General features: G+C 46.4%; 1 protein-coding gene across 3 annotated transcripts; it reads right to left on the bottom strand.

Moving 5' to 3' along the window:
- Nucleotides 1-21,927: 21,927 nt before the first annotated feature.
- IL1R2 (interleukin 1 receptor type 2) lies at nt 21,928-52,307 on the bottom strand. Of its 3 annotated transcripts, XM_037806902.1 has the most exons (9): nt 52,204-52,307; nt 37,107-37,234; nt 36,200-36,464; nt 32,283-32,463; nt 29,862-30,036; nt 27,848-27,910; nt 25,956-26,091; nt 24,342-24,484; nt 21,936-23,154 (listed from the first exon to the last, which is right to left on the bottom strand). In XM_037806902.1, the coding sequence occupies exons 1-9, from the start codon at nt 52,215-52,217 to the stop codon at nt 23,006-23,008; spliced, it is 1,254 nt and encodes a 417-aa protein (XP_037662830.1). In that variant the 5' UTR covers nt 52,218-52,307; the 3' UTR covers nt 21,936-23,005. The 3 variants fall into 3 exon arrangements, with proteins under 3 accessions (XP_037662831.1, XP_037662832.1, XP_037662830.1); XM_037806903.1 differs by lacking the exon at nt 27,848-27,910 and having other exon boundaries at nt 21,928-23,154; XM_037806904.1 differs by lacking the exon at nt 37,107-37,234 and having other exon boundaries at nt 21,932-23,154; nt 52,204-52,258.
- Between the last annotated feature and the right edge of the window lie 13,155 nt (nt 52,308-65,462).

Below are 65,462 nucleotides of genomic sequence, written 5' to 3'. Positions count from 1 at the left end.
AATCCTTTTCTAGACGGCATCTCCTGGGTTCTGAGCCTACTTCAGACGTGCCCCAGGCCTACCCTGATGCCTTGAAAACACAGCCAGTCAAAGATCAGGCAGTTAGTAAGTCTCAACAGGAAACTGGGAGACCAGAACCAACTTTCAAGATAAAGTAATAATTCTAAATGATCTAAAATGTGAGAGGGAAACCTCTAACTTGGCTGGTGACTCTCAAGTCTTTCAGATAATAAACTGATAACCTGATAAACTTCAAGATCTCGTGAAGCGATGAGTAAGTAGTAGGCAGAGAACCACAGACTTACTTCTATGTGAATTTTCCTTACAATGATTTCCAAACAAGTCACCTATAGTATTTTTGTACGATGAGGACCTCCAAACTATCCATTAGAGCTCTGAAAAGAAACCCGGGAGTCACTGGGGACATTGCCAGGCAACACTTCCCCACTGTCCCACCCAAGTCAAAAGGCCAGCAAAGCCGGCTACTGTCAAAAAAAAACAGCGTCATCCTGTGTTTACACAAAGCTAAGACTCAGCCAACATTTCAAAAATTCCATGGACTTCTTGTTACCACACCTAAGAAAAGGCTCAAGGGAGTTCTCAGAAGCACAGAATGATATATCGTGGAAATGTGTGCAAGGTGTGGTGAATAAACACCGAAGCAGAAGACACAGGCCTGGGGTCAAAATCCCAGCAAAGCCGCCGGCCGTGGGGTGAGCTGGGCAACTCCTTTCGTCCTTGCCCCCATCCAGGGCATAGGTTCGATTAGGTTGCCCACAGTGTAACATGAGAACCTCCTTCCCAGAACAGTTGAAGAACCCATGAATGCATCCCCCACCTCCAGACAGCCAGCATGCGGTGGAGCCCACCAAACAGAACCACGGACGGTCAGATCAAGACACAGAAGAACCAAGGGCCAGCCGTGGAAAGAGGCAGGCAGCCTGGCCAGAGGCCGCTACCCACAGAGGGCCTGAGGGTTTTCCCTAACCCTGACACCAAACAACCCCAGAGGCGAGAGCACAAGGGAGAAGGGGGAGAGGGTGTGCACCAACAAACCATCAATGCACCCAAGCACACACACACCCAGTCACAATGGCAGGTAAAAAGGAAGACAAGATTGTGAGATTAAAATTATTAAATGAACCGGACTAAGTTTTTTTTTTTTTTTTTTTTTTTAGGAGCAAGTCTTAACACTCAAAACTAGACTGTTAATAATGGCCAAAAGTTACTGAAAAGTTATGGAAATAGAAGAGTTGTTAAGGGAAATTACCACCCAGTGGGTAAGGGGGCCTAGAAACGACGCAGTTGGCCGTGGTGATTGAAAAAATAAAATTGTGTCATGCCTTTGCTCCAAAGAGTGGAGACTCCTCACCAAATGAGTTACACAATTAGTAAAAGAAAATGTCTTTTTTTTTTCCCCAACTGTAAATACATGACTGCCTGAGGGGATAAGTTGAGGTCACAGGGAACTGTACTGGGGGCACCCACAAGGCAAGGAGGCTGGAGAGCTGAGCCGAACTGCCCATCATCCTCAGCCTTCTGGCACTGGACACCAGTGCTCCCTGCTGGAAACCCTCCTCTGGCCCCGGAGAGGAACTCTGAGAACCAGACCCCTTGCCCTCCAAACGTCCATCTGGGTCTCCTCCAACGGTCCCCTCACCTTTAGCTGTGGGCTTTCCCCCTACAGGTTTTGTCCTACTTCTGCTTTCCTTTCTTTCAGAGAACACATCCATAATCATTTGCTTCACTTACCAGTCCACGTGGAAACTTCTTCACAATATGTAGTTTATACTTCTTGTATGTTTATGTTCACAGATTCAAGTCGCAAGACTAGCATCCACACCTTAAAATCCAGCACTGCAAATGGAGTGTTCTTCCACCTACTGGGGATGAGTTCTTCAGATGCTTGATTCATTCCAGACATGGTCAACCAAGAGAGAGATTTCCAAACTTCCCAATGATTACTAAGGTGTGTATATATCAGACCTTAGTCCAAACAGCTGAATTTTAACCTAGCATTTTAGCCTAAATTCAAGTTGGTATATATCCCTCCAAGAAGAGTGATACTGCAATTACCAGAGGAAGTAGAAAGTAGTAGCCTTTTCCAGCTATCTACTGCCAAGTAACAAACTACCTCCAAACTTAGAGGCTTAAAATAACGCCTATGCTATTATATCTCCCGATTTCGTAGGAATTCAGGCAGGGCTCAGCAGGGTGATTCTTATGTTCCATGTGGTTACTTGGTGGCTCTCAGCTGGCAGTGGTCTGGTTTGGAGGTTCTCTCCCACATCTAGAACCTTGGCAAGATCAGTTGAAAGTCTGAGCTCAACTGGAATTCCTACTTGGGTCTCTCCATGAGAGCCTCAGAAAAAGTGGACATTTTATGTGGCAGATCAGGACTCAAGAGCACAGGTTCCACGAGGACATGGTACAAGCTATAGGGAGTCCTATGAGCAAAGCTTGGAAGTCCCAGAAAGTCACTTCTGCCTCATTCTATTAGTCAAAGGAGTCTCTAAGGCCAGCCCAGATTTAAGGGATGGAGAACTAGGCTCCATCTCTTGATGGGAGGGATAGCAAATAATTTGCAGCCATTTTTAATCTTCTGCAGACTATTGACATCCCTTCTGCTACTCTATGCTTGGGTAAGTCCCCACAGGGCCACTTAGTTTATTCTGTGGATTATGTACTGTCCTATCTTCACTGTCACCCAATGAGGTGACAACCTTTATTTAGGTACCATAGCAGAATCAGAGATTTAGCACCACTTTTAGGGCTGGAAGAATTATGATTGTTAGGAAAGCATCCCACCAACATTTATATTAATTTCTACCTTAATTCCTTACATTTTTTGATAATTATACATTTTTACATACAGAGAAGAAGACAGTAAAGTATGGTGGTAAAAGTATGTTTTACAGTCACAACTTAACCCACGTCCAAATCTGTTATTTGCTCTCTGTGAGAATTTGGGCAAATCACTCAAATTTTTCAGTCCTCATCTTTAAAATGAATACAATACCCGTAGTAGATGTTTCAGGAGGCCCTCACTCCTGATCTGTGTCTTTTCCTTCAAACGCACAATTGTGGGAGGCCTTCTCTACTTGTCTCCGGAGGTTCTGGTAGTCAAAAGCCCCCCTGGCCACAGCAGACACCTCAATCATCACCCTAAATCTTTTCCTTAATCTCTGCTCACTCTCTTTGCTCCCTCCTTCTTGCTTCCTGGAAGCACCCCACACACAAACTGCCTGCAGCCTAGACCTGTCTCAGGTTCTGCTTTCAGGGATATCAACGCTAAGGGAAACCTCACCTTATGGGATTGTGCCAAACATAAAGTAAGTCCAGAACATGATAAATCTCTGACTACAGAGCCTGGTGACTGGTTTATCTCCATCCCTGCTCGTTTTCTGCTTGTTTGGATGTCCAGACCACTCACTATTCCCCAAACCCAACTGGCACTTTCCAGCCCCCATTTGTTGCTCAGTCTGGTTCTTCTACCCAGATGCCTGCCCCTCCTTCCACTTGACAACACCTTACCCAGCCCAAAACATCCTTCTCTGAACTCCGAGTGGGTGAAACCCTCCAGTTATACCCTCTCGTAGCCCCACATCTCCCTCCTTTACACGCTCCACAATTTTACATATTACCATTATCTGTCTTCTCTGTTCATTTTTAGCTCCCACAGGGCAGAGGACATATCTGTGTCTCTTAGCTTAGGTAGGGAAAAACTAATATTTGTTGAATGAGTGAATGAATGAAACAATTTTTTTCTTTCTTCTGTGATTCATGCAACTGTCCTTGTCCTTCCCACTTGCCTCCCACCAACCAAACCACATAACTACCCTGGATGTAATTCTCCCCCTTCTGTCTTCCCACAGTCTATTACTATAACTTGCACTTACCACTGTCTCCTCTGAGGTGCAATTTAGTTACTGTTTGTGTGCTTATTAGCAAGAGTCCCAGCATAAAGCCCAAAGTTGTGCACTCACCAGAAAGACAAGATGTCTGTCCATCCAGCCTGGGAGCTGTCTCCCTGAGCTTCCTGATACTGTTGGACTACATGGAGGAGCTGCCATCTGGCCTTCCCCTAGATCCATCTTCTGCTCCAAACCAGGGAGCACTGGCTTGTCCCTTCCCTTCTAAAGCAATGTTTCCTTCCATCTGGAAGCCAGGTCTGGGGACATTTGTTGACGGTCAGACAGGAGGGTCAAATCTGAAGTTCATCAGCCCAGCCTGCAGATTCCTTGCCAGGTTCTTGGAACAGTGGGTATAACTGGTGAAAAAAGAAAGCCTAATGAAAGGGCCAAACCACTGTGCAGTAGGAAACTGAGTGCAAAGAGCTGGGATACACAGTTGGGGCCAGACTCCCTTGGAGCCAGAGAAGCCCATGTGGTCATTTTGATCCATGAGACAATGGGGAGCTCTGCAAAGGGTTACCAGAGAAAGGTAAAGACTTGACTGAGGTTTCCCTTTCCCTTTCTTCCTGTCTTGAATGTAAATGCGATGTCCGGCACTCCAGCAGTCATCTCGTGACCATGAGGAGAGGGCCAAAAAAATGGAAGAAGCGCTGACCCAGACATTATGGAGCTGCTGACCCTTCGTGCTTCTGGCAATGTGAGAAAAATCAATACTGATTTTTGTTTACACTAATCTTGACTGGTTATTCTGTTACATGCACCCAAATATATCCTGATTGATGCAGAAATAGAGCAAAAGCAGCCTTTTAGTTACCGTTTCTGTGTCCCTGTGCTTCAGTGGCACCCTCAAGCAGGCGTGGCCTGGGGAGACATGAATCGCCTATGAAAACATTTTGCCTACTCTTGTTCCATGACCTCCCGAGAGCAAGGCTGCATCATCCACTGGTGTGTGAACTGCCACAACTGCACAAAACCCAGCATTTCACTCGTGCTACTTGTTTAATCAACATTTTTTGGAAATAATCTGCCTTTAAGCAGGAAGAAATAAAGAATCTGCTTTGGGCTATTGGAAAAAATGGTGATTTATGAGATATTGGTGTTGGTGTTGTCCATTGGCCTGGGGAGGTCAAGAAGTTCAGGAAACAACTCCCTAACACTCACCCCTACTTCCTCTCTGAGGGCACAGTTCTCAGGGGACTGTGGGCTAGAGAACAGGAAACTCAAGGCAACCCCTTCGTGAAATTTCTTTTGAAAGATTGCGATTTCAAGTGTGCTACAGGCCATTTTTATTTAAGGAGTTAAATGAAGAGGGGGGAAAATGCTAAAACCCAAAACCCTCATCAGCTCATGAGATTTCTTATCAGGATCCCTCATCTCTTGGAAGGTTTCTGAAATCAACCCAGTCTTTTGACTTTGAAGATAAGTCTCCTGAATTTCCTCAGGATAAATACTGCTGAGTAAAATTGGCTCAAAATGATATGACAAACTGAAGCATTGAAAGTGTACTCAGAACTTGACATAATATCCAAAGGATTTTATTCTAAAAAATATTTTTATTAGAGTCTGAAATAATTTAATCATCACCTTGTATTTAGTCAGAGCTCAGCAAGTACTCTGGGCCCAACAGTGATATTCTTTCAGGCTTTTAAACAGGAAACTCCAAGCCCAGAGAACAGAAAACATTTAGAACTGTGCCAGTGACTCATAAACATTTTCTTCTCACTCAAGGCGGAATGTACAAGAGACAGACAGGCAGCTCTAGATCTTAAAGAGAAGGAAGACTCTGATCTTGGGGAGTGCGAGGGACGGATTCCTGGAAAAGGACTCAGATCTTTATGTTTTGATTACAGAATGAAGCCCCTAGTTAGCCCTAGGAACATCCCACCTACAATGAAAACCAAGTAGCCAACACCGTTCATTCATTCATTCATTCATGTGCTATGTCTTTGACATTGGAGCATCTGTAGACCTCTGCTTTCCAAGCAGCATTTATAAGGGTAGATTTGTTTGAAGGTTCTGGGGGCACATATGGATAATTGAATGGGCCATCAGAGAAAAAGCCTGGGACACAGACCCTCTGGGAATAGGTGGTGAGCTTCCTGGATGGACATTGGGGTGGAAATGTGACTTCGCCATCCTTGTCTTTGTATGTCCGGAAACTAACACTGCCCTTTGCTCATTGGTTCACCAAGTATCTACTGAGTGCCTAATGTGTGCCAGACATTGTGCTGGTCACCACGGACACAGCCAACAGTGTATTAGATAGAGCCCCTACCCTCAAGGAGCTTACCAGGCATTGGAAAACACAGACAAGGCCACAGGCAACCTCAGTGTCCTTAGAGCTAGGAGGGTTAAGAATGTGACATCTGCAGCTAGATAATGAGAGTTCAAATCCTGCCTCCACTACTTACTAGCTTTGTAGCTGGGGCAAATCACCCAAGCCTTCCAACCTCAGCTCCACATATGTAAATTAGGAGTCTTATTAGTGGCTGCCTCATAGGTTTGGGGAAAATCAACAAGGTAATGTCTTAAATATTACCTTGCAAGACTCTGGAGTGTCAGATCAATGAGTGATAACGATTCTAATTTTGATGGTTGCCTGATGGTTGGAAGCAAATGAGAGAGGCATCTCTCCCAGGTTTAGGGATCAGGAGAGGTTTCCTAGGAAAGACTGAACACTAAGGAGGAGTCGGCCAATTGAATAGGATGGGAAGGGGATTTCCAGATGCAGGAAACAGCATGTGCCAAGGTCCTGCGGCCAGGGAGAATGGAGACTTGAGGGGGAAAGCAAGTGGTTCAGTGAGGCTCATCCTGAGTTGGGGGGAGGAGAAGGATTGGAGGAGATGAAGCCAGAGAGCTCAGTATCCATCCTTCATTCAATAAATGTTTGCTGAGCACCTACTACGTGCCCAGCACTCATCTGGAAGCTAGAACATCTCAGTGGGCGAAACAGATACAAACTCCTGGCCTCACAGAGGTTACATTCCAAAGGTGACAGAATGAGACAAGATACATGAGACACATAAGCAGACTGTGGAAGGCCTGTGCACCTTAATCAAGGCACTTGGACCCTGGCACGCGGCCATAGGCAACCAGCAGGAATGACAGGGGCAGGTTGAGCTTCCAAAAGAGCCCTGAGCCTCCACCTCGTGGCTGCCTCCCTCATCAGGGGCCTGTGTCCTGGCTGAGGTCCATGCAAGTGTGTTCTCTCTTCATTCCCTCCCTCCCCACTGCTTCACGCTGCCCTTATGTGGCATTTCGGAGCCGACTCACAGTTACCGGCTTGCTTTCTCGCAGCCTTTGCCCAGATCCATGACTTCTTATGACACGTCACAGGATGCTTTGGAGAGAAAAAGGCCAGTCAGACCCTACACCAACCCTCAAGCTGCCCCCAGCCTAGTAGGGGAGAAAAGAGAACATGTGATTAACCTCATAGAAAGGAGAAAGCACTAAATGCTGTAATAAAGGCCCAGATAAGGAGCATGGGAATTCAGAACTGAGAGAGATCGCTGTGATGGTTGGAAAAGGCTCTGTAGCAGACGAGCAATGGAACAGGGTGGAGTGGGGCTTGTGAAGAGGAAAACCCGTGAGCAAAGGCCGGTTGCAGGAAAGCACAGGGGTAAGTGGACGAGTTGTTCGTCTGGCTCCTTTATTTTGTTCTTTTTTCCCTTTTTTCTTTTCCAGCTTGAGGACTGCTTTGTTAAAAATTTTCATAGTGGCAACATATATACAACATGAAATTTCCCATTTTCACCACTTACGGGTGTACAATTCAGTGACATTACCCACATCCACGATGTTGTGGTAACGTCACCGCCACCATTACCAAACTTTTCCATCACCCCAAAGAGAAACTCGGCACCTATTTCTCTCCCCCTCCCCTGGTAACCTGTAACCTACTCTCCACCTGTGCGAATTTGTATATTCAAGTTACTTCACGGAAATAAAATCACACAATATCTGTTCTTTTCCTTATTTCACTTAACATGAGGTCTTCAAGGTTCATCAGTGCTACAACATGTACCCAAACTTCACTTCTGTTGATGGCTGAGTAATAGTCCATTGTGTACATGCACCACATTTTGTTTGTCCATTCCTCTGCTGATGAACGGTTGGCTGGCTTCCATGCTTTTGCCCCTTTCTTTAGTGCCTAAGCCATTCAAATCAACAAGAATCAGTTGATCACCCCCTATGTTCCAGGCTGCAAGGACCTTCTCTTTGCAGAACACCTTTGAGCAGCTGCGGAGTGTCGTGCCCTGGTGTCTTGTCCTGTGGCAGCTGACGCATTAGGCTGCACCACATGGGAAATGAGGGCTGGACCGAGGCACAGAGAAGCTCTGCTAATCCTCTCCCCACGGACTCGTCCCTCAGTGGGGTGCTGCATCTCATGGATTTTTGTTTTGTTTTGTTTGTTTTGTTTTTAGCAGACTGTTTATATTGAGGCAGGACTGTATGAAGAGGGATAGGGTCTCACTCGGCAGGTGAACTCACTGCCCTCCCCCTACGTGAGACATGACACCCAGGGGTGCAAATCCCCCTGGGCAACACAGGAAATGACTCCTGGAGATGAGCCTGGACCCAGCACTGTGGGATTGAGAGGATCTTCTTGACCAAAAGAGGGAAGAGAGATGAAACAAAATAAAGTTCCAGTGGCTAAGAGATTTCAAATGGCGTTGAGAAGTCACTCTGGAGGGTTTTCCTATGCACTATATAGCTATAACTTTTTAGTTTTGGGTGCATTGGAATGGCTAGAGGGAAATACCTGAAGCTGTCAAACTGCAACCCAGTGACCTTGAATCTTGAAGACAATTGTATAACTATGTAGCTTGCACAGTGTGACTGTGTGATTATGAAAACCTTGTGACTTGCACTCCCTCTATCCAGTATATGGACAGATGAGTGGGAAATGGAGACAAAAATTAGATGAAGAATAGGGTGGGATGGAGGGGATGGAAAGATCTAGGTGTTCTTTTTTGCTTTTATTTTTATATCGGAGAAAAAAAAGTTTCAAAAATTGATTCTGGTGATGAACACACAACTGTATGATGGTGCTGTGACTAACTGATTGTACATTGTGGATGACTGTAGGGTGTGTGAATATATCTCAATTAAACTGTATTTTAAAAAAAGTAAATGAACAATGGGGGGAGGAAGGGAGTGGGATGTTTTGGATATTCTTTGCCATTTAATTTTTATTTTTTTGTTTGGAGTAATGAAAATGTTCAAAGATTGACTGTGGTGATGAAAGCACAACTATGTGATGACACTGTGCACAACTGATTGTACACTTTGAATGATTGTATGTTATGTGAATATATGTCAATAAAATTGCATTAAAAAAAAAGAGGCATAGGGTCTGCAGAGGGAGGCAGGCCAGGGGTGACCAAGTAAAGACCTTGACACCAGACTGCTGCAGCTTGACCTTGAATTCCACAGTTGCAGGTGGACGTGGTGTCATTCCAGGCACAGCTGAAATGGAATTAGACTTTTAAACACGGGTGGGAAAACCTGTGCTGCTTTCAGGCTGCCAGGACTCTGAGTTCCCACACACCACACCGAGCCAGGAGATTGCACCCCACCAGCTACAGGCCCGAGCTGGCAGAGCCCATTACCTGCCCGGGAATCCCCTCCATTCCGGCCAAGGAGAGACCATGGAGGGATGCATCTTAAAAATTCCCAGCTGAAACTGCATCCCAGTTCCCTGGACTCTTGACGACAATTGTATAGCAATGTAGCTTACAAGGGGTGTCAGTGTGATTGTGAAAGCCTTGTGGATCACACTCCCTTTATCCAGTGCATGGAAGGATGAGAAGGAAAATGAGGACAAAAAACTAAATGAAAAATGGGGTGGGGGGTTGGGTGTTCTTCTTTACTTTTATTTTTTATTATTTTCACTTTTTCTGGTACAAGAAAAATGTTCAAAAAACATTGGGTCAATGAATGCACAACTGTTTGATGGTACTGTGATCAACCGATTGTACACTTTGGATGATTGTATGGTATGTGAATGTATCTCACTAAAGTTGAATTAAAAAAATTACTGTGTGAGTTTCAGAAGGATTCAGTTATTATTAGATGTGGTTGCAAGAATCATTCATTGAAGAGCCATAGCTGAACACTGCATGAAATTGGGACAATAGTAAAGGGAGGTAGGTAACGACGAGACACATTAAAGAGGAGCTGTCAGAGCAAGTCCAGCCTGGGCTGGATTGAGAGTATGCTGTGGGGTTATCCAATTTGAGAGAGATGGACAGAATGCTTTGGGCAGGCTCAAAACTTGCTGACTTTTGTCCCCAGATCGGACAAAAATCTAGAGCAGTCTGCCAGGAAAAGAAAACGTCTGGTTCAGAAAGCAAAGGAAAGTTGAAGGAAGGAAGTCTATCTGACACAGACAGCCCCAGCCCCACAGGCTCCAGGAAAGGTTGAGCCAGGGGTTCTCGCTCGGGCTGGTCTTTGGAATCAGCCGCAGAGCTTTCCCTTTCCAAACTCCCAAGGCCCAGGCCACTCTCCGACGTGGTCCCTGGGCTGGGCCAGGACACCAGAGTTGCTTCTGTCTCCCCAGGTGGTCGTAGGACTTGGCCGAGGTTGGAAACTTACTCAAGGCACATCCCTCCACTTCAGAAAAAAATATTTAGGAGGGGAAAAGCACTGCCTGGGGTCTTGAATATTCCTCAGGGGGGGCTGCAGGGGTGCAGAAAGCTTCGGGGTTCTGCTGAGGATGATCTTCTGGCTGAAAGTGGGGCTGGGGGGGTTACCTTCCCTAGAGGCAGGTACGAGAGTCTGGGGGAGTCTGCGACAGGAGGCCACATATGGCACCAGGGGCCAGGAGGGTGAGAGCTCAGGCACCAGAGAGGGCCGCTGTCAGCACAGCACGGGGGCTCAAGGCAAATGCTCGGTGAGCCGTTCCAAACAGCTGGGTGGGCAAGGAAGACACAAAAGAAGGGCCGGGAGACAGACAGACTGGGGAGCTACCCTGAAAAAGTATCCATTACTCAAGAACACAGCAGGGACTCAGAGGTTAGGGCAACTTCCCCCAGTCACAGCAAACACGGTGCTGTCACAAACAGGAATCATTTGCCCAGGACTTGACATCCCCAGGTCATGGGTGCCAGAAAACCCACGAGCCCAGAGGCGCTCGGACTCGAGTTGTGTCAGAATCCCCTGGAGGGCCTGCTGGACTGCGGATCCCAGGCCCACCCTGTGTTTCCAATCAGCAGATTCCAGGGGCGTCCATGCTGCTCATCCAGGGGTTCACCCTGAGAACCAGGGCCTTGGCAGGCACCGTCTCCCTTCTGCCCTCGGAGACCCCTGCACTCTGCTGCAGTCACGCTCAGCCCCGATTCCTGGGAGCCGAGAGTGACAACTGCCTGGGACACGTGCTGGGGAGGCCAGGGGAGGGCTGGTTTGTAGCGTGTGGTGCGAGTGGGGCCAGGACCCAGAGGATCTTACAGGGCACGCAGGAGAGGCCAGTGGAGGTCCACGGCCCCCGCAGGGGACAGAGGCCACCCAGGCCCCAGGGAGAAGCCCTCCGCTGGAGGGTGGGACTCAGGCTTTAATTCCAAATTTTTTGAGGTTTGGTTTTCTGATACTTTAATTGATAAGGACAATAACTCAATCTTTAAACTTTAATTTCTCCTTAGGAACTCAGAATTAGGAAAGGGTTGAGAACATTAGTTGGGCGTTAGAGAATTATTTTCCGCCTTTTGGACATTGCCAAGGCTGCACATACAAGGCTACGTCGGGGTGGGGCCCTAACCTTTTGTGCCCGTGTCTGTTTCTGTTAGCAGCACTTTGTGGGGCAGCTTTCCTGTGCTTGATAAGGGATACTTGGGGTCCTCCTTGTCAAAGATACAATAAAATCAGGGCCTTATGTATTCTGTTCAGTTATTTTACTTAGGGCATTGAATTTCCTTGCAGAACTGCTGATGAGCTCTGAAGGCTGGGCATAAATTTGGGATGGGAAATGAACTGGGTGAATTTCCAGCCTTGGGCCTACCATGGTTGCAGAGCTAACGTAGTTCACTGCGGGCCTTAGCTCTGGCTGAGCCTGCCAGCCGCTGAGTCCACACCATCCACCAGCATCTTAGGAAGAGCCCGGATGTACCAGAAAAGGGGCCTCAAAGGCTGAGCAGAGCAACTTCTGATGAAGTGGGTGCTCACTGCCATCTGTGGGCTCGGCTGGCTGGCTAGGGGGTCCCACAGGATGAGAGAAGCCAACCCGGGAAGCATGGTCAGGGAGAGGGCCTTGGCTCCCAGTCCTGAGCCTTCCTTCCCCTCCCTCGTCCCTGACTTATCTTCTGGCGAGTTTGGGGGAGACACTGGACATGTGCAGCTCGGCCCTGCTTTCCTCTTCCAGATGCCCAGGCTGCCCAAAGGAAGCACACGGGTGTCTGCTCTGTTCCCCCTTCTTGCTGTGAACTGGACAAGGCCAGACTCCACCCCATAAGGCCAGCTGGTCTCTAGCCGTGTCCAATTCTGGGATTCGGACTTGCAAAATCTATTGTTGCGGCACATCCAAGCCACGTTCTTCTGATGTAATATTTACACTAAGTGAACCGCAGTTTCCTCACCTCTGCAATGGAGGCTACAATAGTTGCCTCATAGATTTTTTGAGGATTAAATGAGGCAATGTATGTAAAATCTGGCACATCCTAGACACCGTGGCATTGGTCTACCCTTCTTCATTCTTGCTCCTTTCTCCCACTCTTTCCCTCTAAAGCCTCCTTCCATCTTCCTGAAGGTTTTTCCCCTCCAGAACTTGCAGCTGGCTGAGTACCCTCGGAGACCTTGTCACCGCAGGCCAGGCCCATTTCTGAAGAGCCAGTGGGCAGCCCCTCCAGGAATCTCTGTGCAGGAGGGTTTGCTTTGGCTTGCTCTGCCTGGAGAAGAATGAGGATGTGGCTTCTGCAGACATATCAGGGAGGAGGAAGGCAGATTTGGGGCTGCAAGCCAGGGAGGGGGGCTGCAAGCCCAGGATGGGGTGCCCCAGGGCCCGGGCAGCCCAGCTTTGCTGTCTGGCTGACCACATCAGCTGCAGAAGGGGGAGCTGCCATGGCGGCACAGGGAGGGCTCCACAGGCACGGGGCATGCAGCCCACTCCCCAGGGGATGGCGCCCACTGTGGGGTGTCACGGGCAGCAGATGCCTTCAGGTGGGGGCTACAAGAACAGGAAAACAGCAGCAGCAACACCAGGCTCGTTCATGGGCCCCAGCGGGCGACTGCCAGTATGTTATGGAGATGACCTGTGGGAGTTTGGCAGGAGTGGCAGGAGCAGGAAGCCGGAGTGAGCCCTGTGAATGGGAGTCCAGGGTGTTGAGAAAACCCAAGTCTTATGGGTTGACTTACTGTTCCCCAAAAAGGCAGGGTCAAGTCCTAACTCTCAATCCTATGGATGTGACCTTAGTTGGAAATAGGGTCTTTGGAGATATGATGAGTTAAGATGAGGCCAAACTGGATTAGGGTGGGCCGGACCCAATACAACTGGCTTCCTTCTAAGAAGGGGAGAACTGGACACAGACAGACCCAGGGGAGAAGGTCCCATGATGGTGGAGGCAGAGAATGAAGCCAGAGAATGAAGCAAAAGCCCAGAAGTTGGGTAGGGGCAAGGAAGGGCACCCCCATACAATTTCAGACTTCCAGCCTCCAAAACCATGTGAGAATACATCTCTGTTGCTTTAAGCCATCGGTTTGTGGTAGTCTGCTAAGGCAGCCCTAGGCAACCAAGACACCAAGGAACACACAATTTATCCAGCGACCAGCAGATGCTCCTTAAGGGCTGCCCATGTGGCATGGCACCATGCCAAGTGCCGGGGATGTGTCCGGGACCGAGAAGCTTCTGACCTCGAGATCTTAGAGCAGATGCAAGCCCAGCCTTTCCGAAAAGACCCTCTGTATTCCCATAAGCACATGCATACCTGAGACACTGAGTTCATGCTTTGGAACACAGAGTATTTTGTGTGCTTGTGACCGAGGTCCCCTGTCATCTCCAGTTCATTCTTGGGGAGCTGGTATTTTATTACCTAAGACATGTGGGTTTCATCTACAGGCAGTAAAGAGGAGTGAGAGGTTTCCGAACAGCACTTACCGTGCACCCCAGGTTTTATAGGGACAGGTGAAAGAATCCAACTTCAGATGGTTAAACCAAGAGAATCAGCATAAAACAGATGAGATCAGTCATCTTGAAGAAATAAGCTACCTTGTTTCATGTTTTTTGTTTAATTTGGACTCAGGTACACAGAATTAGATTACTCATAATCTTTGGCTCAAGACCCACATTCTTGATTGGTTGACGTGTGACCTTTTTAAAAATCTGTTTTACAATGAATTAAAAAATAATAATCCATCTGCCTAATATGAGATTAGAATTTTATGAAACATACATCTTCCTAACCCAACCCACACATTGCCCCTGTCATAATTGCTATTTTGAACCTTGGGATTATCATTCTCTTGTTTTCTTAAAATACAGTTTTATTTTATATATATATATATACACATATATGTATATATATATATATATATGTATATACATATATATATATAAAGGGAATATTTAGTTTTATAAATATATATATGATAAAATATATATATAAAGAGAGCATTTAGTTTTAGTTGCTTTCAACCTTATATAAAAGAACATAATGTGGGAGTTCCGGAAGATGGAGGCATGGAGAGGAGTGGAAGCTAGTTAGTTCCCCTGGAACAACTAATAAACAACCAGGAACAACTAGTAAATAATGTGGAATAACTGCGCGGGGATAAACATGACTGTCTACTCATCATACACCAACCTGAATTGGGAGGAATGCCCGAGATCACAGCATAAAATCTGTAAGTAAAAACTGTGGACCGAGCTGAGAGCCCCTCCCCCACGGCAGCCCAAAGTGCAAGGCCTCCCTATGATAGAGAGCAGCTCTCTCCAAGGAAGCAAATATAGCTCAGCTGAGCTCCAACTGGGGTTTTATTTAACAAACATGGACTGCTCAATACAAGCTATGAATCCCCAACAAGCAGACAGAGACCTTTGGTGACGACTGAACTTAGAGAGCCAGAGGACCTCTCTGGGAGGGAGAGGGAGTCCAGAGGACTGGGTGCTGTCTCTGGCCGGGTGAAACTGAGGGTCACCACAATTGGGCCCTGAAGGGGGGATTTTTGTCCCTTTTTCAGTTCAGTGGAGAAAGCCTCAGCCATTATCAGTTCCCAGCACTCTGACCCAGACAACAGTGGAGATAGCAGAGTCAGAGAGACTAACCAAATGCAAATGACCTATCCCTAGGGGGTTGTGTCTTCCCTAAGAGGAAAGAGTTGGTGCCAAGCTCTACTACCCACCTTCTATTCAGAACTAGATCCCAGAACCTGGGGGAAAACAGCCACGGGACACACCTCCTTACACCAGTCTGGAGTGACAGGCTGACAAGTGCCACCTGCTGGGCAGAAAAGTACAGTGGCTTGAGACCTCACAAGGTTTGTCAATCTTCTAAGACACACCTTCAGGGAACCCTGATACTATTGCCTCCTTTTGAGACCTGAGCCCGTTCTGGTCTGGGAAAACATGATTGGGGTAACCAAGGAAACCAGATGCCTAGACAACAGAAAACTACAACCTACACTAAGAAAAACAAAGTTATGGCCCAGTCAAAGGAACAAACTTACACTTCAACTGAGATACAGGAATTGTAACAACTAATGCTAAATCAATTCAAAAAGTTTAGGGGAGACATGGCAAAAGAGATGAAGCGTATAATGAAAATACTTGGCGAACATAAGGTAGAAATAGAAAGTTTGAAAAAACAACCAGCAGAATCTATGGAAATGAAAGGTTCAACACAAGAGATGAAAGACACAATGGAGACATACAACAGCAGATCTCAAGAGGCAGAAGAAAACTCTCAGGAACTGGAGAACAAGACATCTGAAAGCCTACACACAAAAGAACAGATAGAGAAAAGAATGGAAAAATATGAGCAACATCTCCAGGAATTGAATGACTACATGAAATGCAGGAATATGCATGTCATGGGTATCCCAGAAGAAGCAAAGAGAAAGGGGGCAGAAGCAATAATAGAGGAAATAATCAATGAAAATTTCCTATCTCTTATGAGAGACAAAACTACAGATCCAAGAAGCACAGCGTACCCCAAACAGAATAGATCTGAATAGGTCTATGCCAAGACACTTAATAATCAAATTATCAAGCATCAAAGATAAAGAGAGAATCCTGAAAGCAGCAAGAGAAAAGCGATCCATCACATACAAAGGAACCTTGATAAGACTATGTGTGGCTTTCTCAATAGAAACCATGGAGGCAAGAAGGAAGTGAGGTGATATATTTAAGGTACTGAAAGAGAAAAACCACCAACCAAGAATCCTATATCTGGCAAAATTGTCCTTCAAATATGAGGGAGAGCTTAAAATATTCTCTGACAAACGGACAATGACAGAGTTTGTGAACAAGATACCTGCTCTACAGACAGAAAGGAAAAGACAGGAATGAGAGGTTTGGAACACAATTTTGGGAGTTAGTAGCACAGCAATGTAAGTACACTGAACAAAGATGACTGTGAGTATGGTTGAAAGAGGAAGGTTAGGAGCATGTGGGACACCAGAAGGAAAGAGGATAGATAGAGACTGGGACTGTATAACTCAGGGAAACCCAGGGTGTACAACAATTGTGACAAAATGTACAAATATATTTTTACATGAGGGAGAACAAATGAATGTCAACATTGCAAGGTGTGGAAAATAGGGTGGGATTGGGGGGAAAATACAATCAATGCAAACTAAAAAAAAAAAAGAGCATCACGTGAGGTAAAATTTCTGGAATTTACTTTTTCTTACTCAAAAGCATATTGCTAAGGAGAGATCTAAGATGGTGGCATAGAGAGGAGTGGAAGCTAAGTAGTCCCCCTGGAACAACTGAAAAAAAAACCAGAAACAACTAGTATACAATCCAGAATAACTGCGGGAGGACAGACGTGAACGTCCACTCGTCATACACCAACCTGAATTGGGAGGAATGCCCAAGAACACAGCATAAAATCTGTAAGTAAAACCTGCAGATCCAAATCAGGAGACCCCTCCCCCATAGCCCGAGCTACAAAGCCTCGTGGTGCCAGAGAGAAGCTCTCTCCCAGCGAGTGAATATAGCTCAGCTGAGCTCCAACTGGGGTTTTAATTAGTGAGTGTGAACTGCTCACTACAAGGTGCGAATCCCCAACAAGTAGACAGAGGCTTTGGGTGATGACTAACCTTGGAAAGCCAGAGGTTCACCTCGGACTAGCTCTGTTCCTTTTTCAACTCAGTGGAGAAAGCCTCGGCCATTTTGAGTTCCCAGTTCTGTGATCCAGACAAGGGTGTGGCACAGGCAGAGAGAGACCATTGAAATGCTAATGATCTCCCCCTAAGGCATCCATCTTCTCTAAAGAGGAAAGGGGTGGGGCCCAGCTTTACTGCCTGTCTTTCATTCAGAACTTACACCAGTCAAGAATTATAGGCTAATCTTTGCATCAGGCAGACAGCCTCCCTGCACGGCCTGGTGGCCCGGGGCTTAGCCTTCCCTCAGCAGAGGTCCTGGAAGATCACAGCTGAGAAGGGGGGCCCACTTGGAAAACCCAGGGATGCTATGTCAATGCCAGTGGTATGTGGGTCAGTGACAGAAAATCTGGGGCAAAACTGAAATGAAGGCTTAGACTCTTGTGGTGGCCTTGAATCTCCAGGAACCTGGGGGATTTGAATATTAAAGCTGCCCTTCCTCTCTGGCCACCCATACACGCGCCCCACATTCAGGGTGGATGGCTCCAGCAACACACCCAAACTGAGTTCTCCAACTGAACCCCACAAGAATCATTTCCCCACACACCACAGAGACAGAGTTGGGGAGAACTGACTGGAGGTGTATAGGTGACTTGCAGATGCCATCTGCTGGTTAGTTACAGAAAGTGTATGCCAACAAACTGTGTTTCTGAAAAATTAGATTGGTATCTTTTTTTTTTTACAACTTGAAAGAACCCTATCAAGCAAAGCAAATGCCAAGAGGCCAAAAACAACAGAAGATCTTAATGCATATGATAAAACCAGACAATATGGAGAATCCAACTCCAAACTCCCAAATCAAAATATCGGAAGAAACACAGTACTTAGCAAAATTAATCAAAGAACTACAATTGAGGAACGAAAACATGGCAAAGGATATAAAGGACATGAAGAAGATCATGGCCCAGGATATAAGCGACATAAAGAAGACCCTAGAAGAGCATAAAGAAGACATTGCAAGAGTAAATAAAAAAATAGAAGATCTCATGGAAATAAAAGAAACTGTTGGCCAATTTAAAAAGACTCTGGATATTCACAATACAAGATTAGAGGAAGTTGAACAATGTCTCAGTGTCCTAGAAGTCCACAGAATAGAAAATGAAAGAACAAAAGAAAGAATGGAGAAAAAAACTGAAAAAATAGAAAAGGATCTCAGGGATACGATAGATAAAATGAAACGTCCAAACTTAAGACTCATTGGTGTCCCAGAAGGGGAAGAGAAGGGTAAAGTTCTAAAAAGAGTATTCAAAGAAATTGTTGGGGAAAACTTCCCCAACCTTATACACAATATAAATACACAAAGCATAAATGCCCAGACAACTCCAAATAGAATAAATCCAAATAAACCCACTCCAAGACACATTCTGATCAGACTCAAATACTGAAGAGAAGGAGCAAGTTCTGAAAGCAGCAAGAGAAAAGCAATTCACCACATACAAAGGAAACAACATAAGACTAAGTAGTGACTACTCAGCGGCCACCATGGAGGCAAGAAGGCAGTGGCATGACATATTTAAAATTCTGAGAGAAAAACTTCCAACCAAGAATACTTTATCCAGCAAAACTCTCCTTCAAATTTGAGGGAGAGCTTAAATTTTTCACAGACAAACAAATGCTGAGAGACTTTGCCAATAAAAGACCTGCCCTACTTCAGATTCTAAAGGGAGCCCTACCAACAGAGAAACAAAGAAAGGAGAAAGAGATATAGAGAATTTTAACAGACATCTATAGTACCTTACATCCCAAATCACCAGGACACTCATTTTTCTCTAGTGATCACGGATCTTTCTCCAGAAGGGACCATAAGCTGGGACATAAAACAAGCCTCAAGAAATTTAAAAAAAAAAAAAAAAATTGAATATACTCAAAGCACATTCTTCAACCACAATGGAATACAAATAGAAGTCAGTAATTTTTGAACTGTAACTCCACTATTTACTTCCTACATGATATAAATTACATGAACTCTAATGACAAATCAGTGGTTTTGAACTCAGTGTAAAATATGTAATTTTTGACAAGAACTATATAAAGGCAAGGGAATGGAGGAGTATAGGAACATAGTTTATGTGCCCTATTGAAGTGAAGGTGGTATCAAAAAAAAACAAGATTGATATGGATTTAAGAGGTTAATTTTAACCCCCACAGCAAACACAAAGAAATTATCGGAGAATATAACCATAGAGATGAAATGTAGAGTTTGGGTTAAGAGAAATGGGGGAAGGGGCAATGGGGAGTTAAGAAATGAGTATGGAGTTGCTGTTTGAGGTGAAGGGAAATTTCTAGTAATGGATGGTGGGAAAGAGCATTACAACATTCTAAATGTGATTAATCCCACTAATGGAAGGCTAGGGAGGGGGTGGAATGGGAATATTTAGGCTGTATATATGTTTCCACAATTAAAAAAAAAAAAAAAAAGTCTAAACAGATGATAATTGAATGCCAAGGATGAACTTGGATGGGATTGGAGGATAGAGGACAGGTGGCTCAAAGGGACACAGTTGAGACATAAGGTAAAGGAAATATAGAATGTAAGCTTTGTATCATTGTTGAATCTCTTGTACTTCGTAGCTGGGCTTAATAGGATTGCATAAAAGAATGTTCTTGTTCATGGGAAGTGTATACGCGAATTATAGTGTATGTTCAAGGATGTGTGCAGCTAGCTCTCGTATGTTCAGAAGACAGAGCAATAGATGATGGATGATACATAGGGAGGGAGGGAAAGAAATAGCGATGTGACAGCATGTTAAAGTTGGTGGATTGAGCTATTGGGGGAGGGGGGTCAGGGTATGATGGAATTCTTTGTATGGGGTTAGTATTGTTTTTGCAACTGTTCCTATAACTTTGAATTTATTTCAAAAGAAAAAAAGAAAAAAGAAAAAAAATTTTTAAAAAAGCATATTGCTAAAATTCATCCATATTGTTGCATGTACATGTAGCTATACAGGATTCCATTGTGCTATTACCCCACAGTTTATGTAACTGCCCTCTCGTCAAGTGGATCTTCTGATGTTTCTATATTTGTTTGTTTTGCACTCTTTATTATGGAAATTTTTAAAATTATACTAAAGCAGAAAGAATGGTTTAGGGAACCCCCAGGCACCCATCACCAACTTCAACAACTGACACTTGGCCAATCTCCTTTCATCTATACTCCCACCCAGCCCTGGACTGTTTTGAAGCAAATCCAGGTATCACACATACCACTCATTGATATTCACATATCAGTATGTCTCTTATAAAGATAACAACTGTTTTTTAAAAATGTAACATCCTCAGTATCATACTTATTCCTTAGCATTATCACAAATCCAGGGTTTGAAATTTCCTGATTGCTTCATAATTTTTGCCAACAGCATGAACCCACACTTCTGAAATTGTGGAGGTGAGGAAGTGAGTCATTCTGTTCAATCAAAGTAGAGTCTCAATAGTTGCTGGTGGCTCCCTTCTGGCTGCAGTCAGCTTCTTTTCTAGGTCGTTGCTGAAGTTGCCCAAAATCTGAGGGTGGGAAACTCCAAAGAGGCACTGGAGGAGCAGGCCTGGGGAGCAGGGGGATGAGCAGTGGGGTCAGGCCCAAGCCTGAAGATCCAGAGAGCCAGGGGCACCCAACACAGCAGTTTGCAATATCCCCACCTAACCTTCCATTGCAAACCTGTTTCTACGTCCTTGCATGGTTAAAATTCCTGGCTAATGCTTAAGGCCTCCACCCGCCCCTTCTTACTTTCTTTACCCTCCTTATGTGCTTAGAAAATAGGAGAGAGAAGGAGTGGAGATAATAGTGGAGATATTTTTTTTAAACTTGCAATGCTTGTCTTTATTTTGTTCTTTATATTTTGAAAATGGGAAATATAAGAGTCAAAAACCACCTGGAATCTCCTTGGTCTGAACTGATGGTTGACCAACTTTTTCCACCAAGGACCAGAGAGTAAATTGTTTAGCCTTCGCTGCCTCACCCCCTCAACTGTGTCTTCAAAGAACAAGGGCAGCCACGGATAATAGGGAGGGGACGTGGCATGTTTGTGTCCCAACAAACTTCATTTACAGAAACAGAGGGCAGGCTAGATTTGGCCCACAGGCTGTAGAATGCAGATCCCCAGTCTAAACAATACAAGTATTTTTACTTGTTTGATCCTCCTCTATTTTTGAGTATTAAATAACAAGCATTTTAGTGAATTACTATTATTGCCACTGATTTTCAGATGAGGAAAATGGCATAGTGTAAGATTGAAGGACCTGGCCGAGATCTCAGAGCTACCACCTGGCCTAGCCTGGACTTGAACCCTAGAAATCTGTTCTCAAAGTCCATATTCCGACTAGATGCAAACAAGTTTTAATAATGTTGTAATTAGATAAATTGTACAAAATAATTTATTTTTCCTTAGACTCGCAGATATTTGTCTCACCATCTTGATAATTATGATTTATAATTGCTGCATAATTTTTGATAATCAGGGCAATAAGTTTCACTTATCCTTGAATGTTATTGAAACTGATCACTTTTCCATATGGTCCTTTATGTGTGTTTCTTTTGCAAATTTCCTACTCGCATTCTTTGCCCTTTCATCTGTTAGGGTTTTGATGTTTTTCTTAAAACTTTGAATAACTCTGTATGATATAATTATTAATTCCTTGAACTTGTTGGTTCTTTTATTGCTAGTGAACACTTAAGGGTTCATCTTATTTTCATTTATTCTATAAATATTTATTAAATGCTCACTACATACCAGGCATGATCTGAGGAAAGTGGGGATACAGCCGTGACCAAAATAACATCTCTGCCTAAGAGATCTGCCATTTGGGTTGGGAAACTAGATGGAAAGTAAACAAGCAAATATATAACATAAAGTCTGGTGGCGACAAGTGTTATGATGTAACCTAAAGCAGGGTGAGGGGAAAGAGAGGATGCAAGGAGGTGTCAATTTAGAAGGGCCTCTGGGACAGTCACATTGAACAGAGACTTAGGTAGGTGGAGGAGAGGGCCATGCTGAATTTTCTGCAATTTGTTGTTGTTGTTGTTTTAGTTCATTAATTTATTTGAAATTTTTTTGTGTGTGCATGATATAAAAAAGTCTCTGGATTATTTTTTTCCAATTTGTATACGATCCTCTCAAAACCCTCCCTTTTGCCTTTATTTCGAGAAGCATGGTTACTAGGTGGGATCTCTTTCTCAGTCCATTAATATGTTCCACTCTAATCTAATTGCTATTTTTTGAATCATCCTTTCCAAAAAAATCACTATTTCTTGCTGATTCTTCTTTGCATTGCTAAATCATCCTTTCCAGTCTTAAAATGAAATTCTATCTTCCTGAAAGGCAAACCACGACTTAACCATCCTTGTACCTACAAGAACTCCCAGAGATCCTGGCCAAAATAGATTTTTAATACATCTTTTTGAGAGAATGAATGAATGAATCAATTTCAAAATTCGTATAGATATTTTCAACTCTCAGGAAACCCTAAGGGTGACTTACTCTTTTTTAAACAGGTCACAATTAGACGGTCGCTCACATGCACCTTTGATCCTGCAACTCAGTTTCAGAATAAAAGTATCCAAGACTTTTATTATACACTTACAATGATTAAATTATATATAAAAGTATGTAAGACTTTTATTCTGAAAAGTTGTAAAAAGTCTTTTATTACAAGCCCACTCAACACAGAGTCTTCTTGAACAACTGAAGAACAGAACTGAGTCCCTCCAAAAGGCAGAGCCATTTCCAGGAGAAAGGATATGGTTTGTACTTGAATTATTTTATTTCCTTTATCTTAGCTGGATAGGGCTAAACACTGTCACAGTCCGTCTTGAACATGATCAGACCACGGGCTTTTCTAGCTCTGTGTTTCCACCATTTGTGTATCCATATTTCCCCCACAACCAAGAAAACCAGCAACAGGGGAGCCAGTGCAATTTCACAGGAGAACGTGGAGGCTGTAGGAAAAACAGAGAAAGACAATTGGAGTTTGGTTCTTTATCCTGATAATCATGGATTGACTTTCAAAGTGTGTCCTTGACACCAGGATCAAGGATATTTGAGGACAATGGCTGTTGCATACGGGTCACTAGTCTGAATCCCAGGGATTGGATTCTGCTTTTTTATTCCATCTTCCCTTTTCAAGTCTGCACAAACACCATCTCTTTCCCAACATGCATGTCATGGAAAGTACCTAAAACCGCCTTTTGTCCTAAGCCAAAGGTTCTCCGACTTTGATACGAAAGGGAGCTTGCTAAATGGCAGCTGCTTTGGGCCCCTCCCAGGAAAGTCTGATCAAAGATCTGGATTGTGCCCACGGATCTGTGTTTTGAACTAGTGGCTCAGGTGAGTCTGATGCCGGTGGACCTCAGACTGTATTTAGAGAATGTAGCTGTGTTTGGTTGTCATCCCCTGCCCTAATCATCAGCTTCCAATTTGAAGACTGCGGCTGCCTTCCCAGCAAAACTTGGAGGTGTGGGGCAACGTGTGTTTATTTGATTGCTGCAGAACTGCCCAGAAGGCAGACGGGAGACTCCAGCTGGGAATGCTCTGGGCTTGGCAGCTGTTATCTAAGCAGGCTGTCAACAGAGACTGAGTGAACTGGTTCTCCCTTTCCGGCTCAAGGGTTAAACACTTTTGCCTAAATCAGTTTAGGCAAAAGTGGTAATGTGTTTTTCCTTCCTTGTTTTAAAATCCTTAAATGGGGGTTGGGTCGATTTACTTTATTAACTGTCGACAAATGATTTCAGCCCTAAAGCTGATCTGAGAAAGTTTCTCAATCTCAGGATGAGATTTGCTCTCCCCTCCCTCTAGAGGCCATTCGGGACAGCTGACCCTGCTGACTGAGGGCAGCGTCACAGAGAAGACAGGGTTTGCTCAAGTGCATTGCAGAACCACTTTATCCTTTTCCCAAAAATCGACTTGCTATTTAACTTTATTTGTGCATAATCTTCCAAAGTCCAGCCTCTACCCAACAACAACATAAACAGTGTTTGTTTTTCAATGAGAGGTCTGCTTTCAGTGCTCCACTAACAGGAAACGCCAGGTACTTCCTAAGTAACCATCTGAGAACTAGTAGCTTTGTGGGTCATCCACAGAACCCTCAACATGTTGTCCTCCCCGTCAGTGTCACCAAAATACCCACCTTCCTTGACTGTGGTTTGTAGCGTCTGAAAACCCAATGAGTTAACAACTTCGCATTTAAACTCCGTGTTCAAATCCTCCCTTATGACAGGATCAAAAATCAATGGCACTTCAATGTAGTTTTCATTATTTTCTGAATATTCCCTGAGGGAGAAAACATATACTTAAATGCAATATATCAAAGGCAAGCTTGTCTTTTATAACTCAGGCACCTAAACATTCTCAACTAGAGGCATCCATTGTGCTCAGATTGATTTGAAGATGGATAAGGAGGCAACTGCCACTATGTTTGTCACTTACTTGGGAGAATTTCCATGCCTGTTCCAGAAGGAGGCATATCATCAAAGAAGCTGGTCACTCCAAAGGTATACTTACTACCACGAGTTCTTAAGTAACCAGTTTGGTTTGATCATGGAAAATTCATTTTTAAAGGCTCTTCTTGATGAACAAAACCAAATAAAAACCAGTTGCAGCAACAGAAATGTCTACTTTTGGGAGACTTGGCTGTATCACCAATAAATCATTTGCATGTAAAAGAACAGGGGGTTTCCAGAACTCCAGTCCTCAATGAGCAGCTCCTCCTCTCTCTCCATACTGGAAACCCTCTCTCCAGAAGCTCAAGCTCAGAGAGGAGGGCTACACACAAGCCAGGAAAACAGATCTATTCAGAACTGCCATTCGTAAGGTGACGGGAACCTGAGGATTAGCACACTTCACTGCTAGCTATGAGTATGGGAAAAAAAAACTGTTGATGTGGATCCACATCAACAAAAATAGGACTATTTTTGTTTTATCTATGGGGTGAAAATGCACTCCTTTAAGCAAGTGGATAGTGTGAGAAAGCTGACACAGGGGCCACGGTAATTGCGGCCAAGCCTTTCACGGCAAAGACCTGCAAGCAAACGACCGTGCCAAGCACACATGCTTGTTCCACTAAATTGCATCCTAAAAGACCCTTTCTGATAGTGGCCAGCAAGCAAAAGTTCCAGTTAAGCCAAAGTATCAAAACTTCAATTTAAAAAGACTTTATAATTTAGAACATTCAATGGGCTCTTTTCCTCATACCCAAATGGTTCCCATTTACGAGATCTGATTGTTCTAGTTTCAGAGTGACGCAACATTTCCTAGAGTTGAGTGCTTACGAGAACAGACTCAGACGCCACCAGTTAGTTCCATGAGAAGCAGAGGAAATGGTTCAAAACCGTGGCTAGGTCCCAGAATCTTTTCAGGGGTTTATGAAAATATTTGAAGACTTGGGCTGCAGGGTGGAAATTTATCAACTCCGAAACAGAAAAAGAAAACTGAAAAAATCAAGCTATGAAAGTTTTTAAAAGCTACAAAATGCAATATCTGTATCAACTTGTCCCCTGTGACTCAACTCAAATAGTTATAAAGACTGACTCGCAAGATCAGTTGATAATTCTTAGCAAAACTCAATTTTTAAAATTCTAAAAATCCTAGGGTTTTGAATCACAAAATAATTCCTAATGTGGCAGGCGTATAGTATTTATAAGTTGGATACGGCATTGTCTCCAAGGGGAAAAGGGATGCCCACGGAGTCTCATAGCAGCTCTCCGGGAAGATGCTTCTGAGATGACAAAGAAGAGCCACTTACTGGCGCTGCCCCTCCGTCACCCGGCCTTCTTCGTAGGCGATCTCTATGCTGGTGTCGTTGGCCGTCCACCAGAGCAGCGTGGTTGCTTGTGTGCCACTGCCCAGAAACACCTTGCATGGGATTGTCAGCCTTGACCCTGGAACAATGAGACACAGTGCACAGACTGTCAGAAGCCTGCGTGGAAAACGAGTCACTCTTCTGCTCAAAGATCCCTCACCGGCCAGTTCTTGTCTTCAACAGAAACATGGTTTCCTTAAATAACTCCATTCACATAGAACTTCAATATTTACCAGTTACTCTCCAGTTATTTCCACTGGTCTTCCACGGCCAATGAAAACCCAGAGGAACATGAAATAAATGGCTTCCCCAAGGCCACTCAGCTCATACAGTCCTTCTGAATTCAAGGACTGCCTTCTTCTACAATTTACACCATCAAACTCCAAAATCCAAACTAACGTCTGGTTTCTGTCTCCTTGCCCACCTCTGACTTCCCATCTCCCTACCCCCAAAAGAGAGGCACTCTCCATTCCCAGAACACTCTAATTTGTTTCACCCTTTGAAAAAAGCCAGTGTCTTTCATATGACCAGTGCCCCCTGCAGTTGTGCAATGTGATGGTGCCAGACCCCCTGCTTCAACCATGGTAAGCTGTTTTTCTTTTTAAGTCATCAAAGGGGAGGTGGAAAGGAAGAGCACATCCCTCCCCATGGTTTTCTTCCTCAGAGGCAACGTGCCTCCCTAGGATCCTGGCACCACTCCCAACCAGAATGCCAGCTCTTCTCCCTCCTCCACCACTCCTTGCAACCTTAAAGACACTCCCCAGCCAAACACACCTCACTAAACGGACAGCATGTGGCCACCAGGCACTTCAGAGCATTAAAAGCAGCCCAGCAGGAATGTGGCCACACCAGGAGTCAGAGGAGCACCCAGGAGCCCAGGGGCACTGCACAGCCCCTCCTCTGGGTCTCTTGGCAGCTGTCCCTGGAGCCACGCAGCCACGGGGGGCTGAGACTTACATGCCAGGCACATTCCCAGTGCCTGCACAAAATCCACCCTTTCCTACGGCCTCCAGTTAGGAGCTGTCCCTTTAAAATTTGAAATCAAGCTCAGAGAAGTTAAGGGGAAAAAAAAAAAAAAAAAAAAAAAACCAGTGGGATCCTACAACCAGGGTTTACTAAATGAGCATAAGAACCACAAAACCATTATGCAAAATGGGAAAAATAACCCCTTCCTTACAGGATTGAGATTGGGATCGAATGAGATCACTTCGGACACATTTGGCACTCAATACACAGCTACCCCACCCCAATGACGTTCACCCCAAAAGGCTGTCAGGACAGTGTGCGGACAACCCTCCTTGCTCACAGCCAGTGTGGATGGCCCAGGAAGGCCTGCACGGCCAGCTGAAAACTGTAAAACCCCAGGGGTCATCGTCATCACCGGTCCAGCTGACCAGCCCTTTTGGCAACAAGAGACTGTCTCCGAGGGCCAGGCAGCGGCCGGCTGTGCCTCAGCGCACAGACGCAGGCTCGGGGTAAATGCTGAGCATTAACAAAGTTTTGGTAAAGTGAGTTATTTTAAATATGCCAAAGGCACTGGCTTCGGTTAATCCTTTCTTACAGGTAATGAATGTGCCCAAAATGGGCGAGTTTTCACATTTAGGTTTTTTATACATCGGGTTTTCATGCGGTACACCTGTTTAAAACAATACCATTTCTAACAACACTCAAAAAAGGGAGCTGGCCCCTCGCATTTGTTACTTCTGCCTCAGCCCTGTGCTGCTGGGCCCCCCACCCCCCTCAGCCACAGTCACAGACCAAGGGCCCCCAAGACCCCCGTGCTTTGGGACTTCAGTAGCTCTGGTGGGCTGTGGGGATTACACTGCAAGACTTACCCAGAGAAGCCAGTATGGTCTGGTGGGGAGATACAATCACTGGGATCGTCTCCTCTTCTTTCTCTGAGAAAGATGCAAGAAAGTGATGCAGTTAGGAAGCCTTATTTCGGGCTGATGTTCAAGTTCCATTGTTTAGCTAATTAACCGTTATCCCCTACGCTGTGGCCAGTCATTGTGAGGCTCCGTCTCTGCCTGGCAAAGGAAACAGCCTCTGCAAATTCAACATTTTTGGCCAGCGCCTTTCCCAGCAGAGAGATTACTGGAAGAGGTCACAAGTAAATACACATCCCGCTGACAGACATCCTTCACTCCCTGATAAACAAGTAACCGCTCCCCTCCCGGGCTTCCTGGAGGCACTCATTACAGTTACGTTCACAAGATCCACAGGCAGCTTCATCCAAGCCGAGGTGCCCTCGGATGTCTCCCCTCCCAAGTGCCTGCCTGGGGTTCTGGAGATTTCTGCAGGGGCTCAGGAACCACCAGTCTTTAAGCTACCCCACACTGGACGACAAATGCAGTCACCTAGTACTGGACACTAATGTCTTGTTAACCGATTAGAGCAACGACTTTCGGAGGCAGAGGTGGGTCCTGGAAGGGATCAGAACCCAGTTCCCCCAGGGGCAGTGACGACACTGGGCGCCTGGAGTAAGAGGGATGGCTTGGGGGTGAGTAAAAGGCTGTCCCTCCCGGCACTGGCCTCTCCATCCTCACCTCGTCTGTCAAAGACCATTTTGAAGTCCTAACATGAGTAAACATGTGGCAAGGAGACGGTGGAACTCCAGAAAGGCTACTTAGCTGTGACCTGAGCCTCCCCCTCCCGTCCCAGCTGCATGGCAGCGAGAGCAGCCGCGAGAAAGAAGCCCTGCAGGCTGGAGACTTCAGGGGCTGCCGGACGGGGCTGCCTCGGGATCACCCGGGGGGCTTGTTAAACGCCCCCGAATGTCCGACTCCGTGGCCTTGGACCGGCCCCGATTTGGAGCGCCCGAGTGCCCAGGAGCGCTGCCGGCCAGGACCGCACTTTGAGAACCGCAGGATACCGTGGAGGCGGCTGCCCCCTGGTGTTCATGTGCAGAATCGCAGGAGAGGGATCATCGCGGGCGCAATCAAGGTTGGGGAGTCTGGCTGCCATGGAGGCCGGAGCAAGGAGCAGATAGGAGTGAAACCACACACACACACACTGACACTCACACTCACAAAGGTGACCTGGGGACCTCAGCTCAGGAGAGACGTGATTTGCCTGCAGCCAACCGAATCTCTGCATTCTCTGTGAGAACAAAGTAGCCTGTTCACCTCACAGACCAATAAGTTCTCTGAAATCCCCTCAGGAGACTCCAACTGCACTAGTTGTTCAGTCTATCAAGTAAAGAAAAGCACACACTTTTCCGGGCACGGTCCAAAACGTAAACACTTTCATGCCCCTTGCACCTGGCTCAGCATCTGACAGGCAGGAGGAGTATGACCTAAGTATTGAACAAACTTTAAAGGACTAGCCAACCCTGGCCACGACCTTACCTTGAAGTATAATTGATTTAAACCAATGACAGTTATCATTATTTGCAATCCTGGTACCAAGGGTGACTGGGCACATTTTAGGAAGATGAAGGACAATTCTCACCAGATATGCCAATGCATAGCCTTCTGCTTGAAAAAACAAATAAAATCCCAGCAGCCCAGAATTATACATGAAGTCACGGCACCTGTGTTCTCACGGCTGGCTGTGTAACAGGTGCGTGCTTCCAAAGGGGGCTTTCCAAAGAGGACCTTCCTAGGGAAACACTGCTCAGCCCCTCTAATGGTGGGTTTTGGTCTCAGACTTGGAACCCAGGAACTCACCTTTCTTCATCACAACACCTGCTTTCTACCTTTCAAGGTGCCTTATCAGCCTGATGCTTTCAGAGAGATGACACAATCTGTTTTTCTTTGCCCTTCCTACCAATGACATTCAAGGGGTTCTAAGAGAACCTTAATTTGTCCTTTGCATGCATGTTACTGAACCAGGCTGGAAAGTACTTACTGTTGACACGTAGTTCAATATTCCTGGTGATGTTGTATCGAGTATCTTTGTGAACAAATGTGATGCCACAGCTGTAATAGCCTACATCCTCTGCAGACACATCTCTTATGAGCAAGCGTGGGGTTCCCTTCACACTCAGAAACTTCTCATTGTCTTGATCCAAAAGAACAGAGTCCTTTAGGAAAAATGTATTTTAAAGTTATTCTATACACAGATTTAAGTCTTGCAGCCCAAGAATTGCCCTGGCATTTACTCTGCAAATGTGCTTTGGACATACATCTAACTGCATTTTTAGAAAAGGGGATTTCTTATCATACGAAACCAATAAAATTGCTGTGTATGTTTAACCAAGCACGTTGGGGGAAAAAAAGAGACTATCTGTTCTTTGACAAAAGAGAGCATTTAAAATGCAAATATATTTGTGCCTAACAACTGCCTAAAAGCCTGAGGAGGTGTCCAAGGAGGAGGGCTCCCTACGGTCAATGTGACTCAGGCAACAACATTTGGAACAGATGATGTGGCAGCAGTTACTTTAGAAGCCATTTCAGTTTTAGGAGTCAGTGGAAATAGAGAAAAAGTCATAGGAAAAAACTAAATGGGAGAAACGAGGCCGCACTTTTCTGTATGGGTAAAAGGTGGGTTCTCTGCAGAACAGAACCGTCAAGAGCAATAAATTATAAAAGGCTGAATGAGGTTTGAGAAAACATCCTGGTGAACATGGAATGTTCTTGTCATGCGCACCTCTTACAAAACCAGAATGACCGAGAGCTTGCAAGAGTTAAACATAACTTTGAGTCATTTCATAACCTTCTTCTGAATGGCCACACAGACAGAACTGATGCAGCTGGTTAGCCTCATGGCTCATACAGTATTACTTCACAGTATATTTAATTAAAAGTAGAAATGTCATTGTTTTCAACATGAGTGATCAAACATGATAAAAGTCAAGCAGCACCCAGCTACTGGGGTTGTGGGGTGCATGCCCAGTGGCTTGAGAGGTTGTTAACTTCTCCGTTGACCAGCTGAATGACCTCACTCAGGTTTCTTCCATTTCTGTGTCTCCATTTGCTAATCCTTAAAATGGAGCTATTAACCAAGTCAGGCCGTTTAGAACAGGCTTGTACACAAGGAGGCGCCAAGTAAAGATCAGCCTCATTAGGAAGGGAACGAATATTAAGTAATGCCATGATGTCCTTGTCCACACACATTTATTAAACACCATTTATAAGCCAGGAACTTTCCTGGGTGCTTCATAAGCCCTACTTCATGTCATCTTCAAAACAATCCCAGGCAGTGGGAACTACTAATCTCCACTTTCCAGAGGAAATAGATTCAAGAGGTGAAGTGACTTGCCCCAGCTGCACAGTGGGTAAATGGAGGCACAGGATTTCAAACACAGACTGGCGGCTCCAAGCCTGTGCTTTCTTCTACAGGGGAAACCTCCTCTTGTCCTCTCCATGCTCTTCTTAAACCAAGAATGTCTTCTCTGGCTGGGCAGGCTAATTCACAGGAGGTGGCTACTTCACTCTACTTTTGGAAAACCATTTAAAACTTTCCAATGTCACATTGATATATATATATATATATATATATATATATATATATATATATATATGTAGTTACAATAGCAGCCAACTGGTTAACCTATTATTGATGAAAGGGTTCATTTCTATCAACAATTAACTAATAACTATACTTTTCATTATCAGTCTATGGTCTATATTCAGGTTTGGCAAACTTTTTCTGTAAAAGGCCAAACAGTAAATATGTTAGGCTTTGTGAGCCTTTGTGGTCTGTGTAGCAACTACTCAGCTCTGCATTGTGGCTCAAAAACAGCCATGGACAATACGTAAATGAATGTGCATGGCTGTGTGGCAATAAAACTTTATTTATGGCTGGATTTGGCCCATGAGCTGTAGTTTGCTGACACCTGCCCTATATGTGATCTCTGACATTCCCATGAGGAGCCGTTAAAACAGCCAACAATATTCATTCAACTAGGCAAGGGAATAAATTGCATTTATATTTATTCCTTTAACCCAGAGGTTGTCATGTCTGAAAAAAAAAACAAAAAACAAAAAAAAAACAAAACCTTTAACATGTATAAAGTTATTATATGAATTAACAGTTTTTTCTAAATTTTTATAGATAAAGGGTAGAGTAAAAGGCAATTTTCTGCAGCTGTTATTCACTATGGATTCATATTACATTCTGTCTTCTCAAATTGCTTTTATGGTGACCCTTACCCAAACAACAGAAAGAAGACGAGAACATATTAATCCTTACCCTTTTTAAATTACATGTTTTTTTAGAAAAAACAGAAATATAAAAGTGAACATGGTGTCTTCAGAAATGTTTTATATCTTTCCAATGGCTAGTTTAAAATATGTTTTAACAAAATGGCAATTTTAAAAGACGTACCTTGTACCATTGAATCTTCAGGTCAGTTTTGTTTCGGGTGAAATCACTCAGTTCTGGGCAAACTAATGAGTCCGAGGTTGACAAGGTTAGAATTTGTGGGTATGAGATGAAGGGCAGAGACGCTTCTGTATTCTCAAGAACCCTGAGCTCAACGGACATTTCCTCACAGAAAGAGGCATTTCTGATTAAAAATAAAATAAAAAATAAGATAGTAAATAGAAAGGCAAAATAAAAATAAATGAAATTAAGAATAATTTCCCCAGTCCCATTAAATCCTGCCTTCTGCATTTTCTTACTTAGTATTACAATACATCTGTCCCCTGATCAGTTTGAAGACTTGGGGGACAAAAGCGTCCCATCATAATTGTTGTACAGAAACAGTGATGTATCCTGAGCTTCTGCAAGCCTGATTTCAATGGCAGCTCAGGTCACTATGAAATCCCCAAGACTTCCAACGTCCTGGGGCTCCTTGAGTTCAGTTCCGACCTGCTCCAACCTCCTGCCCCAGGGAGCCACATCCAAATGGAAGGATTGTTACCAAGGAGCAATTGTCTCCCTATAAAGTCTCCCTTTACTTCTCCTGAGAACCGTTTATCAACCGAAGTCTAATTTCAGAAAACTGCTGAGGGAGTAGTGTGAGAGCTACAAAAATTTTTGAAATATTACACGGCAAAAATGAAAATGGATGTTTTGGATTCCTTGTTTGTTTTTTGGTCAACATAACCCACAATCTCAAAATCATAATTCTATGAAGGACCAGATATGGAGTAGGGGGAGAAGGCAGAGGCAAAACAGGGCTGGAAACATGGGACAATGTGAAGGAAGACAGAAATTAAGAAAACTAATTTTATGGTAGAAAACTATAAATATTTCAGATAAGTTCTCAGTTTATCTGAAACACAGGGCACAAACAGGGACATGGAGGATGGAGATGATATATGGGGGGAGGGGGTTGCACAGGAAAATATAATACAATCTCTATCCAAGGAAGCAATAAAATGTGAAAAATATATGTAAAGAACTAAGTGATAAAAACTTACTGCCTGAAAGTAAAAATAAGTCATCCAAATATATAAGGTCAGTACCTGCATTACATTCCATATCTGGCTTTAAAAAAATGGGAGATGAACAAAGACGCAGAAAATTTACTATCACCTTGAAAAATGCACAATCTCATTTCAAGTAGGAGAAATGCAGTAAAGACAAATCTAAAGAACAGTACACACCTGAAAAATAGTAATTACAGCTGATAGCTCATCATGAGCTAAATGCTTTACACAGATTATTCCATTGCTTCTCCAACCTGATGAGGTAGAAAGTTGTTCCCAGTGGAGGAAAATGAGGTAGAGGAGGTAAGTAATTTCCCAAGGCCATACACCTAGGGAGGCATAAAGCCATGGTTGGAAGCCACTAGGGCCCTGGGGAAACCAGTAAGTTAAAGCAGTATCTCCAGAAAACAAGCTGACTAGACATGTCAAGAGCTGCAAGCCTGCTCACATTATTGATCTGGTAATTTCCCTTGGGCAAGACAGTTCATGAAAATAAATCCAAAGAAAGACAGGTATAGGGGGAGATTTCAATTGCCAGCAAAAGTCCCAGTGGAGTGGGACTCCCCAAGAGTGTGGTGGCCATTGGTGGTATTTGCCACGTATACCAGGTATTTCCTGTTGCCCCCTTTCTGAACACCTGGTAGGATGACAGGTCCTGGCTCTGCTGTCCATGAGTTAGACATGTGTCCCCTCTACACCATAGCTTTAATGGCAAGGAAAGATGCTCCAGAGCATTTGAGATAGTGACCTGCCCCTTCAGCCTGGGTCCCTGAGTGTCTGCCAGTCCATGGCAGCCATGGAGCATGTGTGGAAATAAGTCTTTGTTGTTTTCAGCCACTGAGATTTGGGGAATGTTTGTTACAGCAGCACAACTTTACCTACTCTGACTGATGGGAAAGGGCATGTGGGTAAATGACAGAGGTTCTAGATCACACGAGGATAAAAATCACAGGAACAAACCAGTTCAATGCCTTCTGACTATAAAAGCCAAAGGGTATTATGGCAACCTCTGCTAATTCTCACTCTCTAGGCTCCTAGTCTGAGAGCTGGAATAGAGACTTTGATGTCACCAGGGTAAATTCTCCCGTAGGCCAAGAAAGCTTGACACCCATGGGGATTTCCACTTCTCCCTCAATCTTAGATCTTTTTTCTACAAAAATAAAAAATAAAATAAAGGCACTAAAGATGACTCAGCTCTCAAGCTTCCCTGATTTTTGCATACTACCATTACTTAGTCAATAAGTACTGCTTTGGGGGAAGGACAGGACAATTTCCATGCACATCTTGACAACCTCCCATGACGTTCCCCATGCTCGATGCCTCACAGGCTGTGATTGCAGGTAACCCTCTCGAGGAACCTCTACAGGGAAGAAAACGGAGCCCGTAAATGTCGGGAATAAGTCCCAGATCCCACCAGACAGAAAGTGGGAGGGAAAAAGATTCCAACCAATGTCTTTCTGACTCCAGGTTCCTGTTTTTTTTTCTTTCTTCTATACTATTAAGTGTTCCTTAGAGAAATTAGAATTTCTTACACTGAAAAAGAAAGAAAAATACATGCATTTCTAGCTACTAGAAAATCAAATATCTTTACATTTCCCTGTACATGGAAATAGGAAATAGGGTTCTTTAACAGGATTAAACCTGTTCCTAAATTGCTTTTAGTGAGGGCTAAGCATATAAGATGATAAAAAGGCTATTTGATTTGAAGCAATTCTCAAAATATCTCACACACACACACACACACACACACACAACTGGACTGATATTGACTGAAATCCTGTGATTGGCCAGTAATTCCTTTGTCCTAAGAATATCACTTTCAAAGTACTTGCTTTTATATCTAGACCTGGCACATTTTTTAGATGCAATATTTGACTACATTTTCAATTTCTTCCTTGCTGTTTGGTCTGCTCAGGACTTCCATTTCTTTACTCAATTTTCTTCATCCATTTTCCTAGTGAATGCTGTCTTTCTTTTGTTTACAATGTATTACCTATGAACTGCACATCATAGTCTTATGTAAATTTGCTTCTCCACTCCTATGGGCCTATCTCCTCCCTTATTCTAATTTGGAGTATCTGTATTTTTGCTTTTAATTCCTGATTAAATTCACTAAAGTTAACAAAAAAGAATGTTACTTTTTTTTATTCTCTTTCTAAATGGAAATATTTCTGGGTACAGTTACTCCTTAAATCAAGTGAGTTGATGAAATCTGGAGGGACTTTAAATCTGGCTGGTGGAAGGTGCAAGAAGAGGCAGCATCTGAAAAGGGGAGGCCAGGAAACTACTAGTCCACATTCGGGGCCTGCCCTAACCAGGGAAGCTTTCAGATCACCAACCCCCAGCCTGTACTTTTCTTGTTAAACAGCAGCAGGCCAGAGGAGGAGGAAGACTGGACCCAGGATCCAGGGGTGTGGGTACCAGTTCCAGCTCCACCAGCAGCACCTGGAGGAAATTTGCAGGTGGTTTCACCTCTCTGGAGCTGGGCTCCCTCGTCTGTACAGTAAGTGGTTAGGTTAACTTCTCCCTTCAGTCACATCCAGCTCAAAAATCCATTCACATATTTCTTCTTTCTCTGTGATGTGGATTCGGCAGCGAACAAAATAGACAAGTGCCTGCCCTCGGGGAGTTTACATTCTAATGGGGTAGATGAACGTTAAGTGTGTGTGTGTGTCAGATGGTGATAAAAGTTATGAAGAAAAATGAAGGAAGTTAAGGAGAGTGACAGCAAAATCCAGGGGAAGCAACTTCAGGAACAGTGAAGGGGACCCGATTTGCACTCTCCCCCATGCACTGGATGTTGAAGAGCAGTGCACTAGTGCATCCTGCTGAGGACCTCACTCCCCCACTGCTCCCAGGGGTCCTTACCTCACGGTGCAGACATAGGTGCCCGAGTCCCCCTGCAAAGCCGGCAGAATCCAGAGAGCACCGTCCTGGGCCAGCTCTCGCCTCTCTTCTCCTGCTGAGACCATCACACCAGAGTCATTTTTATGCCACGTCACGCTGAAGTGCGGCCTGGCAGAGGTCCACGACCCGTACAGCATCTGGGGACACTTCAGGACCACAGGCTCCCCTTCCGCCTTGAGAATGATTTTGAAATACGTGCCTTGAAACTGGCAGTTTCTTTCAACCGCTGCAGGACAGAAAGACCACAGTCAACCCCAAAGCTCCCGGGACCACCGGCCCAAGGTGCGTTCTGCAGGGAGGCAGCTGTCACATCTGGGGACTCCGTGTGCACGTGGGTGGGGGGTGAGGGGACGGGGGTGCGGGGGACGACACGGGGTGCTAATTAACCCCTCCTGTTAGTTACGACTTAAAAATTTCCAAATAAGAAGTTGAGGGTTTCTATCAATGACAATTTATATATTATGGGAAAAGTTGCATCAGTTTCCCTTCGTGGAAAAAAAAAATTAAAAATTGGCCACAGTTTTCACTTTTTGATCCCTTGTCTTTAAAAGTAGATCTGCGGTGAGTTCAGACAGAAGAAGGGCTTAGTTCTGGCAGGATGTGTGATTAAAATCTAAAAGCACCTATTTTAAGGGCTTCCCCCCCAAAAAGCACCACTGCCTTCGGTTCACACCTTTGGCAAGAACGATCAAAGCCCAGGGCAAGCGCCTCACGGAGGAGAACACGGGATGAAGGGGTGTTTATTACTCAACAAGGCAGGAATAGTCACCCCTTGTGTTCTGATAACAACAAAACCTCACGACATAAACAATTGCTTTCCACAAAGGAGCTGCAGACAGGCCATTTTCCCCACCAAGCTCCCCCTTACCTGTGCTTTCCTCAGGCTCAACCGCGAAGGCAGACACACCCGTTACCAACATGTACAAGAGGAACATTTTCCCAGACAACTTCCGAAGGACACTGGGAGGGGAAATCTGAAGTCCGGCACCCAGTAGCCTAGAGGAGGAGACAGCAGGGTCACCAGGAGCCACAGACCCCCAGAGAGGGGACCCCCCAAAGATGGTGCCAGGGAAAATTCTAGAGGCTTCACCTGGTGATGGAAACCTTCTTGCCTAGATTTTTTTTCAACATGAATACTCAAAAATTTGGAATTTGCTCATCTACATCTGTATTCCACCGAACACTCCGGAAGTCAAGTCCCTGGAGCACTTGCAGACTCAGTTTGGACCAGAACGAGAGCTCTCCTGGTACAGGGTTCCCTATCCTAAATTTCTCTCTCTTCAGAAGTGTGCCCCAGCACTTCCTGCTCCCTCTGCTCAGATAAGACCCACCGCTCCTGCCTGCAGCACGGTCTTCCCCGCCACCAGCCTTCTGCCCCTCTACTTGGTATTGTCTTTTCCTGCCATCTTGATGTCTGTGGTATTTATCATCAACCCAGTCTCCTCTCTCTAGAACACAAGGATCCTAGTCTGTTTTGTTCAGTTATATCCCCAATTCATATTTGTTGAAGGAATGAATGACATGAAGTCAAAATGTCCTCATACTTTACTCATCAGAGAACCCTTCCTGTATTTCATATGGATTAACTCTTACTTCATATACCATTCTGCAATACCCTGAGGAATTCTATAGACTGCTAACTCCCAGGGGTAAAGCAAAATGAGATCCAAAAAGTGAAGCATTTCTTCTCCAGACCTCCCCAAGACCAGAGTAGATGTCTCCTACTTCTTTCAGTCCTTCTCACATGATATCCCAGTTGCCTGTCGTATCGGCCAGCTATTGCCACGACGATACTTCTTAGCAAACCACCCCAGAACAGAGTGGCATAAAACGACAATCGTTTATCATTGCTCGTGGGTCTGTGGACAGGTGGAGGTTGGCTAATCTAGACTAGGCTGGAATGAGCTGGGCTCCGAGCTGCAGGTAGGTCCGAGTCAGCTCCGTGTGTCTCTCTCATCCTCCTTGGACAGGGAGCTTCCTGGGAGTCGATCCTCTTGTGTGATGATGGAAGGATAGAACGGGGTGAGGAAAAATACACCAGGCCTCGCCCAGAACTAGCTCACTCTTGTCTGTCCACATTCCGTTGGCCAAAGCAAGTGTCACGTGGCCAGGCCTACCATGAACGGAGCTTGGAAATTCAACACCTCTAGAGGAAGGAACTGCAGAGCTACACGGGCAGGGGAATGGAGGTGGGGAGATAAGGCAGTCTACCACACCTCTTCCTGGTGGCCCCCAGCAGATGGTGAGAGCCTTGAGGGAAGAGGCCCGGCCTTGTCCACCATCCTCACTGCCTACGAGACTGCCCAGTCCTACAAAGAACCCAGGAGATATTTATGCCTGAAAATCTTTCAGAGAGTTGGGAGCGGTGAGTGACTCTAGAGATAAAACCACCCCAACCACCAACCCCCTTTCTCTTCAAGGAGTTTAGGGTGTTTCCTGTTTCTGGAACAAATCTCATTGTGACGGATTTGCAATAATCCCAGATGGTTCTTAACTGGCCTGAGTAGGGTTGGCAGACAGAGGGACTGACGTTCTAGAAACCCTCCCATGACCGTCAGGAGCCCCTGGAACCCACGGGGTCAGGGCGGGAGTCCATGAGTTCTCTGTTTGGTGACAGGGAGCCGAGGAGGAGGAAGTGAAGGACCGGAGTCAGGCATCTGGCACAGGGCTGACTTCCCTAAGCTCGTCCTGCTCCACGTGGCCCTTACCCTTTACCTGTCTCTGAACGCTAGTATTTCCTGAAACTTTATCTCTTGGGGTCAACGTGGTTGGCAGGAAGGTCATATAAATATCAATCAAGTGGCTCTGTCCTCTTTGGACACTCATTAGATTATCATGTGCCCAACTGCACTGATCCCAGCCAGATTTACTAATTCTCTAGTGAGGATACGAAAGAAGTAGGAGTTAAATATACCGTTTGTGACAAAGACCACATAGAATAAATAAATGAGGTCAAGGATGCTGAGGTAGGGACCGGTGTGATAACAGCTGCTGCGCTAACTACTGAAAACTCGTTCTTTTTGTCCCCATGACGTGAATATTTTGTGGACTTTACAGATGATATAAGAGGAGATCAAAGAGGCTAAGTAACTTGGCCGAGATCTTAAAGCTAGTAATCAGATTGAAATTTAAACCCAGGATAAGTGATCCCAAAGCCCTTGTGCTTCAGAAGTAAACTGTCTGTGACAACGGCTGCCAGCTTCCCGCCCCCTCAATTTCGTCTCCCCTGCTTCTCAAATAATAGAACTGCTGGCTCTTAATCTGATACATGACCCCCCCAAAGAAAGACTACCTTTCCCATCCCATCCTCCCCCTGTAATGAAAGTGGCAATGTGAGAACATTTGGGGCAATGAATTGTAAGTGGAAATGCTGTGTGGTCCTCCTGGGAAGCCCCCCTTAAAGGGAAGTCTTTTTCCTACTCGTCTTCCTTCCTGCTGGCTCGGGTGGCTCTGACGGCTGGACCGGAGCAGCCATCTTGGACCACAATGTGCAAACCAGTTGCTGGAAGTGGTAGGGGGACAAAAGAGAAGGAGCCTGAGACCCTGGTGGCTTTGTGAAGCTGCCCCGACCCCTCCTTACCCACCCACCCCACCCCACCCCCAGCTCTAGACCACCTTCTTTTACATGTTAGGCTTCCTGTCATTCCTAGCCAAACCTATTCCCAATAGATTGCCTTTCTGAGTTCAGGGAAAGGCCCTGGAGGAAGGAACCCGCTGGGTACTGTCAGGTGCTGTGTTCTCATCCATCCTCATCCAAATATACAGTTTCTCTGGATTGACTAAAAACCAACTCAGAAACAGGATGAGCTGTGCAGCCACCCCTCAAATGAAAACATTCCCCAAGGCCTAGTGTTCTCTCAGGTTCTCCCAGGTTCTGAAGTACAATGACTGCCATTAGCCCTGGGTGATGTGTCACTTTATGGACACCAGAAAGTCAAGTGGTGTCCGTTCCGGTGCAATCACTAGCTACAGAGCTGGGAGAAGTCTTGGAGAAATCTAGTGCACCCCCTTTGACAGGGAATGGAAGTGCGTTTGAAGCTAAGCCTCTTCTCCAAAATTGAAAGACTGATCAGGCTGAGACATGGGAAATCATCTCAGCAAGAACTTTGCTCCAGTGGAACAAAATCCTAAAGTGTTTGACTCCTCAACTCACTGCCCCCCACCCACCCCCGAGCCAAGGGGAATTATCTTGGGTTCCTTTCTGTGTTCTCTGGCAAAATAACTGCTTCTCTGTGACATTTCCAGGAAGTGGCTTCAGACACTTAAACCACAAACACATAGTAGTGATCATTTTTAATAATCAAAACCTCAGAATAAAAGGCTAGAACCAAAGTTGCCATATTGTGGGAAATAGTAAGTCTTCGGCAGGCCTAGAGAAAAAAGAATTCGCCTTGCAGAGGTTTCTAACAAAACACTATTCCCCTGCCCTACTTTCTTTAAATATGTTCTTAAAACACAGACAACTTGACATTTTTATTGGAATCTGAATTGACCGTCTTACTGGAAGAAAGAGATTTCAAGAGCAGTTGGTTACAAGTATTTGAGTTATAATTTTGTCCATCTTTGTTGGCCAAATAACTTTGTTTCACCTCACACCACGTAGGAAAATAGAGGGATGGGATGAAAAAGCAAGACCAAGAAATGCGACTGTGTGAAGAGTTAAAGGAAGCGAGAAAGAAGGGAAGGGATTCCCCATATCCACCACCCTCTTCTCCATCCTCACCCAGCCTCAGGTAACTGACACCTGCTGGGATCCAGGTGTCGCCACCCAGCCTCAGCCTTGGCTCCTGGGCGGTACACAGGAGAGCATACAGGGATTTCATGCCCCTTTTAATTTAATTTTTAAAATGTTCAAACAGACTGAAAAGTTGAAAGAATAATACAACGATACCAGTATCTCCCTTAGATGCACCCACCTGTGTGTATGCGTGTACGTGTGTGTGTAAGTGTGTGTGTACTTTTTTCCCTTGAACATTTGAAAGTAGTAGACACTCTCCCATTTTATTTTAGGATACCGGTAGGAAAATATATTTTTAGCAGATTGGGAACAAGTAAGTAAACGAGAGCTTCAGAAATAAATCTACAGGCATTTGAAAGGAGTTAAATGTTTATTCTAGAGTATATTTCAGCATATCTAGACTGAATTCACCCAAAAGATTGAAATTCTCTTTATTTCTACCCTTACCTCATTCCTGGAAGTTTTAAGGCAACTGTCTAATCTCTCTGAGTCAGGCAACAGTCTCGCAAAGACTAAAAACAAGCTGGCAGGTTTTGAATATTAATGAAGTCAAATAGCTTTCAAGCCTTATACAAATGACTCAGTCATCTCTAATTTGTAAAATAGATTCCTAAAATTCCTAACCTATCGTTTCACACATGTGAAAACCCTCTGAAACTCATGGGAAAATAAGCATTTATCTCAAATTCAAGCTTGGAAATGTCAAAAAAGTCTAAGCTGAAGCAGCTGAAAACATTAAGCCTCAGGATAGCACTGAATTTGACACATTTAGGGTTTGGGGAAGATTGTCCAGGTTCAGATACAGAGAAACACTGACCAGGTTTGAGGTAGCTCTTGCTGAAAAAGATACTGACTCAAAGGAAACTCTATAGGATGTCCACAAATCATTTTTGTTCTACAGAAAAGAAAATGCGCGTTTCTTTTTTTTTCCAGAGGGAAGCAAATTCTGTCTCTGGCAGCGTGGTGAAATTGCTTCTGATCTGCAAGCCATACAGAATTAGGCACCATCATGTCCTCCACTCCACCTTTCCCCTTCTCTGGTGGGGCTGGGGAAACAGAATCTTACTGGGGACAAGGGCAAGGGGTGACCCTAGCGGGGCCCGTATTGGGCTAAATGTCAGAGGACAACCTGGAGAGGCTAAAACGTAGATTCACCAAGGGCCACACTCTCACCTTACATTTTACTTTCTGCCAACAAATATCCCTCCTCACTAAAACCATTCTTTCTTCTGAACTTGACCAACTTCTGCCTCAAAAACCGAACCACTAAGAGACACTTCAGTAAAGCAACCCAACTCATCTTCCCACTCTAGTCCTCTATTCACGTTTTCCATTGCCAGTAAGCCCCATCATTCAGAGCCCCCAGCAGGCTGGACCATCAACCGGGAGAGCCTCTCTTTCCCTTCCTCCTGGATCAGGTGATCTCACTGGCTGACACCCAAAAGTCCACTCCCCTGGCCCCAGAGTCATCACCATCCCCCTCCAAAATGACTGGTGAGGAAGTTCCAGCTGCGGGGACCCGTGCACGCATAATCCAAATCAACCAGGCTTCAAATTCTCCCACCCTGATGTTACCAGAGGACAAGCTGGTCTATACAATCCAGAGGACAAAACTCTTGAGGTCAGTAGAGTGCCTCATCCTTATTATGAAATGAAGCAACAGAAATAGACTCGGAAACATTGAGTAACTTGCCCAAGGCCACAGAGCTAATGGGATGATAAAGTAGGCTGTAAACACAAGTCCACCCAACCCTCAGTCTTTGCTCTTAGAAGCATCAAAACCTGGAGTTCATGCAGGCTCCAGAAGCCAGTCAGTTCAGCTGCCCACACAAACAGTGACCCCAAACCCAGGATCCCCCACAGATGGCCAAGCTTAGCACCTCATACTGGACACTTCTAGGCTTAGGAATTTCCAATGATCAGAAGCTATCTGTCATTTGCCTCTCTCTAACCTCCATCCATGGGTCAGATACCACCCCATAGGGCAGCTCAGAAGTCCATCTGAACCTTCCAATTGTTCTGTGAGTTAGGCCTGTCTATATAGTTAGTCAGTCTGTCCAGAGTACAGTAAGAAGCCTGTGGACTTCAGAGTCTGGCAGAATTCGGTGTGAGTTCTGCCTTCCTGGCCAGCTGGTTGGTCTTGGGCAGGTTACTCTATGTCTCTGAGGCTCCATCTCCTCATCTATAAAATCGATATAACCTGGTGTGCATCACGAGAGGCTTAGACGACATGTGACTTCTAAAGAGCTTAGCACCCTGCTGTCAAAGAGAGAGCATTTCCTAAGTGGCAGCTCTGTTGGGGTTTTATAGAAGCAGAACCAGAACCTCAGAAGGAACTTGCTCAAGGTTGCACAGCTGGCAGAACCTGAGTGAGAAGTCAGAATTTCCAGTGACTACATTCTGCCTAATTCCTGCTAAAGGTTCATCCCAAAGCCTGAGAACTCTCTGGCAGCAGTCAGTAACTCATTTAGAAACTGTGCAACTTTACCTAATGGCATCAATAAGCCCATGTGCATCAAGCTATATTATAGAAATGTGTGTATCATATAAACACACAATCATGGACTCACACATGCACATACGCATATATATTTTCAAGGCCTATCACAAAATTCTGTTTTGAATGCTTTTGCTCAGGCTGCCACCTTAGTGGTAGAGTCTCTGAGCACCTGGAACTGAAGGTTGAAGCGGGGCCTCTGCCTTCTTCTGCCACTAACAACTAGCCATGTAAGCTTAGGCAAACCATTTAACCAATCAGGGTCACAGTTTCTTCATCTCTAAAATATTAGGGTTGGGCTGGTGGGAGCTCCCAGCTCCCTCCCAGTATAAAATTTTGGGATTCTAAGTCAATCTAGATTTAAGCTTTGGCCTCCATCCTGGGCAGACTCAGTTGCTAAAGCACCAAGTCAGAGGCTTAATCAGAGAACCGTTGAAATGGGACAGCTCCAGGACTCGGGACTTCTGAATTCTCCTGGGTGCTGGAGTTCCAGCTCTTTGGGGTTATTTACTCAGTAATATTAATTATTACCGGACACTCTGGGCTGGCAGGAGACAAGGTTTTGATGGTGAGCAGATGAAAACACTTTAAACTGAAGGATGCTCTCACTTTCCAATTTTCTCTTCTAATCTGATTGTAGTAAACACTTTGGGTGTTTGAATAGTCAGTCATCCAGAAAACTTGCCCATCAAAAACATAATACAGACAGAGGAAACACAGGCAAAAAAACTCCGAACAGCTGGAAGGCAGCCAGTAGGATCCTGGCACAAAAGCAAGTATATTTCATTCACAGAAGCAGCTCTCAAGCCCTCCATCAGAACCTTGTTTCTCTTTATTTGTATGCATGCGGCTATTTCATTTCTCAAAGTGGCAGATTGTATTTAGTAGATGGATGCAACAAAATCTCCCTTCCCACGTCTTCTTCAACGCAACCGTGACACTTGCCATCAAGAGGTGGGGTCTGGTTCACCTCTTTTGGATCCGTGTGATGCTGCGGGACTTCTGAGGCTGTCACAGAAAGCCACTCAGGTTCCACTTGGCCTTCCTGGGAAGCTCCCACTGGGGGAAGCCACAGGTCAATGGTCTGACTAAAAGACCCACTTACCAGGGAGGCCACCGGCAGGGGTCTGGTTGACAGTCCTAGCTACACCCAGTCTCCTAGGACTGCAGCAGTTTTAAATGGTGCAGACCAGGCCACTTGCCCACTGTTTGAACTCAACTGAACCACATGGAGCAGAAGAAATGCCTAGCCACGCCCTTCTCAGATTCCTGATGCATGGATTGAGTTGTAACAAGATGGTTGTTGTTCTAAATCACTAAGTTTGGGGGTCATTTATTACGCAGCAGTACGTGACCAGATGCTCAATCTAAAGAAGATTTGAGATAGCAAATTAGCAAGAGGGAGAGAGCTGGTAGAAGAAAACGCATGCAGAAAGGAGTAGCAGCCGATTGCCCAGCTGTAAAGGAAGAGGTACAAGAACCATTAAAGCAGCTAAAGTAGACCAAAGAGCATAGCAATCCGGTGGCCTTTAAGAGCAGACATAAATGGCCCTCTCCACCTCCCTGTGTCCCCCTGAGGCTGCTGTGATGTTATAACACAAAACAGTTGGTTGGAATGATTTCCCTGTATCATGAAAAACACTTTAAATTTTAGAATCCCCTTTTTCTAGGATGGGACAGTGCATGATATATGCAAGGAGGGCAGTATTTTAATTGCCTCCCAGTACGTTTCCCATCCTGCTATCCCGCATTCTTCTGTTATCGTGGCTTAGGGAAAGGGGAAGAGCAAAGGCCTCCTCTGAAAGGAGGGGAAGACGTGGTTTGAGGTAGGGGAAGTTCCTTCCTGGCTGGAAGGGGAAGCAGAAGGAAAAGATCCTTCGATTTCTAGGGTGAAAGGAGAGAAGCAGAAATGGGAAGCAGCCAGAGACCCCTTCCCTCCATTCTGTGTTCAGAATCTAAGCACAGATATCCTTGTTCTTAGGAAACATTCATAGAAATATTAAGTGTTAAAGGAGCATGAGGCTTGCAACCAACTCTCCAATGTTTAAAAGGTAGATGATAGATAGATATAGATAGATAGATGATAGAGAGAGAGAGAGATGATAGATAAAGCAAAAGAGGAAGGAAGGGAGGGAGGGAGGAAGGGAGGAAAGAAGGAAACGTAGTAAAATGTTAAAAGTTGGCAAATCTGGGTATCTGGGTAGGAGTATACTGGAGTTCTCAATATTGCTTTTGTATTATTTTTGCAACTTTCCTGTAAGCTTAAAAATATTTCAAAACAAAATGTAAACCATATGTATATACCCCAAAGAGCCTCTACCTATGCCTGGCACACTGAAGATGATAAATAAATATGGTATACTCTTGGGGAAAAAACAAACAAAGGATCAAAAGATAAAATACAGGGGAAAAGAAAAGCAGAGGAACTTTTTCCCTGCTTCCAAATTCAGTCTAGAGGAGCCTCGCCTTGCCAAAAGCCCTTCCTAAAGTGGGGAGGCTACAGAAGAATGGAAAGCATCGTGCAGCATGCTTAAGCAGCGGGGACACCAGGGTTAGCCCCTGCTTGCCTCAGTTCTTGACCAACAGATAAGAGACCCGGATCCTGGGCTCCCAGTGGGGGGCGGGAGGGAAACTACGATCTGGGCTGATATGGGGCTAAGCGCTGGCTGTGGAGGACAAGGTGCCCGAGGGGACATGGAGGACACGGAAGCTGCAAGATAGTGAGTCGGTTAAAACACTGGGTCACCATATATGGAAACGCGTCCTTATCAGTTGGTGAAGAACCACCTTTCCTGAGGCCCTGAACATTCCACCATCCGCTGTATGGGCTGCCTGGGGCTCCCCCAAGGTGACCCAGACGTCCCCGCAGGAGCTGCAGCATACGTTCTGATGGATGTGCTTGTGCCCCACTGGCTGGTAAAGATCTCGAGTACCACCTGCACAGGAGGACAGTCTAAGCCAGGGGAGAAACAAGGCCAGGGGCAAGTCCCAAAGACCTGTGGAGCTGGCAAAGCCACACTGGGGCCGAGGAAGGGGCAGCATTGCTCTCGCTCAGCTGAAGGACCAGACCACGGGTTCCCCAGCCCCAATCCTCAGCTGTAGGTTCAGCAGAACAACCAGGGACAGGCAGGTCGGGGGACCTCTCCATGGGCGTTAGTGAAGCCCCCCAGGTTGGCACATACAGACTAGCCACCCTCCCCACCCTTCCCCTGGGATCCATCAGCTGCCCCCCCCTTCTCAGCACCTTCCTGGCAGGAAGTAAGCAGCTAGGGAAGAAGCTCTGAGAAACTGGGCTTCTACCCAAAAGAGGCTGAAGGAACCCAAGAGAGGTAGATTTAAGCCAGCCAAGATGGGGTAACATGTATTGATCTGTTTAATTTCTCTTTCCTAGTGAAGTGGGACTTCAGGAGCCAAGCGAGATTCTTATTAGAAAGTTATTAAAGGTACATATTTTGGCATAGATTTGTAGCATGTATAAATTTGTACTGTGCTAACATACAATTTAGAAATAGTTCCTTCCAAAATCATTAAAATGCAAAAACATGAGATTTTCTTTTTAGGCTCTGGAAGATTATCTTCTGCTCTCTGGCAAATGTGCCCACCTTAGAATGACTTGTTCTCTGGGGGCCCAGCAGCTTTACCCAACCTTTATCCATGAGAGCCAACAAAAGGCAATCCCAAGAAAATGACTGAGAGCCCAAGCGATTTTTATCTACACTGTGCTGAAAAGCCCTCACTACAAGAAAGCCCCGTCTGTAGCCTGAAGACAGCCCGGATCTAAAAGGGGGTTGCAGCATGTCCCATTTGCACGCCATCCCCTCCGGCCCCCCTGAGCCTGACTCGCGCTGTCCCCAGCAGGGAGAGAAGCTCCTGAAAGGTTAGCCCTCGACAAGCCTGCAGCCCTCCTCTGCCACTCCAACCCACCCAGCCGCTTAACGCAGAGACATAGACCAAGGTTCACCATCATCCAGGCCTTTTTTAGGACTTTGCTTCTCCATACTCTTGAAGTTAGGCATGGTCATGTGACTAGTTATAGCCAATGAAAAGTGACTGCAAGGCCATGCATCACTTCCAGACTAAAGCACTAATTCCTGGGGCTCGACTTTCCAGCCTTGTCTTCCCCTGCCATGGGGAACCCTGAGCCCTACTTTATAGATGGCAGCACCGCAGTATGGTCGAGCCATCCTGGCGGGAAACTGGGGTCTACTTAGACCTACTGATCCTCTCTGTGCTCTAGTGTGTCTCTTCTTTCTTCCATTAAATAGCAATAATACCTCCCACCCCCAGCACCCATATCAAAATAACATTAATCCACTAGACATTCTCCGTATGTTCTGTTCTGAAAACGGCCTGGGTCTTTGCATGACTGTGATGAGTTGTCATCGTCTCACCCAGCTGACCAATGATGATTATATGGCAAAAGTGAGAAATAAACTTGTGTTGTAGTAGGCTACTGAATTTATTTTTGTTTTGTTTTTTCACTACCGCATAACTCAGACTGGTATGCCCAGCAATCAAAGAGAAGGATTCAGGCATTGTGCAAGTTTTCCATTGCTGTGTAACAAGTCGCCACACACTTAGTGATTTCATCTTAAGTTTAAACTTATTGATTTAACTGAACACTCATTTATTGTCGCACAGTTTTGTGGATCACGTATCTGGGCACGGTTTAGCTAGAGTTTTTGCTCAGGGTCTCCCAAGACTGAAATCAAGGTTTTGGCAGGGCTGTGTTCCTTCCTGGCACTCGGGGTCTTCACCCAAGTCTGCGTGGTTGTTGGCAGAACCCCCGTTGTAGAACTGAGGACCCCATCTTTTTGCTGGCTCTCAGCTGAGGCCACTCTCAGCTCCCGGGGGTTGGCAGCCATTTCCTGCCATATGCCACTCTCCAGAACATGGAATTTTGTTTCCTCAAGGCCAACAGGACAGTATGTACCATGGCATCAAATCTCTCTGGCTTCTAACACTTCTTTTAAAAACTCACCCGATTATGTCAGGCCCAGCAGGAATAATCTCCCTTTTAATTAACGTGACTTTACTTACATCTGCAAACTTCCTCACCTCTGCCAAACAAAGCAACCTAATCACGGGAGTGTTATCCCCTCACATCCAGGGGTCCTGCCTTCACTCAAGTTCCCACCCACACAAAGGCACAGGTCAGCAGAGTCATCCTCAAATTCTGCCCGTCAAAGACATTTCCAAAAAATCATCCTGATGCATATTCATTCCAGAAAAATTTGGGATCCACCCAAAGCTTTATATTAACTTCTTCCTTGCTCCCAAATAAGAAAACCTCTTCCAGAATTTGCTAAATCCTTGCTATTCAAAGTGTGGTCCACGGACCAGCAGCATAGAAATCATTTGTGAGAAAGGTAGAATCTCAGGCCCCACCTCAGACCTATGGAATCAGAATCTGCTTACTAACAAGATTCCCAGGTGATTCAGGAAGCATTGATCTCTAGAACTGGTTTGTCCTCAAGCGAAACAGGCAGAAGCCAACCTGGTGAGATCACAGCTATCATTAAATCCCTGGGCCCTGATCAACCCAGCCTTCTCAGATTGGCATAGTCTCATGATCGGATGATGATGATATGATGATGTTGAGGATGATGATGGGAGCTGGAATTTATTGAGCACCTACCATGTGTTCAAATACACCGAGGTAAGTCATGGAATGCATTATTCTTTTTTTAATTCTCCCAACATTTTATGAACTACATACTATTATTTTCACTTTACAGATGAAGAAATTGAGGCTTACAGAAATTAAATAACTTGTTCAAGGCCACACAAACATAAGTGGTGGAGCTAGAACTTAACCCTCATCCCTTTAAATTAGGGGTTATGTGATCATATGTCAAAATTGTCTAACCTGCCCCAGAATCACAAACTGGTGTTTCACAGGCCAAGCCAACTTGTGAATATGCTTTGTTCAGCCGGGGTGCTGGTGTTATTTTTAAGTGAAGGCCCTTTCGGAGGGACAAGCTCCTTGCAGTTACCACAAGCCCTGTCACTCTCTACTGGGCAGCCTCACAGATTTGACTTAACTCCGTGGCCTCTGAATACGCTTGAGTTTGCAATCTGCAATCAAGCTCAAGCATTCTTAAGTTTCCTTTTCACATTTCATGAAAAATTGGAGAGGTACAAATATTTTCCAGAGATTCCAGAAAATGGCAAGGAACTACTCCCTAATCCCATCCTTTCATCTGATGGATAACATTAAGGCCCAGCAGTGTGAAGTTGCATGTCTAATAATAATCAGGGTTTGCAACTGGGCTCTTTTGACCCACAATCAAATGCCACCACCCTGTTCTTCCTTGTATTTAGGAAATAATTCATGCTTAATATACAACAGTGATTCTTAGCCAAAGTATGCTCCTGAGTCATCTGGATAGAGTTCAATACCAATTCCCAGACTCCTCCCCCATGATATCCTGGTCGGTAAACCTGAGGCAGGGCCTGGAACGCTATATTATTATTTTTTAGGCTACTGGCACTGCAGCTGCCCACCCTCAGGTGAGATCCATTAGTTGGGACTGGTTCGGAAGGTAGGTTTGGAAGGGAGAAATAAGAGGTCCCTGAGTAGCTTATAACAGGTGGGAGATGGGAAGGATAAAAGAAATGAACATAGCAGTGGCTCTCTACCCTGGGTGCCAACTGGAGTCACCTGGGCTGAGGTCCTGACATAATTGGTCCAGGGTGCCCACGGGGCCTGGGGTCTTAAAGCCCCCAGGTGATTCCAAGGCCCAACTGGGGTTGAGAACCCCTGGAACGGGGCCTCCGAGATGCTAGAGGACAAACAACACCTCCATCACTATTTTCCTTACGGCCACGCGGGGTTTGGCTCATTCGCTGACCACAGGCCCTTGGATCCCCTTTTGTCCTCCTGCTGCCCTCTTTCCCTTCCCCTTCAGGCAGCATTCCCTGGTGGGCCGAGGACAAAAGTGATCTGTCACACTCCACTCTCTTGTCCCTGCTGTGTGCATTTCTCTGCTGGTAAGTAGAGTAACCCCTATCTAAGACATCCCCCGCCTCTGGTCAGCACATCAAACCTGCTGGAAGGTTCCAGTAAGTTCTAGTTTGAAAATGGCCTCAAAAGTCTCCTGTACTGAAGTAGCTGCCTCATAGACTTGCCACTGGACACCCCAAGGAGGTGGTTCTCAAAGGGTGGTCCCCTCACCAGCAGCAGCACTTGGGAACTTGTTTGAAATGCAGGTTCTCGGGCCCCCCCAGACTTACTGTATCAGAGGGTGGAGGCAGCCCTCCCTTCTGACACTAAAGTTTAAAAACCCCTGTTATAAGGCACTGCCACAATCAAGTGCCCTCTCATAAAGAGAGCAGACGGCTGATAGTATAAAAAGAGAAAGCCGAATCGGAGCCACTTGCACCACTTCGGTTGTATCAACACGAGAGGCAGACTGTGCTATCCCGGTGGGAGGTGGCGAAAGGATTTTGGTCTGTGGAATGTCTGGATTCCTCAGCTCCAGTCATAAAACAATTTGTCTCTGGAGGTTGAGGCGGTGGTGGGTTCGGGGACAGTGAGGGCAATGTCTGCTGACAGTGCCTGGAAGGGGGCCCCAAGCCAACTTAGAACAAAATGGCACAAAGACTTTCCTCACAGCCACCCAACCCCTAACCCAAGCTTCCTTGCTGCAAAATGCAAAAGAACAATACAGTTGTTCAGGGGTTGAAAAATGGGAAGGACAATACAATTAAAGTGGACACGATTGTAAACGAGGTTAAGGAAAGGCACCCCTGTCCGCGCATATGGGAATCCCACGCTGAGCTGGTGGAACCCCACTGGCCTGTGGGGAGACAGAGCTCTGAGAAAATGGGCCAGAGGAAAGGCCAGCCTAGTGGGAGGTCGGAGGGTGTGGAATGGAGCTGGGATAGATTACAGAGTGAGATGTCAGGGCATCGCATCTCCCAGCAGACAGGCAGCGCTGGGAGGGACCTGAGAGAAAGATCAAGTCACTCAACTGCCTCAGTCGACAGAAGAGGAAACAAGGGTCTTGACCATGTCAGAAGTAGAGCTGGTGGGGTGGGAGTAGGGGTCTCTAAGCAGACAGAAGACCTCCCAAAGGTACTGGGATCCAAGAGGGGGAAGCTCAAATAGTAAGAGCATACCTTTATGTAGTACTTAGTTTGTGCCGGACTATTCTAGAAGCTTCCCACTGTTCTAACTTGTTTGCTCTTCCCACAACCTTGTGATTATCATCTGCAGCAAGACCGCTACATACAGATGAGGAAAAGAGGCACTGAGACGATAAAAACAAATTTCTTAACATCACACGGCCAGAGAGGCGAAACCGGGCTTTGAACCCGGGCCATTCCACCTCAGGGGCCACACGCTTTACCGCTACCCTCTGCTGCCCCTAGCGCAGGAGATGCATCCCTCACAGGGAGACAGGTCTAAGAAAAGTTACACTTCTTTAAAGAAATAACACATTTCCACACTAAAAACTCCGTGAGTCTTCAAGGAAAAAAGCCTTTAAATTCCGTGCAGCCTCTTGAGAGGTAGAATTCTCCCTGGAGCCACCCGTTTCCTCTTACTGGATTCGACAGCATTTCACCTGTCACTGGGAATCATAAAAGGGCCCTTTTGTTTGACAGACAGAGAAACTGAGGCCCAGACAGATGGAGGGCTGACTTGGTGGGAGCCACACGGGGGAGATGGACCCCAGATGGGCCTCCCAGCTCGCCCTCTCCCCACCTCTCTCAAAAGCCACTTACCTGCAGCTCTGCATTCTTTCCCCTTGTCGCTTCTCACCTGGGGAAGGCTGCCAGGCCCAACTTTCACCTTCGCTGGCAGCTCCACCCCGGGACAGGGATTTATACTCTCCTTCTCTCAGGGATTTCCTAACTGGGCTTGTGTCACGGGAGGACACACCTTTTCCTCCCCAGGGCCTTGTGTCCCCCGGCAGCAGCACTGGCTACGTGATTGCCCGATGGGGAAGTGGCCAAGGAAACTCTGTGAGTTTCCCTATTTTTTGGTGACTTGTTACAAATTACGTTATTGCCGGCTGAGAGGTGGTTTTAAAGCGATGTGTATTTTGCCCAACAAAGGCCCAATTAAAGGGAAAAAAGGAACTTTTAGTCTTTAACCACCGGAATCATTCATTTTTCCTCCAAGGAACCCTTCTGGAATCTAAGGAAGATTTCACTTATCTGTATTTTCAGTCTTATATTATTTTTAATTGTTGGGTGAAGGAAGAGGGGTGATGAGCCGATTCTGTATTCCCATCAGTGGAATTTGCCCGGCTGAAGCGGTGTAGTCTGGAAGTGGGAATTCAACCCCAAGCCAGGGCCAAATGAAACAGAAGACTCGGAAGTCTCCCCAACAATTCCTGAGGTGCTGGGATTCCCCACCTCTGTCCGTCCCACACAGTCGCCTCCAGGAACAGGCCCTGCCTGGCACGCGGCTGCTGCCACCGGCTGCCTCCAGACCGGTGGTGTCCCCACAGCGCACGGGGCTTTCCAGCTCTGCCCGCAAAGCCCTTCCAGGCCTCGGCGAGCCAGATCGCCCACTGCCAGCGCTGGCAGGACTGTGACACCCTGTGATCCAGTCCCTCCTGGGTAGGAATGAGGCAGCCAAGGGCTGCACCTCCTCCAGGCCCGCGCCTCCCTCTTGCCTGAAAGTTGAGCCCTTGCCCCGTAGCACAGGTGGCGGTGTGCCCTGGATTCCCCTGATGGTGGAGGGAAGAGGAGGACACGGCACTTTGCAAAATAGACCTCAATGTCCATGTCATTAATGGCACCTCCCTGCTTCATTCATTGAGAGATTCAATAAGGCACCAAAACCAGCTGGACAAACTCTTTTAGAGAAATCTTACCAAGTCCATCTAGGGAACCAATGGCTCAAAGTCCAAAGGACCCATTTGCCTTGGTTTTATCCTTTTGTTAACGAGGAAGGTAACTCTTGGGGGTCAGAACCCATTGGGAAAAATAAGATCAGAGAAAAGTACAGTGTGAGGTTAGAGGGAAACATAGAGATGGCCAAATCCATTCTGCATTTGAAAGAAGAGCAAGTTGAGATCCAAGCGTGTAGGGTGCTGCCAATGAGGAAGCTGAATGGACTGGTGTGTGTAACTTCCTTGTGGCTAATGTCCTTATGGAACCTGTGAGTACCCCAAAAAAGGAGTGTGTTGGGCAAGAGGCACATAATACATTGTATCCATGGTTGTTCTTTGGTTGTGGGTGGAATATTTGTTTTATTCCATCCTGCTGACTTGGTACCGTTGAAGAGTGAGCTGCAAATTTTGGATTAAGCCAAGGGTGTGAACTCACCTTGGCACAAAGTCCTCACCAAGTACGTTCTTGATCCCAGAAGGAAGGGCTTGACGAGAGGCCAGTGCTTCTCTCCAGACTCCCTTTGTGGTCAGCCAAACATTTCACTCCCGGCTGACCTAGCTCGGTTGGAAGCTTATTCAATAAATATCACTGGAAGCCCGTAGCTCAATATAGACAACGAGAGGAAGTGGAATCATGCAATCTGACTTTGGTTGCACTGAAGGGTAACTGCTGATCTTGTGATCTACAAAGAGGAATTTACATAACCTCACTTCTTTCTATGGGAAAACTAAATCACAGAGTCACAAGAATTGCTTCAACCGGCCTTTCAAGAACTAACTCTTCAGACCCAGCAGTCACCCGGGAGTCAGTCCCCATGCCTGCAGCTGGTCCTCCAGGAACAATGGCTGCATCTTCCTGCATCCATTCATCCCTCATCCACAACCTAATGAAGGTCACGCCGGCCTCCTTCCCACTGTCAACAGCAGATTAGGCTCAATTTCTCCATCAGCTGGGGAAATGGACAAGGCACAGAATGTTCTGTAATATCTCGAAACCCTCTGAGGTTTGAAGTGAAAGTCACCCAGGATGTTTTATTGCAAGGATTGAAGCAATGCTTCATCATTTTTCAGTTCCAGGGGACCTTTCCAAAGTGTGCTCTGGTTCAGAGATCAACAACACCCTCTGGAAATCCTTGTGGCAAGGTTTCAATTCCTTTTTCTTCCTTGTAACATCGAGGCCAGAGGGTGGAAGAAGGTGAAGAGAGAGACTTGAAGAAGAGGAGAGAAGCACGTGGTGGCTTCTGCCTCTTGTGATGTAAGGTTTACTGTTTGCCCTGGATTTTATGGGACCCCTGCAATTCATTATCATATTATTCCCACAAATCCACTTGGTCTTGTCAGATCAGAGTTACTTGATTTTGATTCAAGAGAATATGGCCATTATATGCCATAAAATTGAGAATTCTAAGTCCTGCCCTGGTCAACTGGACACTGACAGAGAAAAATCTACATCTGATTCCTAGAGCCAGGAGAAAACCCAGCCACTACCCATAAATGTTTCATAAATTGACAGACTATGAATGAAAACATTGACTGCAAATGGGCTTTAGTCTCCTCAGCTGTAGAAAGAGAGGGCTGGGGCAAATGAGCGGCTGCAACAAGTGGCCACAAGTGTAATGACTTAACACAAATTAATTCTCTGATAATTCTGGGGATCAGAAGTCCACAATGGGTTTTGCTGGGCTAGGAGTGAGGTTTTGGGGATGCTGAGCTCCTTCTGGGGGCTTCAGGGGAAGGGCCACATCCTTGCCTTTGCGTGCTGCAGCCTCAAAGCTGCCCTCACTGTTTGGCTCATGGCCCCGTCACAGAGCCTTTTCTCCTTCTGCTTCGTGGAGCAGCTTTCTCCTTCTTTGACCTTCTCTTGCCTATAATCTCTTCATCTCAAGATCCTTAACTTTATCACATCTGCAAGGTCTCTTCTGTTACGTAAGGAGCATATTCACAGGTTCTGGGGACTAGGACATGGGCCTCTTCAGAAGTGGGGCTGGTGGTGGCACTTTTCAGCCCATCACAAGCTGCCAGCCCCCTTCCCTTCTCACAGCCTGTGCTTTATGATTCTAAACAAAAATGGCTCTGCATTCGCATCCCGCAATTCCCTACATATCTAGAGAACTTTTGAGATCTACCAGAGATTTTATTTTGTATTCATTGAAGAGAAAACACTGTCTTTGTTGTGGAAAAGCTTTCCTTTTGCTTCTCTCTCCTCACCGTGGGTTTTGGTGAGAGAATTCCTGCTAAGAACCTCTGCCACCCTCCCTCTCCCTCCAGCCACTGGACCAGAGGACTTGCTCTCCCACCCCCACCTCCATCCTTACCAAAGGCCCCAGGGATCGCCTGTCTCCTCGAACCACACAGCAAAGCCTTCCCTCTTCCCAAGGGGGCTGCAGGAGGCTCCAGGCGGGCCCACCTACTCTGATCTGAGACCCCCAGCCTTGCATGGGAAGGAAGCCCCTGCTCCCCTTGGCCTTGGCCGTCTGCCTTCCAGGCGGGGGCTGCGGGGTGTGCGCTGCCCAGAAGAGGAGCCCCAGAAGCAGACCGACGAGGGTTCTGGCAGGCTGCTCCCAGAGGTGGGCTTTCGCTCTCTGCTCTGTGCGGGGTTGAAGAAAAATTCCTTTTATTAGAACCAGAAAGGGAGATTTCCTCATCACAGGAATTTGGTCTTCATTCTGTCCGTGAGCAATGCAATGATTATTCATCCCGCTATTATTTCTGCTTCTCAACCAGCTCAAGGGTCCTTGCCCTTGAAAGGCTTCTCTTGCCACCAGTCCCGATTGCTTTCCAGTCTGGTCCAAGTGGACAGAGAAGAAGCCAAGTTGGACAGCACTGGTGATCTCACGGACCCAGTCACGTCAGCCTTCCGTGCGATTCCTTTGAGAGATGCTGACATTTTGCTCAGACTGCCCCACGTCGAAGTAAAGCTCCAGTCTGAAGCCGTGGGAGGCACCGCTTCAATGGAACCTGCACTTGGAAGGCTCATCATTAGAGATCTGGTGATAGATTTATTCCTCCCAGGCTCAGCAGGAAGAGATGGGGGGAAAGACCCTCAGACAACAACTGTGGGGTCCCAACTGAGGCTTAATAAGAGAACCAGCCCCCAGCCCCCAGCAGCCACCCCAGCCTCTCCTCTACATCACCGTTGCCTTCTCGCTGCCCCCCACGACCCACCCATCCCCACTAGCTATTCTAATCAATATTCTAACCAGTTGGCTCCACTCAGGTCCTGTAAGAAATAAAAATTGCAAATAACTGATTGAGCTGATTTTAGACTTGAGGAAACAAACAAAAAAAGACACAGTCTCTATCTCTGCTCGCCTACAGATATGTGTATGTGTGTGCATTGCTGTTGTTGTTTTTAACTTAATTGCTACACTTCATTCCATTGCTGCTTGGCTACTAATTACTGTTTCCAGTTAGCATGTGGCAGTGCTTCTAGCTGGTGAGGATGTGACCCCAGGATCTGCAATTTTGAAGCTCATAGGATGTCAAAAATTGAAGACCCTCGCCAGCACAGAGGAGCAAGCATCAGGTTATATTTTAAATGTTCACATTCAGGAAGTAAGCACTTTAGGACTCTGCAAATCTCAATGACTAGATGCATAACTGACTTGCAGATAAAATACCAAGAGACATCACCTATCTCCCTGTGTGACCTTGAGGATTGGATCAGATGACATTCCTGGACACTCTCACCAAGCTCCTTACCCCTCCCCCTGTACCCCCAGCACCTCCCCCCATCATACCCCAGGCTTCCATATTATCTGCCACCTTCCAGGCGGTGCTTTCCGCAAATCCTGGGAACTTCCCTTGCTTTCTAATAATCTCTCAGAAACTTACAGAACATTCTGCTTAGTTCAGCAGATGTCTGAGCACTAAACGTCTGGAAAGCAAGTGATGTTGCCTGAATCACCCCGCCGGGCCCCAAATGCACCCATTGCCTTCTCAACCATGTGTCATGTTAAATAAAATACAGCCTCCCCAAAACCCCACCGTTGTACCGTAAGCCACTGGCCCTCCTGACAGGCACGCAACTCTGAGTGACTTGGGAACACTCACCGCCCCCGGGGCAGGCTGTCACCTGGAGGGTGAGCTCAGGAGGCTGTGAAAAAATCACAAAGGGAATCCAAGCTATCCTGGCGCCCTGTCACGGGCGGGCACACCCATGGCACTCACAGGAAATGACACCTGGAGTGAGTACCACACCGGCCCCCTTTTCCCGACACTGCCCATTGAGCCCGTTCCCGGCTCAGCTCCCTGGGGGACACTCCACTCCGCCGCAGCCTCTTCTTTGGTTTCTGCCAACTGTGATCCGGAGCCTCCCAGAGAGGAGAAGGAAAGGGGCCCATCGGGTCCCCGGACCTGGCAGGGGAGAGACTGGCTAAGCTAGAGGACAGGGACCGGTTCCACGGCAGTGCCTGTTTTATGGACTCAACATTCCTTTTGAGAGAGAGACTTTTAAACTGGGTGTGTAGGGGACACTTTGGGGGTCATCAGCCCAGCTCAGAGCCAACAACTCCCCTTTCTCTACGAATCACCTCTTCCCTAAGTCACAGGAGGGTTTGTATCCGTGGGCTGACCCCTAAGAGAAGCGGATCGTAGTCTTTTTCTTAGGAAATTGGGATGGAGACCCAGAGGGAGATGAGTCAGCCTCTGTGAGGAGCTACACATCTAACATGTAAACTCAAGAGCCGAGGGACAACTGTGTTCCACCAGGCACCCGGGATGGCTTCAGAGAGAGAAGAGCGAGGAAAACACCCAGGGAGAAGCTGGTGTGAGCTCAGTGCCTGCTCCCGGCCGCCTCTCCGCTCTGTCCCAGGCCTCCCAGTGGCTGTGGCCTGTCCCCTGGACACTGTCCAGCCATCTCTGACCCCAGGACTTCCCTCTTCAGAGAATGGGCCCACTTCTGTGGTTTTACTTGAGGGTCTATTTTCCCCTCAGGTAAAACATCTCTGAGAGCATTCCAATCTCCCTTAGTCCAAAAAAATTGGATAAGATTTTTTTTTCCTACACCATGTCAGGGAGATCCTGGAGGTCAGCCAAGGGCAGGGCAGGGTAGAAGGAGAAGCAAGTGCCTGGCTGGAGAAAGGCAAGAGCCAGGCCAGGCCAGCAGGGGCCAGCAGCAGGGGACACTCTGGGTCCAGGAGAATTGAGGTCCGCTGTGACCACTGAGCCCTGAGAGGGCTGTTGCCAGTGTGGGCCTAACCAGCCACTTCAGGATCACCTGGGAGCTTGTTGGAAATGCAGATTCCCAGGCCCCACCCCAGCCCTACTGTATCAGAAACCCTAGGGTGGGGCCCAGCACTGTGTTTAACAAGCTCCCCAGATGGACCTGATGCTCATAAAATCCTGAGGACTGCTACTCGGGGGTTCTCAGGCCTGGCAGCACGGGAGAACCATCTGGAAGCTTTTAACCTTACTGATGCCCAGGCCCCACCCCCCAGATCAATTAAGACCATACCAGGTGAGGGGTCGGGCCCATCCATCTTTTCTAAAGCTCCCCAGGTGGTTCTGCTGTAACCCCAGGGTTGAGAACCTCTGCCCCAGGAGTTGCATCCCCCACATCTTCCATCACTTGTGTATTTGCTCACATTTTCATGGAGGAAAGGGACGATAAAGACATACGCCAATGTCTTCATTTATAACCAGGGAGGTTCTGGCTCAATTCCCAGACAGGTTCTCTGCATCCAATGACTCCTTCCATAATGCAGAGTTGTTCAAACGTCAGTCCTCACCGATGGGTCTCAGCAGTGGGCATTCTATTCTCACCCAGGGAGTCGTATCTCACCCCCTTTGGACTCGCAAGAATTTGATCTGACTACACTAACCCTCTAGCAAGTAGAGGCCCCAGGACTGCTACATTTTTGGAATAGGTTGAGGGTGAAATTTACTCTGATTCCATCTATACAAACAAGGTTGCTAAGTAAAAAGCACAAACAAAATGCTAGAGCGTGCACGTGATGTACTTGAGAAAGTGACATACTGTGAAGTTATGATACATTGAAAATGCATCATAGTTATCTCCATTCAGAACACTGCAAGCCTGGATCCATTTTCAGAGTGTCCTTGACAGATCTCCAACAGCTTTTAGAAAAGCCATATGCTGTAGATATATTTCACTAATTCGTTCTGCTCTGCTCCTCAAAGTAATAAGTGAAAATCAAACGTGGCCCCATGTGACTCGTGTGTCCGGGCCTTTCCTTCCACTTCTGAATGGAGAGGAGAGAGCCCCTTGCCTAGTTCTCCAAGGAAGCAGCCCCCCTCCCTCCAATCCAGGCCTCGGGGGCAGCATGCTGTGTCAGTCATCCCTTCTGCTCTCCCGGGGGCCGTGGGCACCGGGAACACAATGTTAGGCTACCACAGGGGCAGACGTGCCCACCTGGGACTGTCCCCTAGAGGGGTCAGCCTCAGGAAGGGGTGCCGAGCGTGTCATCTCAGGGATCCCTTACTCCCCTGGTTGGGGGGTGGGGAGGCTGCTGCTGGGCTCCCCAGGATTGAGGCAATCCAGCCGATAACCTCCTGGGGATTTAGAGCTCAGAGGGCTGCTGCCCAGGAGCCCCTCGGCCCGACCTTCTGCCGCTGGAGCCAGCCAGGCCCGGCCCAACATGCTCTAACGAGCTGCCCACGCTTTGGGGCTATGTGGGGCCAAACACTGGCTGAGCTGAGCAGGGCGGTAACCGGGGCTTGGAAAGGTTTGATGCAACCGTGTATTTTGTTCTCAGACTTGGAGATCTGTAGCCCACAGACTGTCAGAGTTGGGGACCCCCCCGGGGCACCCTCTCCATTTTCAGATGAGGAAGCTATGCTGATGTTAAACATGAAAGGCTGAGGCCTGCCCAGCTCCACCGGGCATCTTTGAGCCCTGCTGGCTTTGACAATTCTTTTTAAAAACAGAAGGAGAAAACCATTTCCCAGAATAGGTTCTTTGCTCCCCGGGTGCCGGACCAGCCAGGCAGCATGTCTGGTCACGGGGGCAGCCTTTCCCAGTGGAGGGGTCATCTCCACGCCAATCCCAGCTACAAAACGCACCACAGGCGACTCACCTTCCGGAGCCCAAGCTGGTCATGGGTATAGCAGCTCTCACTTACACCCCTGTTCAAGCACTTTATTCACATATTGGCCCATTTAATCATCTCAACACTGTGAGGTAAGTCCTATTGGGTATTAGCAGCCCCATTTTGCAGATAAAGAAACTGAGGTGCAGGGAGTTTCCATAACTTGTCAAAGGCAGTAACCTCGGTAGTTCCTGTTGGGCTGGATTAAACCCAGGCCCCCTGGTCCCAGGGCCCCTGCCCCTGCTCATGGTCCCACAAGGCGGTTTGCGGATGAGGGGCAGTGTCTGCACGACACGGTGTTCGCTCACCGCACTTAGCGGTGGAACGGGCAGCATTTTACTGGTTGGTCACGAACATTCTCAGAAGAGTAAAATATATGAAAAATAGATGGCAAACATTTCAAAGAGGCCTAACTCCCCGACATGGAGCAGCAGAATAGTTAAGTCGAGATAGTGGGTTTGTTTACCACTTCCTTTGTACGACTGAGGTGAGGTTTGGCTCCTGAGGGGGTTGAGGTGGGGTGGGGTGGGGTGGGGGTTGAGACTATCACATTCCATCAAGAAGGGAACGGCCTCACCCCTCCTACCAAATGGAATGAGGCCAGGCAAAATACCTTCCCCGGTCAGAGGGGTGAGAGGCACCCCCACCTCCACCCCCACCACCACGCACCCAGCTGCCCTCACCCACCCAGAAGCCCAGCTCCACACCTGCCCAGGAATAACATCCCCTGACCCTCAAACGGCCACCCTACAAATAGAGGCCAGGGTGAAGGGAAGTGGAGGCAAGCAGGCAAAGCAAGCTGGGGCGCGAATTCAGTCCAGCCAACCCAAGATTTATTAGGCACATGCGGTGTTCAAGAAGCTGAAGCACAAAGATGAAGATGACACTTCCGGGGTGAAGTGGCCCCGGCGAGCTGCTTGAGCTCCCTGTGCCTCTATTTCTCCTCTGGGAAATGAAGACAACAAGAATATCTATCTAGGATTGTTGGGAGGATTAAATGAGCATTTAGAAAAGTGCTGAGCACAAATAAAGCCCTCAGCGAGGGCCAGCAGGGATCACAAAACCAACCTCAACACATGAATGCTCTGGATCTCGAGAATCAGCGTGGAGGGTGATGGCCTGAGGCACCCGAAAGACTGTCGGCTGCCAGGTAGATTCCGCAAGCTCCAGGTCCCCGAGGGCCAGTGACAGCCTGCCCGGGCGCCCAGCCCCACCCATGGCCACAGCCCCGTCCTGGGGGCTAGGCCCCAGCCTCCTTCAGTCAGAAGGAATTCAGGGCGCCCCAGGCCACTGGCTCAGGATTGAGGAAACTTGCCAGGCCTGTGCCCTCGTTCCCGCCCAGGCCCCACTCCCAGGTCAGGCCGGGGCCTGCAGGAGCTGCCGCCCCAGCTGCGCCCAGCGCTGAGGGCCAGGAGAGGTCAGGGGCCAGGCCTCGGAAGGCGGCATCACCTCCCCAAGGCGAGGTGGGTGAGAAGGGGAGGTCAGGGTTGATGAAATGGGCCCCGTTTCCCTTCTGGAGATGTCCCTTGCTGGCACTGGGGAGCAGAGCCCTTAGGAAGCAAACAGTCTCCCGACACCCCTGGTTCCAGTATTAAGCCCTTGACTTCCTCCTCCTCCTCAGCTCCTCCTTGCACCCCAGTTCCCCCATGAAAAAAGAAAAAGGGAAGAGAAGGAAATGGGTGTTTACGAAGCACATTCCATGCCCCAGGCCCTGGTCAGTCCTGGGGGACAAATCCCACCCCAAAACTTCAACCATGCCTTCTTTGTCAGAGCCATTCCCCCTTCCATTGTTTACCCTCAGAGCCTCCCAAGGTACTGGGGAGAGGCAGGGAGAGGACCCCCAAAAGTGAGTGGGGGGCATCCGTGGACACAACCAGCTCACTGGCCTACCTGGCATCTATCCCTAAAGGAACATTCTGGGCTCTTCTTCGCCCTACTCAGGGCTCTGCCCTCAGAGGTGGCAGGAGAGAAGGTCCGAGCTGAGACTAACCTCTGGGATCAGGGCTCTCCCCACCGGGGTTCTCAACCCAGCCTGTATGGGTGATCACCTGGGGGGATTTCATGCGCCTGCAGGGTGGCCTGGATATCAGCATTTTAGAAAGATGCTTGGGGGATTCCACAGTTTAGCTGAGTCAAAAAACCACTCAGCTTTTGTGTGAGGAGCTGGGTGTTCTGGTTATAAGTACAGGATGGTCTGGGGCATCCAACATTCCCTCCAGCAAAATAAAAAGAGGGGCTCCTGGGCTTTCTTAAACTCGCAGTGATAGTCTTGACAGCATTTTCCTCTGCAGCAAATGGACCTGATACACAGCCTCAGCCCCAGAAGAAAGCTGAAGGTTGTGAGATCTGGCCGCTCCCCGCCATAGCCTTGCTTCCAGGTTATGATGAAAGCAAGTCTAAAGCCAAACTCTGCCTCACACACACACACACACACACAGATGTTTATGTTCAACTAAACATATATTATCAAGCAAGGACAATAAAAGTTCATATATCCAGTTCCCATAGGCTCAAGGAGGCTACAGCTGGACACGAGGTAGGACTTCCAACCGCCACCTGACATGTAATAGTCACTAGAGCCAATGCTGAGCCAGCCTTGGTGACCGCAACCCACTGGTTATCCCAGCTGGAGACAGGGTGACCAGCGGCATCCCATGGTTCATGCAGGAGTGGCAAGTGTCCTCTGAAATGTTTTAATGTCACACACATCTCAAAGAACTTTATTCTCATCAGAGAGAGCCCATTGCTCACTTGCATCATGCTCATTAACAGGTCACTATTTCCACCAGTAAAAACCCACTCTGACCCTCATCATGGCTGCTGATTGAAAGGCAGTTGACAGAGCTATCTCTGGGGCATGAGCTTCCCTTCTGCAAGGCCAGCTGATCCCTTTGACCGGAGCTTTCTTGGCTGGAACGCTTGCAGCACCTGGGTACACTTTAATCTCCGTCCCACACATAATGTCACCTGTATACGCTGATGTGGTTTGAAAGTAAATTTCCTGGCATGTTGAGAGGAATTCAGCATCACCCCTATGGCTCCTGCTAAAGGTGGAGAACATTGGCTAGTAGTGAGCAAACATCAGACGAAAAAGTGAAGGAACTTCTCCAGGATAATCAGCCTGCACTCTGCAAAAGTGTCAACATCAAGAAATACCAAGGAAGACCAAGGACCTGTTCCAGAATAAGGGAGACTAAAGTGAGATGACAGCTGACTGCACATATGATCTTGGATTTTCTTTTGCTGTAAAGGCCATTACTAGGACAAGAGGAAAATTCTGATTAAGGTCTGTAAATAATAGTATCATGTTAATTGCCTGATTTTGATAATTGTACTGTGGTCATATAAGAATATGCATCACATTTAGGAGACAGACCCTGAAGTATTTAGGGGCAAAAGTACAGAGGGAGGGGCAAGATGGCGGCATAGAGAGGAGTGGAAGCTTACCCCTGGAACAACTACGAAAAACCAGAAACAACTAGTAAATAATCCAGAATAACTGCGGGGGCACAAACGAGACCATCCACTCATCATACACCAACCTGAATTGGGAGGAATGTCCGAGAACACAGCATAAAATCTGTAAGTAAAACCTGCGGATCCAAGTCGCGAGACCCCCTCCCCCATAGCCCAAGCTGCAAAGCCTCGTGGTGCCAGAGAGAAGCTCTCTCCCAGCAAGCGAATATGGCTCAGCTGAGCTCCAACTGGGGTTTTAAGTAGCGAGTGTGAACTGCTCACTACAGGTAGGAATCCCCAAAAAACAGACAGAGGCTTTGGGTGACGACTGACCTTGGAGAGCCAGAGGGTCACCTTGGACTGGGTCTGAAGGGGAACATCTGTGTCTTTTTTGGCTCAGGGAAAAAGCCCCAGTCATTTTCAGTATCCAGGGCTGTGACTCCGGGAAGGGTGGAGACAGCACAAGCAGAGAGAGAGACTATTGAAATGCTAATAACCTGCACCTGGGGGATCTGTCTTCTCTAGGAGGAAAGGGGTGGGGCCCTTTCCATTCAGAACCAGACCCCAGAGCCTGGGGGAACACAGCCATACCTCCTCACACCAGTCAAGAATTATAGGCTAACAGGCATCACCTGCTGGGCAGAAAAGCATAGTGACCTGAGGCATCACAGGGTGGAGCAATTTTCTAAGACACACCCGCAGGGAAACCAGATACTGAATATTTCTTCCCTCTGGGACCTGAGCCTGTTCTGGTCTGGGAAAACCTGATTTGGATAATCAAGGAAACCATGCCTAGATAACAGAAAATTACAACCTACACTAAGAAAAACAAAGTTATGGCCCAGTCAAAGGAACAAATGTACCCTTCAACTGAGATACAGGAATTTAAACAACTAATGCTAAATCAATTCAAAAAGTTTAGAGAAGATATTGCAAAAGAGATAGAGGCTGTAAAGGAATCACTGGGCATATATATGGCAGAAATTAAAAGTTCAAAAAAAACAACTAGTAGAAGTTATGGAAATGAAGGGCACAACACAGGAGATGAAAGAAACAATGGAAACATACAACAGCAGATCTCAAGAGGCAGAAGAAAACACTCAGGAACTGGAGAACAAAACACCTGAAAGCCTACACGCAAAGGAGCAGATGGAGAAAAGAATGAAAAAATATGAGCAACATCTCCGGGAACTCAAGGATGAAACAAAGTACAATAATGTACGTATCATTGATGTCCCAGAAGGAGAAGAGAAGGGAAAAGGGGCAGAAGCAATAATAGAGGAAATAATTAATGAAAATTTCCCGTCTCTTATGAAAGACATAAAATTACAGATCCAAGAAGCGCAGCGTACTCCAAACAGAAGAGATCTGAATAGGCCTACGCCAAGACACTTAATAATCAGATTATTAAATGTCAAAGACAAAGAGAGAATCCTGAAAGCAGCAAGAGAAAAGCGATCCATTACATACAAAGGAAGCTTAATAAGACTATGTGCGGATCTCTCAGCAGAAACCATGGAGGCAAGAAGGAAGTGGTGTGATATATTTAAGACACTGAAAGAGAAAAACTGCCAACCAAGAATCCTATATCCAGCAAAGCTGTCCTTCAAATATGAGGGAGAGCTCAAAATATTTT

The sequence above is a fragment of the Choloepus didactylus genome, chromosome 17, assembly GCF_015220235.1.
Source record: "Choloepus didactylus isolate mChoDid1 chromosome 17, mChoDid1.pri, whole genome shotgun sequence".
Classification (NCBI taxonomy): Eukaryota; Metazoa; Chordata; class Mammalia; order Pilosa; family Megalonychidae; genus Choloepus; species Choloepus didactylus.
Note: the sequence above shows the minus strand (reverse complement) of the source record. Positions and strands in the feature narration are given on the sequence as shown.

Bases quoted from the DNA above. Each gene is read 5' to 3' on its own strand.
- IL1R2 (XM_037806902.1), bottom strand. The intron at 27,911-29,861 runs GTAAGTACTTTC...CATCTTTCTCAG, and splicing joins TATTGAACTACGTGTCAACA to AGAAAGAAGAGGAGACGATC. The intron at 24,485-25,955 runs GTAAGTGGCTCT...TTTCTCCCTCAG, and splicing joins GTGACGGAGGGGCAGCGCCA to GGAATATTCAGAAAATAATG.